General features: G+C 49.7%; 2 protein-coding genes across 7 annotated transcripts; both read right to left on the reverse strand.

Moving 5' to 3' along the window:
* Positions 1-1,974: 1,974 nt before the first annotated feature.
* LOC141546900 (phospholipase A and acyltransferase 3-like) lies at positions 1,975-9,946 on the reverse strand. The gene is made up of 5 exons (XM_074275058.1): positions 9,814-9,946; positions 9,178-9,245; positions 3,803-3,905; positions 3,284-3,552; positions 1,975-2,189 (listed from the first exon to the last, which is right to left on the reverse strand). Exons 2-5 carry the CDS (start codon positions 9,181-9,183, stop codon positions 2,091-2,093), a joined length of 477 nt encoding a protein of 158 aa, XP_074131159.1. The 5' UTR covers positions 9,184-9,245; positions 9,814-9,946; the 3' UTR covers positions 1,975-2,090.
* A 4,480-nt stretch (positions 9,947-14,426) lies between these two features.
* Positions 14,427-47,650, reverse strand: ATL3 (atlastin GTPase 3). 6 transcript variants are annotated; one of them, XM_074273329.1, is made up of 15 exons: positions 47,427-47,650; positions 35,312-35,396; positions 33,463-33,547; positions 32,219-32,436; positions 31,986-32,129; positions 28,035-28,139; positions 27,701-27,751; positions 24,069-24,125; positions 23,769-23,861; positions 23,242-23,380; positions 20,905-21,032; positions 20,651-20,707; positions 18,922-18,993; positions 18,315-18,746; positions 14,427-17,906 (listed from the first exon to the last, which is right to left on the reverse strand). In XM_074273329.1, exons 3-15 carry the CDS (start codon positions 33,497-33,499, stop codon positions 17,820-17,822), a joined length of 1,620 nt encoding a protein of 539 aa, XP_074129430.1. In that variant the 5' UTR covers positions 33,500-33,547; positions 35,312-35,396; positions 47,427-47,650; the 3' UTR covers positions 14,427-17,819. The 6 variants fall into 6 exon arrangements, with proteins under 6 accessions (XP_074129430.1, XP_074129433.1, XP_074129432.1 ...); XM_074273332.1 differs by having other exon boundaries at positions 35,312-35,414; positions 47,427-47,613; XM_074273331.1 differs by having other exon boundaries at positions 47,431-47,609.
* Between the last annotated feature and the right edge of the window lie 6,358 nt (positions 47,651-54,008).

Raw genomic sequence — 54,008 nt, forward strand, 5'->3', positions numbered from 1 at the left:
TGGCCTGTTTACTGATGGACTGCTTGAACCCTCTCTCCCCAGGTACCCTGTGTATGTATGGAGTGTGGCCTGGTTTGGGAGCCTGGAGAGGGAGAGATGAAATCAAATTTCTTACTATCCCCCTTTAAATACCATTTCTAAAGGTAATTAATCCTGCCTGAAAATCAGTAATAAGCTCATGAATGACTGTCCTAGAAAACCTCACTCATCTCTTATGAGTTAATCCTAGAACCATAAGGGAAGAAACAGGAGCACAGGACAGCCCAGAGAGGGTGCTTCCATTAAGGACAGGCTTCTGCCTGATGTGTCTTCCAAACTAGCGTACGTTTTCCTCAAATAATAATGGCCAAAGCAAAGGGGAGAGGCCAGTTACAGAGTTAGGGAGTCTTAGGTTCAAGTTCTGCCCCGGAAACATGCTCGCTAGATAGTGGGCACATCAGTCCCCCTCTCTGTCACCATCTGGTGCCTCGGGTGTCCCCCAAACTTCTACTAAAGGGGAGCCACAGCCAAAAGATGTGCTGGAAGAGTTCCCTCCCTCACTGGTAGAATCAGTGATCATAGCTTCGAGGGCAGGGACTTTCACTTTTGTCTTTAGATGCCTGACTTACAGGCCCAGGATAAATCTCCAGCATTTAGCACTGTGGGGGCCTAATGATAATAAATGGTGGATGGTTAATTTTTTAAAACCCCTCCAATAATAACACACTTATAAAGCTATATCTCCTTTCCCCCCCAGACCCATTCTACAGCATCTCTCTACCAGCTGCCCTCTACTCTGCTCCAGCCTTTCCTAGAAGCAATCCCTGCTCCACCCACACTTGCCTACACTGTGCCCCATTTCCTCAGATCTCTGGTGGAAGATTCTCCGGGACTCATCCAAGACAAAGCAGGTAAGAACTTTCAAAACAAATATTACCTGTAACTTTATGCTTTGGGGAGGGAGACAGAGGAGAATTGCTGAAGTCGGAGTGTTGTATTTAAAGCAGTCAATCTCTCATGATGGATTTCAGCCATATTGGCCCTCTGACATAATGACATCCTTTCCTGAAACCCCTCAAAATCCATGGCAGTGAAAAAAGAGGTCTTTTCCAGCTTTCCTCGGTCTCTGGATGAGTGTGGTCCCACTGAAATCCCCTGTCCCGAGCCCAAAGGCCACTGGAGAATTGAAGGGGGACTGGACAGGTGAACAGAGAGACTGGCACACCCCCCACCAGAGTCTTCAGGATGCACCTTCCCTAGCCATAGGGAGACTATGGGGAGCTGTTACACTGGCTATGGCCAATGGCTGTGACGAGAGCGGACTTCCAGGCTCCCACCATTAAGAAGGTCTTGTCTCAAACTCCCCTTTATGCTACTGAAAAACAATGGTTCATTTCCTTCCTGCCTTTCCCCACTAATGTAATTCCATCAAGCCAGATTTACCACGATTTTTTGGTATTTTTCACAGATTGTTTGGTATAATGAGCATTTGGATGTGATGTGCTTCTTTGTGGGGGCTGGCTTGTTCCAAAAATTGCTGTGGGAAGCAAAGAATTCTGGTTCTCATAGCAAGAAAGATAATAATGTCATTGTGCTGGCTCCTAACACACCAAGAGGTAGCTGGGAATTGTGAAAAGGCACTGGATTTAATATCAGGAGAAAAATTGGGAATTGTGAAAAGGCACTGGATTTACTATCAGGAGACCCCCAATGAAATCAGCTCTTCTTCTGTGAATTCTTGGATAAATCATGATCCCTCTGTCCCTTCCTCTCTCTAATGAAGGGTTAGGACAACACAATTTATCATTAAGGGCCTGTCCAGCTCCAAATCCTGTCATTAAGGAGGATGAGGTACAGTGTTGGACCAGTTATAGATCTTTTATATGGCGACCAAGGAACTAGGAAAAATTTAAGGAGGAGAATTCCGTTTTCACTCTAAACCAGGAGAGAGAGGAGAGCTTGGCGCAGACTCTTCCTATGTCATTTCCCAGTAGATTTTTTTTTTTTTAATCAATAAAACCATCTTTACTTTATCAAAAGCAGTAAGGCACTGAAAACCACATTGCACAACCACATGTGTAGCTAAGCGGCCCTAACTTGGGGTGGCTGGCTTATTGTTTTTGCTGTCTGTTTTTTGAAACTGCGTAGCCAATGAGACCGGCAACAGCTAAACTGGTAACTATTCCAGTGGCCGTGAAGAAATCTCTGACCTGTGAACAGAGAGGAAGATGGCGGTCACTAGGGAAGCCTGCTCCCCTCCTTTCCTGTCAAATATTTCGCTCTAGCAAGCTTGGATTTGGCTCTTGGCTCTCTTCGTAAAGTAAAAAATAGGTAACTGCCAGGTACATTTCAGTCCTCCAGAGAGGGAGGAGGGGAACGGCTAAACCAGAAGAGGGGCTGTGAAGGAATTCTCTCCTTCCCTCCAGTTCTTCCCCACCAATCAAGAAGCCAAGCAATATGTTATCAGTTATATAAATATATATCAAATTCAAGGAAACATTTCCACATTAGCGATGTTGCCCCCCCCCAAAAAAAATTTTTAAAGTAAAGGCAACTTCAGTTTTTTGCAGTTATTTTTGTAAATGGCCAGACAAGCAAGGCTGATGAAAATCAATAGCCTTTGCACAACACAGGGGACCTCTCACCCACCAGCATTATATTCCAGGTAATAAATCCAGCAAAGAACATTAGGGAATTCATTACTTGCCACCCTTTGGCTAGAGTCCACATGTCAATTCTGGTAGGTTAAGAGTCACAGACAAGGGGGAAGTCAGGGCAGATGCCGAAAACATGTGCACATAAAGGCTAGAATGCAGGAGAACCTAGAGAGTGCTATAAGTCCCACCTTCTGCCAGTCTTTTCCCAGCATTCCCGTCCCTCAGCTGCCAGCTTCCCTACTCAAACTGCCAATTATCTACTGTAAGTATATTTTGTCTATACTGATTTATTTACATGTTGTCTCCTCAGTATTGTGAGCTTCTTGAGGCAGGGGACCCTGTTTTTGCCTTTCTTTTAACACTTTAATACTTTTAACATTGCCTGGTATACAGTAAGTGCTTCATAAATGCTCAGTGATGGACTACACTTGTTTCAGTCAAAGGAATTCTCAGAGTTTTAAAGGCAGCCTTTCTATTATAGGGAACAAGCACATTGTCCTCAGAAAAGCTGAGCTCCAATCAAGAAGGCCATGGCCAGGGGAAGGCACACCACCCCGCAGGTCCTGGGCTCCCAGTTGTAACTAGGGACTTCCCAGGCGGGTCTTTCCCACTTAAACCACCGTGGGGTGGGAGAGGGCTGGACGCACCTGGTCACTGCGAGGGATTCCATATCTCAGTTCATTCACAAAGTGCTCACAGTTCTCACTGGTCAGTTTGTAGAGGACATCCTTCCCCACCTCCTGCAAGGCCCTCTGGACAATCTTGCTGGGAGGCAGTGGTGGGTACTTGTCGTCATGTTTGTTGTTCACCTGGTACCTGTCCCTCCCGACCACTACACGGAGCAACTCCTTCTTGACCGTGGCTTTGTCCGTCAGGGCCGACATGACGCTAGATGCGCCAGCCCCAGCATATTCACCTTTCAGGAAAAAAAGAGAGTAACAAAGGCACTCCCAGGGATGTCCTCCCCTCAATTTATAACCCATGATCCTTCTAGTCACATTCCTCTGATAGCGTTGTCCCAAAGGAGCCAGTTGTGGGATGATCTAGCTATCCCCAAAATCAAACTTGGGATCCCCCTAAGTAGCTTTATCAACAGAACAGCTAACCTTCCAGGGTCTGCCCCCTCCCCAACATTTACAACCTCCCACGGCAAGGGTGCTTCTTACTTGGAGGTGCTAGGTGGACGACAAAGCCATCGCCCACATAGACAGCCCAATGACGATAGCCCCATCGGAAAATCTCAATCAGGTCTCCAGGTTTGGGCTCTGGCTACAAAATCACAAACCAAGGCCAGATTAGAAGCTGAATTTGAAAATGGAGAAAGATGAGAGACTATGCTTCAAGGGGTTTGGAACAGGCCATAAAAGGAACAGACCTTGAAGAAATTGGGAACTGATCTTATAGAAGCGAAGGCTTAGAAGGGATATGACAGATTGAGAACCAAGTTGGCAGAGCACAGGCCAGGATACAGCTCTAAACATTCCCTTCCAAACAAGTTTAAATAATATCTCAAATCAAATATCATAATGACAACTAATAAAAAGTCAGAGGTCCAGCCCAAGACAACATGGGCGGTCTGTGACATTGGAGTGAGCAGGAGCACCAGCAGTGAGTGTTGGAGGTAGTTGTTTCATGAGCCTAGAGACAGCAAGAGGGGTTCAGAAAACTGGGCAGAAAGAGTTTATAGTGCACCGGGCAAAGCTGGCACTGATTGGCAACTCTGATGCTCATGATCGATTCCAGATTGCATTTCCAAGATGGAGAAGAGTGCTTGTGATTGGTCACAAAGGCTCAAAGGCCCTGGTCATAGTTCCAGGGTTAAGAGGAGTGCTAGTACTTGTGACTGCAGGGGAGTGGGGTAAAAACCAGAAAAGACCAGGAGCACAGTCACTACACCTCTCTCATGATAACTCCACCTTGGAAGCACCAAAAGCTTGCAGCCCCACCTCAGAACTAACTCTGAAAACACTGGCACAAAAAACCCTAAAGTTTGATACAATGCCCCTTTATTTCCAGATAAACAAAATCCAACTTTAAAAAGTTAAAAAATATAAGCTGAAAAAATGAGCAAAGAACAATGACACAAAAAATTGAGCACAAAAAAATTACTACAGGAGCAGGGAATATCAAGATGTAAACTTAAATGAAGACAAAAATATGAAAACAGCTAAAAAACAAAGCCTAAAAAAAATACTAATTGGACCCAAGGCCAGCAAGAATTCCTGAAAGAGTTTAAAAAAGAGATGTCATAGGGAAAAATTGGGGGGAAAATAAGTGTGATGCAAGAAAATTATGACAAGTACATTAGTAAGAACTTGGTAAAACACACACACACACACACACACACACACACACACACACACACACACACAAGACACAGAAATTCACTGAAGAAAAATTTCTGGGGCAGATAAGTGGAGAGTGGATAGAGTACCAGCCCTGAAGTCAGGATGACCTCAGTCTGGGTCTCAGACAATACTTCCTAGCTTTGTGACCCTGGGCAAGTCACTTAACCCTGATTGCCTTAGAAAAAAAAGAAAAAAAAAAAGGAAAAATCTTTTTAAAAGATATAATAGGACAAGTGGAAAACGAAGTACAAAAATTCACTGAACAAAAGAACAGAAGACACACAGAGTTAAAATAAAGGATTGAAGCAAAATTTATTATATTTTGGTTGAAGTAAAAAAAGGGGTAGCAATCATGAGGTCAAAAAAGCAAAAGCAAAACCAGATCTAATTAAAAGATAATCAAGGAAAATTACATTTTGATAAACGCTATCTTAAGCAATAAAGTCATCAAAAAATTGTATAGCAAGTTTCTCTGAAAAAAGTCTAATTTTTCTTCAACATGGAGGAGTGAGTCAAATTTATATAAAAAAATAAGAATCATTCCCAAATTGATAAATGATCAAAGGATATGAATAGGCAGTTTTCAGAAGAAAAAAATCAAATTTACCTATCGTCATATGAGAAATGCTTTAAATCCCTATTTTTTAAGAAAAAGATAAATTAAAAGAATTGTGAGGTACCACCTCACACCGATCAGAAAAAAATCATTTCCATTAGAGGAAATGAGGGAAAATGGGTACATATGCATCCATAGGTACTGTTGACGGAAATGACCCAACTATTCTGGACAATCTGAAAATGGCATACCACTTTGACCTAGCAATATCATTATTAGTTTTGTATCCCAAAGACAGCAAACAAAAAGTAAAAGGTCCTATATGTAAAAAAAAAAAATATTTAGAGCAGCTTTCTGTGGTGGAAGAAAATGAAAAGTTGTGGGGATGCCCATCCATCTGGGAATTGCTGAATAAGCCAGGGCATAGGATTGTGGTGGAGTACTGTATTATAACAAATGAAGAGAGAGGTGGTTTCAGAAAAACATGGCAAAACATGAATTGATGCAACATGAAGGGGGGAGAATTAGATTGTTGTGCACAGTAACAGCAATATTATAATGATAATGTATAATGCAGCTATTCTTATTAATATAATGATCCAAGACAATTCCCAAGGCCTCATGATGGAAAAAGTGCTATTCTCTTTCTCCTGAGTGCCAAAGTGTAATTTTTTCACTTTTTTTTTTGACAACATGGCTAATATGGAAATATGTTTTGTATTATTTCACATGTATAATTGATAGCATATTGCTTGTCTTCTCACTGGTAAGGGGAGCAGGATAGAAGGGAATCCGAAATAGAAGCAGGAAAAAGAATTTGTACAATGATAACAATACTAAAAAGAAAAACAACTTTAAAAGATTAAATTCTTATTGGTGCATTGCAAAACTATGAGTCTAAAGGGATGAAGATAGAACAGGGCATTCACCATCTGACCAAGAGGTGAAGACATTAAAATACAGAGAGGTGGGGGAAGAGAAGAAAAGGAGGGGGAGAAGAAGTTGGAGTTTAAATCAACCCATGTGGAGAGAGTAAAACTGATAACAGTGGAGTCCATGTACCAGGTCCTCCCAGTTGGGGGGCAGCTCAGGAGGAGAAGAAAAAGAAGAGAAAAAGAAGAGGAGGAAAAAAGGAAAATGAAGAGGAAGAAGAGAAAGGAGAAAAAGCAATATGGCAGCTATCTTTGAGTGTTTTAAAGTTCTATGTAAACATGAGTTATCCTTGTCAGTGTTAAGCATCTTAGCTTCCTCTGGGCAGCTTTCACCTGGAAGAGGCCACCCCGTCCAACCCCTCAACTTAAGAAGTGAGGAAACAGGCCTGGACAAGATGTGACTTGGGGTTGGTACAGAGGTCAGAGGCCTTATCCTAACCCAGCCCCTCACCATGCTATCTCTAATAGGTTTCAACAATTGGAGATGAAACCAAGAAATTGTTTCTGACTAATCAGTTATCCAGAAAATTGAATTACCCAGAACAATGCAGGGAGAGGCTTCCCTTCCTAATTATTTCCTCTTTAGCCTGTCCCTGTGGGTACAAAGCTGTTTGCATTCTGTCTCCCCCATTTGATTGCCAGCTCCTTGAGGTCAGAGACTCTGGTTTTGCCTGCCTTTGTTCCCCCTGTGGCACAGTGCTCATAATAAGTACATGATAAATGCTTGTTGTCTGACTGATGATGCATTTTTTGAGCATCCAATTAAGGTAAATTAAAGTGGAAAATGTTGCTGTTCTGGGCTTCCAGAAAAACACTGTTTCATTGACTTTGGAATGTTAACGAGGCAACATCTTGCTCCACTTCTCTATTCTTATGACTTCCAACTTTCTGGGAAAACCATCTCTGACCATTCCAGAAGTTGAAAGATGGTGTAGACATGGGCAGTTATGGAACTTAAAGGGTTGGAAGGGTTTCCCCCTTTAGAGAAGCTGCAGTTTAAATCAACCCATTCGGGGAGAGTAAGGCTAATATCGTCGTGTGCTCCCAGTTTGGGGCAGCTCCCTTGGAGCCGAACCCCAGAGCTCTGTCCTCTGTCACCCGGCCTTCTTCTATGAGGGCGTGGGCCCAACCTCCGCACTGTAGGTGATGCTAATGCAGGAAGACAGTGCAAAAGCCTTGTTGAACAGAAGGTGACTATTTTGGTGCTCTCTTGTCTCTGATCCAGGTTACCGCCCTTCCCTTACTGCCATGGTAATGCAAGCACAGGCCTAGAAGGCCCTCCGTGGAGACCATGAGAAAGAAGCCAAAGGTCAGCCGGATCAGCACGAAGCCAAATTGGAAAGGGGGTAAGGTTCGTCTTGGGCCTTATGGTCTCTTCTGGGACATGATGCAGCGCTTGCCCAATTTCTAACATTGCCCAGAAAGTGACCCAAACCCTCAACTGGCATCCTTCTCTCCTTCCCTTAGTCAAAACATTCCCTCTGGTATCTGTAAGTCATACAGGGTATAAACTAATAACTCGTACAGAGTATAAACAACAGGAAGACAAACAAATTCAACTAAGATTTAGTAAGGTATCCCAACTAACAGTGGCTTAAATTCTCATTCCTTTCCCAAGAAAGGCTTATTAGGGGCACAGTTGTGACCAGCAAAACACAAATAGGCCCCTGATTAATCTTAGGAGGAGGGGAACATTCCAGTTACTGGAGTTTCTAGCTTCCTGGGAGTTCTCCACAGGGCACATAGGCTTAAGTCAATGGAATGAATCTCAAAGAGTAAAATTCTTCATACAGGACTTTCTGTTGGGCAGAGAGTCCTGTTTCCCTGGAATTCCCCCCATGTGGGCCAAGTCCAGCCCACCTCCCACCATTCTGGCTGCTGGCAGTCTTATCTCCAGAGAACTCTGGCAGAGCCATCACTCCCATCATAAAGCATCTGCTCTTTGCTTCTGCCATTGGCCCATTAACCTCATCCTCACAAATCAGAAAATAAGAAGGAGAGAGGACAAAGTCCCCCTTCCTCCCTTCTCTATAGCAGAAGACCTAGGGATGTGATCCTGACATCCATGCCCCAAGATCTACGCCTCTGAATCCCATGCTCCAAGACTCCCAGCATCCTCTGCCTTGTTCTAAGTCTCAGCCAGCCGCCACCCCCCCCCCCCCCCCCCCAGCTCTCATATCCTGTGTGGTATTCGTGAAAATGAATCTCTTTTCTAAGCTTAAGTTACATACTTTCTTTTACACCTCAGGAGAAGCAAAAGCGAAACCTGAAAGGTCCCTAAGGAGGTCACCAGAAGCAGCCAAAAAACCTGGGGACTTCGGTCCGATTTTTCTCTAAACCCCACGAAGCCTGGACCTCGTTCTGGCTCCTGAGCGCCCCTTCTGTGCTCCTCCTAAAGGAAAGTTCTATTTCCCGGCTAGCATTGTCTTTCTATCCAGTTTCTTTCTTTGTTCCCCCATTGTTCTCCAAACCGACCCACAAACGAATTCCAGATTCTTCCTTTGAATAATAGACAAAGTGTGTGTCTTACTGGGAAGCCACCAGTGACAGTCTGTTCAGTAAACAAAGCAGAGCCGGGCGAGGCTCGCTCTCCCAATGGGGCCCAGGGACCCTAAAGGGCGCCTTCCCCCCCTGCCCTCAAGTCCCCAGCTAAAAGGGCCACGCACAGGCCCTCGGGGACCTCCGGACACTTCCAAAGCACCTACTTGCATCTCTGTCCTTTCCAGGGCGGGGTCCTCGCTCCGGTCGGCGCCCCTGGCCAGCTGAGGGCTTCCTAGAACAGAGACGGCAAGGATCTAGTGGCAGTGCCAGGAAGCAAGCCGAGAGGCCGGGTGTGGGCCCGGCCATCGGGCACGGAGGGCCCGCTCCTCCATCCCTCCTCCTTCTGGCCAGGGAGGAAATGACCCTTAGTCCTTGATGGGACCTGGGCGGACCCCTGAGAAGAGAGGAGCCCGGACCTCCGCTGCGGGTGCCCGGGCCCATTCCCCAGAAAGGGAGAAGAGGGTGCCGCACTGGAGGGGGTGGACCGCAGGTGACACCCCCCCCCCAGCACAGAGAGGACCCTGACACTCACACACACTCACACTCACACACACACAGACACAGACACTCACACTCTCCCACACAGACACACACACACACACACACACACACACACTCACACTCACACACACACAGACACACACACACACTCACACCCACCCACCCACACACACACACACCCACACACACACACACACACACCCACACACACACACACACACACACACACACACACACACACTCACACACTCTCACACTCACGCGCGCAGCCCGCCACACCGCCCCTCTCACCAGCCCACCTGCGTGTCCGGGCTCTGACTGAGGATCTGCGGGCCGCAAGAAGCGCTGGGGCTGGGGCGCGCAGAAGTCAGCGAGATCGGTGGAGGCCCGAGAAGGCTCCAGCAAACAGCTGAGAGTGAGGTCACCCTGACTCCGCCCACATGCCAGGCTGGGCTCCGGGAGAAGCGAAACCGGCCGGCCCGGGACCCCGGGGCCTTTCCGAGCCGCCCCCGGCCTTCCGGCGCCCGGGACCCCCGCCCCAGCCCAGGAGGGGCTTTCGGGCTTGGGAAGCTAGGAGGCTGGAAACCTCCCGGGGGAGTCGGCCCCGAGGGAGCGGCCCGCATGACGTCTGCGTCCTGGGCCGAGCCCCGGCCCGGCCCGCCCGCTCCGAGCTGTCGCGCAGCGCTTCTGCTCCTGGGCGGCCTCCCGCGAGCCGCCGGGGCCGCCCCCCCGCCCCCCGCCCTTTTACTTCTGGAAGGGTCCCTCCGCCTGGTTTCTAAATCAGGAGAAGGAGGCAAATCCCTAAGAACTCCGAGAAATGGTCACGGGAAACGAGCCGCGGTTAGAAAGCTGCTCCAGATCGCTGCTGCCCCGAGAAATGCCCGAGGCGGCTGGGGCTCCACCTCCCTCCCGTCGGACGGTGACGGAGAAGGATCAGGGTCGGGGGATGTGCGGCCTGGACCCCGGTGCGTGGTTGGTGGGGTTGTGACCGCGCCAGCCCTTGGGGCAGCAAACGCGGCGCGCCTATGGAGCCAGCAGAGTCTCTTCCGGGTCCGATCCCAGGGGGATCCTAAAATGAACCGAGGCTCCCGTGTGCCGAGCCCTCGAAGGCGCCTCTTTCTGCTGGCAAAGAATTGGAGCTTGGGAGGATGCCGACCCGCTGGGGAGTGACTGACGAGCTGCGGCCTAAACGTCGCGGAGAATATTTGCCACAAGAAATGATGAGCAGATCGGGTCTCAGACAGTCACACTTCCCGGCTGTGTGACCCTGGGCAAGTCACTTAACCCCGGCCTCGGGGAAGGAGGGAAATGAAGAGCAGGCGGATTTCAGAAAGCCCCGGAACGAAAACCTGGACTGATGCTGAGTGAAGTGAGAGGAGCAGGGGCGATGTCCACAGCCAGATGGGCCCGTGGGATGGACTCGGCTCTTCTCCAAAGGCCAAGACAAACCCCGCGGTCCGTGCGCAGGCCCACTGAAGCCGCTTTCCCCCGGGTCGTTTTCTTTCTCCTGGGCGGGTCTGCCCTCAGCCTCCCGATGGAGATGCCGCGGTGTCCCAGTTCTCCCCCCTCCCCCCCAACATCATCTTTCCCATCGCCTTGGCCCGTCGGAGAGGAGGGAGGCGGGGCTGGAGTGGTTAATTTGTATTCCTTTAATCGTGACTCCGAGCCTTTTCCCTGACTAGAGATGGCTTCAATTTCACCACCTGAAAACGGGCCGTTCCGATTCTTTGACCAGTTGGGAAGAGACTCGTGTTTTTATGAATTTGACACCGTTCTTTATGTATTCTGCAAATGAGACCTTTATGGGGAATACTGGCTTCTCCCAGCTTTTAATCTGGTTTCTGTCGGTTTGTTTTGGGCAAAGGGGAAACTGAGGCTCAGAGTGGTTGAATGATCTGCCCAAGGTCAGTAGTAAGTGTCTGAAAGAGGACTTGAACTCTTGACTAAAAGTCTAGACATCTGGCCAACTGTTCTGTCAGGTGGCCCCAGGGCACATCACCCTCCTCGGGCAATGGGCAGCTCAAGGTCTTCCAAGAAGTATTCCAGATGTGGCCTCCCCGGAAGAGAGGACATTCCCCTTCTGACTCCCAGGCACTTAAAGCAACCTAACACTGCATGAGTTTTCCTTGGCTGGTCTGTCTTATCAAACCATAGACTCATTCTGAATTTGTAGTCCACTATGACCCCTGCATCTTCTTTTTTTTTTATTTCCAATAGTATTTTATTTTTGCAACTATATGTAAAGATGGTTTTCAACATTCCTTTTTGTAAGACTTTGTGTTCCAAGTTTTCCTCCCTCCCTCCCTCACCTCCCCCTTCATCATCTCATAGAAGTTAAATATGTACGATTCTTTTAAACATATCCCTGGATCTTTAAAAAAAAAAAGAAAAATGGATGGCTAACTAAAAACTCCCCCTTCTTGTACTTGAAAGGTTGATTTCTTGAACCCAAGTGAAAGATTTTACATTTCCTCCTAATCCGTCTCATCTAACAAGATTTGGCCCCATGTTTTAATTTTCTCGGGATCTTTTCAGGATGAAAATGCTGGACTTGGAACCAGGAGGTGGCTAAACTCCCGCCACCTGTGTGTGACCTTGGATGTCACGCTTTCCCTGGCCCTTGGTCTCTCCATTTTTAAAATGAATGGGTTAGACTGGGGGACAGGTGGTCCCGCCTGAACTCTCTATGCCTAATAATGAGAGGATCTAGGGATCAGAAGGCTGGGTGGGGGGCACCTCGGACAGCCGGTTCAGGAGAACACCAGAAGGCAGAGTAAGCTGGGCCGCCAGGGAGATCTTGCCCACAATCTGAGCTCCTCCAGAGTGGCGTGAGATGCCTCCCTCCGCAGCTGATGGGACCTCTCAAGGCCTTTCAGTGGAGGCTGGGCAGCAGTCTCCTTGGAGGGGAGAGGGGCCCCTGGGGGCCTCAAGGCCATGTTAGCAGGAAGCTGTAGCCAGGCCGGAGGACCAGCCCCACTGCACTTGGCAAGGTTCACCCTTGGTTAGCCTTGGGCCTATTTTTCAGACAAAGGATGGCTCCAAGATCATCTCTAGAGTGATAAAGAGGGTCTGGTGTAGGAGACCCAAGTCTCCTTGCCTTCCTTATGGCCATTTTCTACTTTTAAGATGTCCTCATCCCCCCTCCCTGCAGCATAGCTCCAGACAAGAGTTGTTCTGGGTGCCATGCGCCCTCTGCCCTCTCCCGGTGCCTGCTCTAATCCAAAGACCAAAATTACCCCCACCCCTAACACTGAAGGCTGGTCCAGCCTCCTACATCCACCAGGAAGGTCAGATGGGTCCCTGATAAAAACTCTGGGCTTGGAGGGAAGCCCGACTTGGCCTCCACAAAGGCATGGGGAGAGGGTAGGAAATTTTCCATCCCGGGCATAGCCAATAATGCCAGTTTGGCACAAATTAATGTCTGAGATGGGTCAAAATTGTCATAAAGGGTTTGAAATGCAAGACCAGAGTGTGTGTTTGACGTTGGAAGCAGCAGGGAGCCACAGAGCTTCTTGAGCAGCAGAGAGAGCGATTGGCCGTCCATTAGGGACAACACAAAATCCTCTGTCTGAGCCAGGAGCAATCCAGAAATATGGGATTTAGGGGCATGGAGGTCATTTCTCCTCTGACCCTGCTAGTTCAGCAGGAGGAAACTGAGGCCCAGAGAAAGAGGCCTCCTGTATCCCGACTCTGCAGCTCAGTGCCCTTTGCCGTTCAGCAGTCCCTGGGTCTTCCTGGAGCAGGGGCCCCCAAAGCTTCCCCCCACGGTGTAGGTCTTTCTCAGGGCCTCTCACTACACAGCCACGAGAAAAAAATCGATGACTAGCAGCCAGTGGCCCTTTCCACTGGGCGCAGAACGCCCTGGCAGCTTCCAACCAGCACCTTCGTGATCTATGTGTGGGTGTATCCAGAGGGCTGGTCAGAGAGGTTGGGGGGGGCATTTTCTAGAGCATAGCTTCTTAAACTTTTTCCACTCTTTTTCCCTGGCCTCAGGGATGTACAATGGATGTAACAATCAAATCTTTCTAGCTAAATCGTAATTTTTTGACCTCCATATTTAGAGACTCCATGGGAGGTCGCAAATCAGTGTTTAAGCAGTTGGGCTTTAGGGGACTGTCCCATCTATAAATTATAGAAGCAAAAAAGAAAATTGGTACTCCAGTCCTTGATTTTTACTCTATGTGTATCTCATTTTCAAAAGTGTTTCTTGCAAACAAAATATTGTCACATTCTGGGTTTTGATCTATTCTGCTATTCATTTGTTTAATGGGTAAGTTCATCCCATTTACATTCAGTTATATTTACTAGCTGTGTTTCCCGCCATCCTATTTTTCTTCCTCTCTCTCTCTCCCCCCTCTTTAGCAATTTAATGTTTCTACGGGTGGGGGGGTTTCCATGACCACTGTCCAAGCCCCTGGAAGCATGAAGGGTCCTGGGATCCTGAGCTGGCCTGAAAGTTTAGGGATAGAAAAATGGAGGCGAGTTGTTGGCCCTCCCACTTTGGGGTCAAGCCCAATGTCCCCACACCTCCCCCTCCGACCACCCCTAAAGCCCCCCCAGCCAATAAACAGCTACGTGAGCTTTGCTCTTAGAGAGCATTCCGACTGACCCTTCTCTCCAGGACTGCCAGGGAAACACCCAACAGCCTGCATGACTACTGCAGCTCAGAAATGAGGGCCAGATAGGAGGAGGAGGAAGAGTTATTTCCCCGTTTCCTAGACAACAATAGAAAGGACCTAAGAAATCCCCCCCCCCCCCCCCCGTGCATCTGATTTTACAGATGAGGAAACTGAGACCAGGGCCTTTCACCACGGACCTCCCCACCCCAAGGCATGCTGGTCCTGAAGTCCCAGCACCCCGCTGGGAGGCCCAGTTTCTTTAACAAGTCTCCCCGAGTGAAGAAGCAGCAGGATGCAGATGAAAACAGGTTGTGGTCTTTATTCCATTACACAATCTCACAACTCTGGGGGAATGTGATACAGAGACATGCAGGCTTCTGGTAAGAGTCCAGCGTACAGGCGGATGGGTACACGCTCATCAGATTGCACAAACTAAACAATGGCTGGGGGGGGCACCTGTGGACCCCAACAGAGGCTCCCCGGGATAGACACAGCAGAGGTCTGCTGACGGGGGCCGGCGGCTAGCCCGGTGCCAAGCGTGGGAACCTTTGGGAACCAGACGAAGGCCATTCTTTGCTTTGGCACTTGGAATCCCCACATGGGTGAGAAAGACGAGGTGGCTTTTCCAAAGCTCACTGCCCTCGGCTCCGTGGTCAGCAGGAGCCCCACTTCCCCAGGACCCCACGTTGCAGGCCTCCCCACCCCTGACTGATTCTCTTTGGAGCTGGAGGAACATTTTCCGTATTTAAGCAGCTGGATAAAAGGAGCCAGCTCATTTTCTGACAAAAAACACAAAACCAACCCAGCGGCCCAAGTGGGTTCTGCCAACTTCCCAGGTCCATTTGGCAAATGGTGCCACAATCCCCTCCCCAGGCCAGCCCACGACACCCCGGGAGGGTGGGGAGCCAGCATCTGTCCCAGTAGGGACAAACGAAATCTGGTCATCGACAGCCACGCTGGTCCAAGTTCTCTGCTCCCCAGGCCCCGGACGAGAGGGGGCTGGGCGTCTCACCCTTCTCTTGGCTCCCAACTGCATCCATTGTCTTACGCACTAAGTTACTGGGAGGTCAAACACACGGTTCCCATTTCAAATCATGAAACTGAGGCTGTGCATGTGACCTTGTGGAATGTGGGGGAGGGGGGCCCGGAGCCGGAGGCGAGCAGCGATGGCCCAGAACCACCCGGGGCGCACCTCTCTGGCTAAAGCCAGTCACGGTTTTTCTGACAACAGAGAATTGAAGGTCCAAGCCCTAGATATACTACAAATCACATTAATCCAAAGATTCTTTAAAAAACACTTAAAAATCCAAGCTGCTACTGCATGAACACGACTCTCCAAACCCTTGTCAACGGGAGCGGTCCAAGGGGAAGCCACTGTGGCTGGGCCAGCTTCTCTGCTGACGTCCAGTTGCGGTCCCACCCTCCAAAGGCACAGCAGATCGCCGGCCCGGCCACTTCTCACTCTCTGCTGCGTGTGATCTCACAACGCACAAACGGGCTTTCCCAGGCCCCTGGCACAGACGGAGAGCCATCAACTGCCAGTCCTCATGACCCGAGTGTGAGTCCCTCCTGGGGCTCTGGGTCCTTTCTACACAGGAGATGAACATCTAGGAGAGACGCATCTCAGGACCCCAAGTTTGCCATTTGTGCTTGAAAACCTATCAAGGGAATGTGCCGAGGGAGACGAGCACAAGAGGCTGGCAGAGGAGGGCCGCCCCGCCTGGGAACTACAGTGCCAGCCTCCATGTCCAGCTGGGAGGATGCAAAAAGGCTCAAATGTAAACTGAGGCGGCCCCCGATCCTTGGTCGGGCAAACTCCACCCAAGCTGGCCAGGTTAAGGCTCGGGCTCTACGAGGAAGGACAGCACCAGGTGAAAGCCAGGGGCCCCCTCCCCCTCGGCCACTGAATAAAGGATGCTTCTCAGGGCTCCGCCACACCACGCAGTACACAAAACACCAAGCCACCAAAGACCTGACGTTTACCTCGAGCCAGGGGCCAGGCCAAGGGCCTGGGACCCACTGATCTGATTCTGGATGACATCGAGGGGGAAAGCTGCTCTCCAGCTCTAACAAACTACAGAAGGGTGACTTCCCCAAATGGGGGGCTCCTGGGAAAGCCGCCCACCGGAAGTCCCCTTATCAGAGCGGAGGTTTGAGGTCCCTGAGGAGGCTGCTAAACGACTCCTGAAAACCCACTGGCACCCCATTTTCACGCCAACTGCCACAGTAACAACTCCTATTTACAAAGTGTCATCCATGTGTCACCACGTTGGATTTTGGAAGAAAAAGAAACAACTAGTAAGAAAATACACTTGGAATTATTCTTGGACTTAAGAGGATACAAAACCCTGAGAGGGACCATCGGACAATCCAGACAGGAGGCCTTGGTGGCCAGACTCAAGGGGCCTGAACTGGCCATTTGGAAGTCACATGATCAAACGCTATCTTGCTTTCCCAACCTTCCCAAATGTAATACTCGTTCACTTTGGAAACATCCAACTCACACAAAGACTGGGGTCCGAGGACAGAGAGACACCTCAGAGAAAACAAAGGGTTAAAATCTGGCAGAACGAAGCAGAGAAGCGGCTAGTAGATCGGATCAGAACCAATTCCATCAAGATCATGGCCAGATCAGCCTTGCCGGCTGTGGCCCAGAATCTCCTCTTAGGGAGAGGCTCCCCTGGAGCCCATCCCCAGGATCTCACTTGGTTACATTCCTCCATGCTCCCAGGAGAGATTGGGGGGCAAAGGGGGAGACTGGCGGCTGCTCATGGGGTCCCGCAGAAAGACTGCTGAGCCTCTGGCCCCCAAGGCACCATGGGAAGGAAGGCAGTTCCATTCGGTTAAGACTTCCCCTGGTCCTCCAAAAAGGTCTGCTCTGATGCAGCTTCTGGGAGAACGAGGCTATTTTAAGACAAAATTAAAAATCTGAAACTAAAGCTCAGATTTAGAATATAGGAGACACAGTGAATTGGACCAAGGCACAGGATCAAGTGACTTGTCAGAGGTCACTCAGTTTATTTCTCGATCTTGAGCCCGCGCACTCTGTCCTCCGCCGGCCACTTTCCCTCCAACGTTCTGGGCTAAAAGGAAGCCATGGTGAGAGCCGGAAAGGCAGAAGAGCCACGGGCACCCGGGGCCAGGGTCCCTGCCTTCCCTTCCCCAAGGAGGCTGGCTGTGGCCACGGGGCAGAGGCGCACAGGAGGCTACAGGGGCACGAGGAGCCTGCTTTCCAACTCTCCTGGACAGAAGTCTTCGGCCCGGCGCCTCGGGACGCCTGCCAGAGGTGACATGTGGCAACACAACCTGCCCATTCCTTCCCTGGGTCCTCCATCCTCCCCAGCATGTCCGTGGCTAGCCCGAGTCCAGATCAAAAGGCACTCTGTGGTACAAAAAGAACTTTTCAAGCTGCTTTTTCTTTTGGCCTCCAGCCTCCCCCCTCCCCTATATAAAGTGCAAAAAAGGAAAAGCGAAATAATACGAGAACAAGACAAAGGCTTGGACCTCTACCGGAAAGGAAAGAAAGGCTCCCGACAGTCCTGGAGGTGGGTTTAAGCCACAAGCAAACGTCTGCTCCATTTATTACAGCATTGTATTTCGAGTCTTGCAGGATGGCGTCCCCCTCACAGGCGAGCTCTGGCTGCTGCTGGAGGCCTGGGGCGGCCGCGGCAGGGCGCGGCCCCACTTTATTGGCACTTTTTATCCACCAGCGGTCTCCTGCACTCCGCTTCCCCGACGGTCTCAGGAGTGGAATTACTCATACAGGAGGTGGCCTGCAAAAGCCCATGGGCACACAGTGAGTTCACCAGGCAAGGACAACACGGGTAGGGGGGCTCAGGCCCCTGGATCACCCAGGCCCACAGGACAATGACTCCGGGCCCCAAGCGATTTTCCTGGAGGTAGTCCAGGGGTTGGGCCTCGTAGGGACGAGCCAGCCAAGGAGCCTCCTCCCTCCCCATCCCACAGCTGAGCCTGACAGGGACACTGCCCAGGGACATTCGCTGGCCATGTCTCTTTCTAAAGCAATGCTCAAGGGTGACAGACTGGGGGCAGAGATCAGAGTCTGCAAACAGGGATGGGAAAAATGAGGCCCTGATTTTGCTTCCCCTGGTTTCCTCCGCAGCCCCCATGTTTGGGTGTTAGGAAGCCCCCCGAAGTCGAAGGCGTCGGCGAGCCCTCACCTGCTCGAGGACGAAGGCCGTGCTGGAGTCAATGGCGCCGCCCAGCTCGCGGTACTGGCCCGAGTAGCGGACGTAGCCCCAGGTCAGCAGGGAGATGAAGAGCAGCCCCAGCAGGCAGTTGCAGAGCTGGGTGATCATCTCAAGGCCCAGGAAGCTGGAGAGGCCTGAGCTCAGGTAGAGCACCAGGATGCAGCTGAAGAGCACGGCCGGCGTGCGGAAGGAGCTGAACACGTTCTTGCTGCTGTTGTGTTTGATGAAGTGGCCGTACAGCTCCTGGATCTCCTTCTCCAGCTCTGTCTGGTAGCGCTGGCTGAAATCCTTGCCCCCCATCTTCTTGCTCTTCTTGAAATGGTCTATGGCCTGCTTCCGGAACTCATCGTGCTTCTGCTGCAGGGCGTCCGACGCCAGGTAGGGCTTCTCTCCTCCGCAGACCTGCGCAGACCAGACGGGCCCCTGAGCCGCCCAGGGAAGCCCCCCATTGCCAGCACACCCCCTTCCCGAGGCCAGGGGCTGTCGGGCGCCCCCCACAGCTGCGGATCAGGCCCGGAGGGCCCCAAGGGCCTTTGCCAAGAAGGGCTCCCTCCCCACCCTCCCAGCTCCCGACTACCTTCTCCATGTTGTTGTAGTACATGTCCTTGGCAGATGCCGCTGCGGCTAGGTTGTTGGCTTCTGCGGTGGCCTTTGAAGAAAGGGACAGAAGCTTTACCCGGCCCCATCCTCGAGTGACCGCAATGAGCTTTCTTCTCTCCCCCCCATTCATGAGCCAAGTTCAACCAGGTTCCCGAGGCCCTCGTCCCCAAAGGTCCCAGGGCCCGACGTGGCACGCTGGCCAGTCACGAGGAGCAGATTCTTCCATCTTCCCGAGCTGCACCTCAACAAACATGCCTCTGGCTTCTGCTCCTCTTGCAGCCCATCCCCCCAACCCTCTTTCAGCCTTCGTCTTCAGTCCACGTGCACGGCCAGCTCGTACCCTACTGGCACCTCCGGCGGGAGGCGCTCGTGCCAAGAATAGCTCCTCCTAAGGGAGGAGAGGACCAGCAGCAGCAGGTCCGTGCCCTTCGGAGCCCAAGATCAGGCTGAACTCTTGGCTTCCACACCATACACCATCCCAACAAGCGGGCCCCCATCTGCCCCTGCCAAGGATGCCGGGCTTTGGCTACCACGGGGCACATGAGCGCTTGCTCACTGACTGGCAGGCCACAAAAAGACCCGCCTTCACCATCACTTGAAAGTCACAACAACAGGCCCCCACTGGGCTTGGCGTTGGTATCTGGCTGGTACAGTGCCCTCGGGAGGGCTCCTCATGGCAAAGCTTCCTCGGAAGGTCCTGGCCCCACCAGCCCCAGGTAAGGGCTCCCAGGGATGGGCCCTGCACAGGACTGCACAGGACAGAGTGCTGACCACCCCAAGCTCCCTAGCCTAGGCCTCCAGGCCAGGGCCTAGCCAAGGGACCAAGCCAAGCTAACTGCTCAGATTAGGGGCGGCAGCTTCTGCCCATCATTTTCATGCTGATTTTCCCATGTCCTTGAGGCTACAAGGCAAGTCCCCAAGAACCGAAGAGGAAGACGCCGCAGGGGGCAGGCTACGGCGGGCCACAGGAGAGGCCCGAAGGAAATAAGATGGTTGATCCCATGAGAGAATAACCCACGGGTCATCTCTGGGGTCCCCAAGTGTCCCAGAGGCTTCCCAGCCCCTGGAGCAATGCTGGGCACGCTCAGCCTGCCTCCCTGACTCTTCAGCTGCGTTGTGTGCCCCTTGGGGCGGGGTGCAGTCCACTGAGGGGCTGCACCACCCAGCACGAGCAGCATGGTCACAGGGAACTCCCTCAATGACATCACAGAGACCAGGAATGAGGCCCCCCAACACCAGCCCTCACTGGTCAGCGTGCCTCCGAGGCGGGGCGGGGGCAGCCCATACCCACTGCTGACATCTCCAAGCTGGGGAGCACCCAAGGCAGGGCAGCCAGCTGAGGGTACTAGGGATGCTTCATCTGGGGAAGGGGGCAGCAAGGCCGAGAGAAGGGGAAGAAAAGGAAATCAGGGCCGGAAGGGGCTGCCTTGCCAGGGAGGTCCCCCAGGGGGTGCACAGTGGACTCCAAAGTCAGGCCAGGAGCATCCCGGTCCCCAGCAGCCCTGGGATCCCAGCAGGGAGCCACCTTTGGGCTCCCACTCCAAGGCCACCTATTTCTACAGTTGGTCCCAAAGTTTCAATGGAGCATTCTGGGAAGTGGCCTCCAAATGAATGGGGCTCAGCCCTCCTCTGGGGCACTGTGGGGGAGGGGAGCAAGAAGCAGTGACTCCCGTCCTTTGGTCCTTTGTGTGGGGCGAATGGCTCACCTGAAGCATTGACTTGGGATGAGGCAGCCCTTCTCCTTGATAAATCTTAATGTAGGCCTGGAAGAGAAGCATGAGGCGATTATGCAAAGGTGCAGCACAGTGGGCGGCCAGGAGCATCCCGGGGTGGGCCCTTCCTGCCTGGGGAGGAGCCCCCTCACACCTGCCTGGCCCTCCCGTCCCTGTGGGCCCTCTCCCGGAGCGGCACTGCCCCTGCTGGCTCCTTGGAGGCAGGCAAGCCAGAGGCGGGGGCTCACCTTAAAATATTCCAGCAGGCCCCGACAGTTGACTTTGGAGCCGTTGATCTCCTTTTCCATTAACTTGCTTGGTTCTAACAAAAATGGTATCAGCGTCTGTAACTGTTCTTTGAATTCAGGAGAGATGTCTGTCCGGGGAGCAGAGGGGAGCAGAGCGTGAGCCACGGGCCGCACTCAGCCCCCCAGAGGCCCAGGACAGAGCCTGAGGCTGTCCCAGCCCCCATCCTCCCCGGCCCTCCCCCGCACCTCCCACACCCAACTTAAGGATCTTGGGACCCAAGGGGGGCCCTTTCAGAAAGTGACAAAACCAGCAAGTCTAGATCTCTGCAAGATGCGTCAGGCGACCACCAAAGCCCCAGTGACTTCTGGGCCCGGGGCAGATGGGGGCAGGCGCTGTGGGGGCGCAGCCCCAGGAGACTTCTGGAGAGGGAGAGGCCCCTTCAGACTCTCCCCGCGTAAGGCAGGCCCCTTCTGGCCGCTCCCTCCGGCGGCGGCTCGTGGCGGAGCCGAGAGATGCTGACCCACATAGAGGGAGCTTCCTCCCTCCATCAACGGATCCATGACCCAGACCCATCCCTAAGCTTAGTTTCCACACCACTGTCTCATGAGGTAGGAGGAGAGAAGGAAGGAGGGAGGGAGAAGGGAGAGAATGAAAAAGGAGGGGGGAGGGAGGGCGAGGAAAAAAGAAGAAAGGAGGGAAGGAGCAAAAGAAGAGAAAAAGGAGAAGGGAGAGAGAGAAAGAGAAGGAAAAAGGGAGAGAGAAGGAAAAGGAGATTGAGAAAGAGGAGGGAGGGAGGGAACAAGTACCTACTTACTAAGCACCTACTATGTGCCAGACACTGTGTTAAGCACTATACAAATATTAGCTCATTTGACTGTCACAATAAGCCTGGGATGTAGGGGTTATTATGATCCCATTTTACAGCTGAGGAAACTGAGGCAGCCAGAGGATGGCAGAGCTAGTAACCAACAGGGATTATTATCACAAACATCACCCTCATCCCCATTCCCAGTCTGAAAAAAGGCCATTAAGACACGGGCCCAGTCACTGAAGGAGCAGCAGAGCCCGAGGCAGATGGCCCGCTCCCTCGGGACACATAAGGTGGCTGGCCGTCCAGGAGAGTACTGGGGGACATTGCGGCTCTCTCCGGATCTGTCACATGATGCTTCTAGTTCTCTGGAGCTCCCAGCAGGGGTCCCCCCCTTTCAGGGAGGAGGAACCTCAGCCTGAGCTGCCCACCTCGCCTGGGCCCTCAGAATCTCGCTTTCAAGTGCATCAAATCAGCTATGTGGGATTGCCAAGGCAACCAACGGTGCTGGAACAGTGACCGCCCGACCCACCATAGCCCGAGCGGCTCCGTTCCCGGAGACACCAGGCCAGGCCCACGGCTCCCAACCCCGCTGTGCCGGGGGCAAACGTCACTCCAGGATGGGGCAGGGCCCAGGGAGAAAAGCTGCATCTGTACGTGATGCTTTAAAATCTGGCATTTCTTTCAATTGCAAATTTTAAAAATCAGCAACAGCGTGATTCTGAGGAGGGGGGCCTGGGGCCCCAGAAGGAAGCCGCCTCTGCACATGCACCGACACGCAGAAGACGCCAACTGCTGGTTCCCAGCCTCGTCCAATTAGGAGAAGTCATGTATAACAGATAGGGCAGGAGACAGACGGCAGGCACAATCCCATCTGCCCACAGAGAGCCCCAGAGCTTGCTCTGAATCAGCACACCAGCAGCTCTCGGCCTCTCTGCCAACTGGGTGAAAAGCTGCCTCTGCTGGGTAAGTGGGGGGCAAAGATCGTTCCAGCAACCTCCTTTTCTCTGGCTCCATTCAGACCAACTTGGGCGCCAAGTCAGCCTCTTTCCCCAAATGGCTGCCACACGGACAACAGCCAGCTCCGAGCTAACCCATGAGCGTGGTCCGACATTAATAGGAACATGAGGCAGGTCAGAAACAAAGCTAGGCCACTTTTACCGATAAATAAACTGAGGCACAATGGTGCCATTGTGCTATTGCCAGCAAATCAGGTCAAAAACAGAAGCAGCGTCCCCGGCTGCCCCCGGTCCCCCAGGAACCAGTGGGCTTGAGGAGCGTGGCCTCCCTCTCCTGGGCCCTCTTGTTGGGAAAAGCTCTGCAGGAACAGCATGCCCCCTGGAAAGCCCCCATTTTTACCATTTCATCGAAGGAGAAACAGTGGCCAAGACCCCGCAGGCTCTGGCACGAGGCTCAGGCCGAGGCAGGGGGGCTTCCTTGCGGGAAGTCCTGAGCCACGCGGCCTCTCACCAAGGGGCCACTAGAAGCCGAGCACATTCCTGACCCCGAGCTCATCTTCTGCACAAACCTTTCAGTTTTCCGTCGAAGGACGAGCTCGTGGCCACCTGAAGCCCTGGATGTGGGAGGAGGAAGCAGTTGACGCTGGTGAAACACGAGCGAATGTGATTTCGGACATTCTGAATTTCCTCGTGCTGCTGCTCCTTAACCTGCCAACAATGACCCAAGAACCGGAACTCAGCTCCTGTGACCAGACGGAGCGACAGCACAGACCCCCTGAAGCCAGGGCCTCGGGGAGCCCAGCAGCCGCCAGGACCGCCCCACCAGATGCTGTCGTGACGCAGAGAAGCCCACGCGCACACGACCGCAGCATGAGCGAGGAGGTCCGGGGCCTGCACAGGCGGCCAAGCCAGGGAGCACCAGAAGAGAGAGGCTCTGCCGGATGCGCCGGCGCCCTCATCACCAAGAATGCTCTAAATGGAGTTCTTTCAGTCTGGGCCAGGGGCCGAGGGCCGCCCTAGCTGCTGCCCATGCTTCCACACCAATAACCTGCGCGGAGTGAGAGCGGCCGACTAACACCCCTCGGCCCGGAGTTACCTGCAAGCGCTTCTCCAGAAACGCCATGCCTCCCTCAAGTCCGTAGCTGTACTCGTAAGGAAAGCTCCAGTCTCGGATCAGAAACATCAGCGTCTGCGCGGGGAGAGAAGGAGCAGGGCTTCAAGTCGGCAAGACTCTGCCTCAGTTTCCCCATCTATAAAGTGGGACTCATTCCGAGGCCCCAGGGCAAGGGGCTCGCTGACAAGTGTGACCCCTGGGAACTGTCACCTCCCCCTGGGTGCAGGGGACACGTGGCACAAAGCTATCGCCAGCCAATGCCAGCCAGAGGGAGGCACGCACCTGAAAGGGCTTCTGGGAAACTTCATCCATTGCCAGCCGACCATATTCCGTGAACAACTTTGAAAAACAGACAAATGTAAAGGAAGAGGTGAAAACACAGCAGTGGAGACCATGTCTCTGGTGTGAACCCCTCTCAGCCCAGTGTGCCCCGGCGGCGCGTCTCCCCTGTCTTCCAGGAGCGGGCCTGGCTCACTGCTGCTTCCATAAAGTTTTCCTCCCAGTTTAGTGCTTGGGGGGAGGGAGGGCAGGACGCACATGGCCTCCCAGGGTTCCCGGGGAGGGTGCTGGCCTAGAGCCCGAGGGGGCGGCACTGGGGGCCCCGTCCCCAGAAGTTCCAGCAGACCAAGAAGAGAATGCAAAGGAAGAAGAGGCCAGCCCTGGTCCAGTGTGCGACACAAGCAGAAACAACCAAGACTGCCTTAAGACACACGAAATAAACGTCTGCGAGAGCCTCTCAAGAGGCTCCAAGCTGGGGTTTTGAGCCACGCCTGGAGAGAAAGGTCGGGCCCAGCTGGGCACAGTTTGTCCCATGAGAAAATGACACGCTAGCCAGCCGGGCATGCAGAGCTCCAGAAAGGAGAAAAACTGGCCGCGGGGGAGTGAGGAGGGTCCCATATTCTGGCCCGTGCCTGAGGGGCTCAGGGCAACCCCGCAGGTCCCCATCATCCCATTTCTACATCAGTGGGCCTGTCTCAGGGCTGCCCATCAGCAGCCTCCCAGTCATTTCTAGAGGAATGCCCAGGGATGACTCCCACTCTCCACAACCTCTCCCCAGTCAGAGCTCCTCACCACCCCTTCCTTCCCCCTCTGCCCTCCCATGGCACCTGTGGGACACCCAACCTCAAAGGCACACCCTGCCTCGGACCACTCCTCAGCTCCCTCCCCCATGCCAACATCCACCTCTAGCACACCCCCTCCCCAACTTTTCCTTCAGAGAAGCTCGGACCGAGTGCCTGTCCTTCCTCTTGCCTCCAGAAAGCATCACCCTCCTCCTCGGCTCCCACTGCCCGGCCTCTGCCCCCGATCCTGCCCCAGCGGCCGTCACTTCCTCCGACAACCTGGCTTCCTCTGTCCTCCCACTTCCCTACCTTTGCCCTGCCCCAGCCCCATCATGCCTTCCTTCCCTAACAGTTTAGCTCAGTGGTCCTCAAACTTGGTAAATAGGGGGCCAGTTCCCTGTCCCTCAGACTGTGGGAGGCCGGACTATAATAAAAACAAAAGCTCACACTCTGTGTCCGCCCCTCAGCCATTTGCCATATCCTGGTGGGCTGCATAAACGTTCTCAGTGGCTGCATCTGGCCCACGGGCCGCAGTTTGAGAACCCCTGGTTTAGCTCCTCTGCCAATATCTGTATTTACTCCCTGCATGTCTGGCCACAGACGTCTCCTCTGACAGAACGGGAATTCCTTGCAATAAGAGAATGTTTCCTTTGTATGTCTGACCCCAGCACGGACTTAAACAACTTATGACCGATCACTAGAGGGGAAACCTGAGGCAGGAGGGAGCTGCTCAGCAGCTGAGGAGACAGTTGGAGGGGGCCACAGCCCCTACTTGCTTCCCAACCCCCAATGGACGAAAGAACAGCCTATGGCAATGGCTTCGCGAGGAACCCCTCTGGTCTGAGCTCAGGCCTCTGCGGGTCCCCAGCACTCCACCAGCTCTCAGGTGCAGGCTCTCTCAGCCATGGCTTTGTGCCTCAGGTTCCCCTCTTCCTCCTTCATCCTCTTGGAGAGCTCGTGCAGCCCCGGAGCTGCCACCGGCCTCTCAATCTCCATTGTCCAGTGCCAGCCTCTCTCCTCCCTGGCACCTTAGACAACACAAGGGCAACTCAACTCAGTCTAACTTAAAGACTCAGTCATCACGCACCTCAACCGGACTCTGCTCCCAACTTCTCTGTTACTGGCTTTTCCATCCTAGGAAATCTCAGGCACCTTGACGGAGGCCGAGGTCTGGGAGCTTGGCTGTCTGTGGTCCAGAGGAATCCCGGCTTCACCAGAGTGGCGAATGGCCAAGGACAAGGGCGCCATCCCCTCCCTGGCGACCCCTGCTTCAAGCTTTCCCGCCCACTTCCTCCCACTAAGGATGGCGATGGGGAATCCAAAGTCAACAACCCTTGGGGATGACACCCAAATTCTGTTCAAAACCGCTCCCCTTGCCAAGCCCTCATTGATAGCTCCTTAAAGGTGAACACGCTCTGTGCCCATCAGGCTGCCAGCAGGAACAATGACCGCCCTCCCCTCCCTGGTGAACATTTCATCTGAGCCTTAGTCCAAGCCCTTAGTGAAAACGTGACAGGGGAAAAGCGGGTGCCGCGGTGACCCACCCAAGGTCTCCCATCATGGGAAAGTTGGGTCCTCAACAATGATCCTGCAACCATCTCTCCCACCTCAACTCCCAGTCCACATTTCACTATCTCCTCCACAAGAACAACAGCAGATAATCTACCCAAAATGTTGCTAAAAATCTGCGCCAGACACATCTCTCATTTCCCTTATCAGCTACTTTCACAACCTTATCCAAAAAAGAAAGGTGAGTCCGACCTAACCTGTTCTCCAGAAAGCAATCTCGACTGCTTCTAAGGAACCTCCTCCCTCCTTCCCGAGGTGTTTGCCAACTGAGGCTAATTTTCCATTTTGAAATGTTTCCAGAAGCTCCAGTGAAGTTCCTGACCTTTCCACCTTCTGCTCCCCACTGCCTGGTGTGGAAGGCCAGAGATGGGCAGCGCTTGGCCCCAGGGGCAGATAGCTCCTCTGGGACTCCCTTTACCACATCCCCACCAGCCTGGCCGACCCAGCTGCCCACTCTCTCAAACTCTGGGTCGGTGGGCCCGTGGGCAGGGAGCGATCAGAGCTAGGGACCCTGAGCTGAGGGAGCCAAGTTATCCATATCATGAGGGAGGGAGTGCTCCGTTATGCTCAGGGGACTATCCCCGCCACACACTCAGGTACTCGGCCCAAACAACTACCTGGCCGACCCTCAAAGAGCTGATGAAATAAGGCAAGAAAAGACCGACTCAGACCAAAGTCAACAACACTTGGGGATGACACCCAAATTCTGTTCAAAACCGCTCCCCAGCCAAGAGAACTGTCAGCCTTTCTGGGAGCCATCCACCTATAGGCCCAGCAGCACCCAAGGCATGTGGCCAGGCCTTGCCGGGGATAGACAGGCTTTGAGCGGCACTCCCAAGTTCCTGCCGAGAGGAATACCAGGATCCTGGTTTCACACCATGCCAGGTGTCCTCAAGGAGCCAACAGCTGGAGGCACTGATGGCTACTGTAGTGGTCTAATCCCCAAAGGGGCAGGATGGGGGACACAGAGGAGGATGATAAGCCAGGGAATGGACTGGATATAGAAGAGCAGTCTCCAAGTTAGCCCAGGTACAGGGAAGTAGGAGGGGAGTATACCGCCAAAGACTCTGGGGCACTGGAGAAAGGAATATAGGAGGGGATGAGCCCGGCTGCTTAAGGTTTTCTGAAGAGAATCCAAGTGGAAAAGTCCAAATATGGGACCTGGGCAGTCCTTGGGGGAGTAACCTCCTCCCACCCCGGAGCCTCACATAGAAAACCACCCTCTGACAACTGCCTAAAAAGAGGTGAGACAATCCCACAGCAAAAGCTTGTGAGTCATGTTACCTGTAACTGCTGTAAGTCGTCCTCCTGAATGTTCTGGGACAAATTATAAATCTGTAACAAAAGCAGTTTCAGATTAACACCCTCCAGACAGGAACGATTAAGCTGAAGAACCCCCCCACCAAGTCTGAGACACTGCAGGGCCGTATCCTGGAGCCCAAGCCCGGCTCACAGTGCAGAGGCCCAGGCGGCTTCTTCAAAGGAAATCCTTCCTTGATACCTCCCACCTAGGCAGGCGGCCCTCTCCAGGAAGACGAGACCTTCTCAAAGACCTGAGGGGCCTCAGGACACCCCCAACCCGAGCTTCCCATTCAGCAACGTCTGGTGGCAGGCTCACCTGGATGGAGCTGGTCATAGTGCTGAGGGCAAATATGGTTGCACAGTCCTTCACCGTTGAATGGCTGTCAAAAGCTCCTTGAGTATCCATCAAAATAACTGCAACCTGAACAAGATGCAAAAAGGATGTGAAAAATGAAGGCCTGGGGGTAAAAAAGCTGCTCTGAAAAGCCAACTATCCTACAAAGAGACCTTGTGAACAAACCTGCCCGGTGGTTTTAGCCCTGCAAGATCCAGTCCTCTCTGACTCGCTGCCCAAGGGCGGCTTGAGAAAGAAAGCACGTGGAGCAACATGGAGGAAGGGGGCGCCTGCCCCTCCGTCAAGGACGTGACATCAAAGGCACCCCAAAGGCAGCCACTACAATCTTCTGATCAGACTCAGAGCCAGAATTCTTATTGTGCTTGGACAGGAAACCAAGAAGGTTCATTTTAATTTCTCTTAATCCTACAGACTTAATTTAATTAACTTAATGTAATTTCTCTTAATCCTACAAACAGTAATAAAACCACACATTTAATTATATATGTTAAAGGTAAGTAATTACTTGCAGTATTGTCTTCATTGTTCTCATTTGTAGGGTTTTTCAGGTAGCATTATTCTCATTTGTAACAGCATGACATAATTTTATATAAGCACGCCTTACAAAATGGAGAGCCCTCAGACAAAATCAGATTGAAACAATTAGAAAAATATCAATTGCTCATGGGTAGGATGAGCTAATAAAAACGACAATTCTGCCTAAATTGGTTTACTTGTTCAGTGTCATATCAATCAAACTGCCAAAAATTATTTTATAGAACCATAAAATAACAATATTCATCTGGAAGAACAAAAGGTCAAAAATATCAAGGGAATTAATGAAAAAAATACAAAGGATGGAGGCTTAGCAGTACCGGACCTAAAACTCTCTTATAAAGCAGTAGTCATCAACATCATTTGGTACTGACTAAGAGTGACGGATCAGTGAAATATATTAGACACACAGGACACAATAAGCAAAGCCTATAGCAATCTAGCATTTGATAAACCCCCTAACTCCAGCTTCTAGAATAAGAACTCACTATTTGACAAATTACTGGGAAAACTGGAAAATAGTATGTCAGAAATTCGGCATAGACCTACATCTCTACTCCATAGCAAAATAATGTCAAAATGGGTACATGAGTTGGGTACAGAGGATGATATCATAAGCAAATTAGGAGAGTAAGGGATAATTTATCTATCAGATCTTTAGAAAAGAGCGGAATTTATGACCAAAGAACTAGAGAACATTATGAAAGGCAAAATGGACAATTGTGATTAAAGTTTTTGCACAAAACAAGTACAAAGACGGGGAAAAAATTTTATAGCCAGTGTTTCTGGCTATAAATATATATACAGATAAGTATATATATATATATATACACACACACATATATATGTTTCTCATTAATATATATATATATATAAGGGATTGTGTCAAATTTATAAGAATACAAGTCATTTCCCAATTGATAAATTGTCAAAGGATATGAATGAACAATTTTCAGATGATGAAATTAAAGCCATCTATAGTGACATGAAAAAGGCTCTAAATCACTATTGATTAAAAAAAAGAACATTAAAACAATTCTGAGGTATCACCTCACATCTCTCAGATTGGTTAAAATGACAGGAAAAGATAATAAATGTTGGAAGGGATGTGGGAAAATTGAGATACTATGGAATTGGTAGAGATGTGAACTGATACAACCATTGTGGAGGGCAATTTGGAACTATGTCCAAAGGATCATGAAACTCTGCATACCCTTTGACCCAGCAGTGCTACTACTGGGTCTGTATCCCAAGAAAATCATAAAGGTAGGAAAAGGGCCCACATGTGCAAAAATGTTTGTGGCAGCTCTTTTTGTGGTAGCAAAGACTTGGAAAATGAGTGGCTACCCATCAAATGGAAAATGGCTGAACAAGTTGTGGTACATGAAGGTAACGGAATATTATTGTTCTACAAAAAAATGAACAAGCTGATTATAGAAAGGCCTGAGAGGATTTATATGAACTGATGCTCAGCGAATCAAGCAGAACCAGGGTTCGATGATCAACTATGAAAGGCTCGGTTCTTCTCACTGGTTCAGTGATCCAAAGGAATCCCAAGAGATTTTGGACAGAAAATGGCATCTGCAACCAGAGAAAGAACTAAGGACACTAAATCTAAATCAACATATGCTATATTCACTTTTTTTCTATTTCTTTTTTCTCTCCCATGGTTATTCCCTTTTGCTCTGGACTTTCTCTCCCAACATGATTCAGAAAGCAAGGTGTAATCAAATTTAATTAATTTAAAATTTAATTTTAATTTAACTTATTTTCATTTCTGTATTTTAATTTTATTTATTTACATTATATTGTTATATTATATATTATGTATTTTATATAATTCTATAATTGTTATATAATGATATAATTACAACTTATATTTAATTATATGTATATAATTATATATTATATTTAAATTTTAAAACTTATTTAAATTTAATTTAAAATTAAAGAAAAAAGAATAATAGAGAGTCCATAAGGGCACCAGATCCAAAAAGATCCAAAAAGAACTGGAAAAGGCCAGGAAGCAAGAGGCTCTGGCCTCATCCCAAGCTCTGCATCACTCTGGGTGATCTAGAGCCCGTCAATGACAATCACAACACCCCAAAACTTAGGTGAAATCTAGGGGTTTTTTAACAAGAGAAATGAACATGCATGTGGAACCCAAAGAGTTCCCACTTTACAGAAGTCTGCTTGAGAGCAGATAAAGGGACTTAGTGTGACAGGGGAAAGGTGCAGGAAAAGGACAAAAGCGGAAGGGGTGGAGCAAGCCGTCCCCCACAAAGTTGCCTTCATTTCTCTTGGGAACTGCTAAACTATGAGGATAGGAAAGTCTCCTTATCTCCCAGCCCCAAGCACTTTCTCAGGCCGGCACTGACTGGCAGTGCCTGCCTTCACTCCCCGGCATGGGATGCAAACATGTCAGCGTGGGGGTGGGGAGGCTTCCTGACCACTCCCTTTCTCCTTGAGCACCTGTGTGCTAAATATCACTTGCACACCACCAGGCACCTACTGACTGTACATGGAAAGATGTAAACAGAACAAAGTCAGAGCCATTCAGGGAAGCTCGAGGAAGGCCCAGCTGAGCCACTCTCCCTCCTTTTTACCATTTCTACAGTGCTGCCCATGCGGCCCCAAAAGTCTGTCAGATTCAGTCTCTTTTTTTGTCCACACTTTCAGGTCAATGGGTGAAAAACCAAGGAGCTTTCAGCTTGCCGTCCCCTAAAGCCAGCACCAACCAGGGACGACTTCTCGGGACAAGTAATCACCAGGAGGAAATCCAATGTAGGAGGAGACATGGGAATCTGCTTTGCTCGTTTATGCTGTTCTGCAACGAGGGTCTCGTTTTTCCTTTCATTTATTTAATTTCGAGAAGGAGTGAGAAGGACAGAGAATAGAGAATGTTTGACGATTATATTTTAAAAACTGAATTAGCATGCATCACTAAATAAAGCATGGCATATTGATAAATTGTAATAGTAAATAATAGGAAAAAATCTGCAAAGATTGTTGTAAAGTAACTCAAATCAAATCAAAATCAAAATAGTGTGTATGAGAAAGGAGGCAAATAAGTAAAACTGGACTGGAATAAAAATGTAACTACAAATACAAATACAAAACATGACCAAGCAGAGAAGAGAAGGGGATATAGGAGGGAGGGGAAATGAACTCTGCTCTGAGGGGCCTAGAAGTCAAAAATCCAACTTTAAAAGTTGGAGAGGGTTATTTTGGTTTCATTGGCTTAAAGAGGATAATACAGCGAGATAACAATTTTCCAAACTGTACGTCAATACAGAGAGGTTTTGTGTGAATCGATTTCAGACAATGATCAAAAAGGCAGCGTTCTGTGTGTGTGTGGAGATGCTCCTCTGCCCTCACCTTTTTCCCATTAGGCTTCTCCATAATGAAAATTTCACTCCAGATCTGAATTCCAGTCGTTTCAGGGTCAGAACCCCCCCGCCACGAAAATCCTGTGAGCGGCTCATCATCATTACCCAACCACTGTGGATGGTCACGCTCCTTCTGCAAGACGGGAAAGCAGTCTCTCTTAAACAGGAAGCCAGAAAAACAAGCACCACAAGGACTCCCGACCTCCAGGGATTGTGGCCCACCTGGTTATACAGGAAGCGAAGCAAGAAGTCGAGGAAGAAAGATTTGCCCTTGCGGAAGGCTCCGGCCACTGATACCACGACCGCGTCGAGGTCCCTGACGTGCTCTTGTAAGAGGACCCGGGTCAAGGCCTGCTCGTCCAGCACAAAGGAATGCTGATCCTTGTCCACCACGACAATCTGCACGGGGCAGGGTGCTGGGCGCTCCATGGTGTCACCACCTGTGTGGGGCAGAGAGAACAAGTGCCCTGAGAGAGCCCTTTGCTGACCTTCCCAGAGAGAGCGACGGCGCCAGAGGCGGGAGAGCAGGCATCAAAGGGGCCTTCAGGGAAGCTCTGGGGAGGCTCCGGCTAGTATCCAATCACTAGCAGCACGCTCCGGGCTCTTCTGGAGGGAGGAGGCAACCTCCACTCCCTGGTGCCAAGGAGCTGGAATCACCACCAACCATGCTCAGCATTCAGGAACAAAGTCGGGAGCCTAGCTCTGGAGGTCTCATCCATCGACCCGCTAGCACACACCTGGTGACTACGGGAACACCAGGAACACAGGCTGGGCAGCCACAGCCCCAAGACTTTGGACAGCCTGAGGCTGGCCATCTGGCTCAGCCATGACTTGTGGGGGCAGGGAGGGGAGGGCCATGGCAACAAGCTGGGGAAGGACCGACCCCACAGGCAGCCCACAGCCAAGGAGGAAGAGCCGAAAAGCCAGCAAGCTCGCCTCCTGGACCAGACCTGCAAGGGGCACTTTTCTCACACCGGCATCACCAGATCAGGAGGGCCCCAAGGCAGGTGATAGACAGCCTTACCCTAAGAGCCTGGATGAGAGTAACTGCCGCTGCCTGGGGTGGGTGCTCCTCCCGCAATGGGATCCCTCTGTGCCTTTGACCCTCAGAGCCTCCCAGCATCTCCCACAGGGAGCAAGGCAGGCACGAAAGACTCACTGACCAGTTGAGGAAACCACAACCCCCACAGCTAGCCCGGGACCTCCTGTCGCTCTCGCCTTTCCCCCCTGCTGGGCTGCTGATCAAGCTGGGGCTTCACTCATGCGCCTCGAGAGGGCTGCCCTGATGAGGACACTAAGGAGGGCCCCAGCGGCCTTCCGGATTGGCAGGTGCCTTGGCCTGGCGGTCCCCCCGGAATGGCAGGTGCCTTGGCCCGGCGGTCCCCCCAGACTGGCAAGTGCCTCAACGCGGCGGTCCCTGCCTCACCCACCCACCTCAGTGGGGGAGGGCTAACTTCCAGGGTTACCTAGAAAACCTCTTATAAAGTAACTGGACCATGCCATGGTGCACACCAGCCCAGAGAGCCGACGGACAGCAGAGGTCGCATGCGCCTGAGGATGAGAACACAGGTTTGAGTAAGCAAGCGGCAGCCAGCGACCTCGGGCCAACTAAGGACTCCCTGCTAGGCCACTCTAACTGGACTGGCCCAAGAAGGCCGGACTCTCCCTGGAGCTCATCACGAGGGTCTGCTGGCTGCTCCTGAGTGTCGTAGAAGACAACTCTCCAGCCCTCCAAAACCCAGGGATAACCGCTAGCTTTCTGATGGTCCCCTGTAAAGTAAGGACTCACATGGGCGAGGCATGGGATTGGAAGATGGGTGCCAACTTCCTAACGCCAGCGGGGGGCGCCAACAGGCAAGCTGCCCGGCTTCTTACCCCGCCCTGGCACTGCCCCAAGCCTGGCACTGCCCACACTAACATGGAATGGTCAAAACAGGAGCATCTGAACAGAGACACAATGGACAAGGGGGGAATAAGGAGGGGGCTAAAGTGGGGAGGCCGCTGGGTCTTAGAGAGTGCAGGTAGGAGAGTCAAGATGACTATCTGATGATTAAGACCAGAAAAGCAGCAAAGGCTGGGGATTTTCTCTTTGATCCTGAGGGGCCACACGGAGCCGCTGGAGTTTAGCACATAGGGAGGATAACAGAGAGATGGGACAGCCGAGAGCAGAACGGACAGGATGGGGAGGGACTTGGGGCAGACAGAACCCCAATTTCATGGGCTCAGATCCAAATCCCGGCTCTGCTCCTCATGCCTGTCTCCTGTCTAGCTGTGCCCATGCCTGATGTGCCATCCCTCCGGCCTCCCATTACAAACTCTGGGGATGAGGCAATGAGGGTCTGCACCAGAGTGTTGGCAATGACTGAAGGGAACACAGAGTACACGTCATGGTAAAGAAAGTTCTTTATACGCCTGAGACTCCAAAGGTTCCCTATTAATTCTAGCACCAAATTCTCTGGGACAACAAGGGCAGCAGCAAGATGGCACCACCGTGCATGGCTCCCATGGGCTGCCATGGCTTCGGCTCTCATCTTCAGGCTCAGTTTATTTTTCCAGCCCTAACCTCTCTCCTAGACAGCTCCAACGCCACACACCCCAGAGTTCAGTGTCTCTCCAAAGCCCACAGCTCTCCCAACTTCACTGTTGTAAGTGGGAACATGGCGCCCTCCCACTCACCCAGGCTGGCAGCGTGGGAGCCTCTCCCACCCTCCCATCCTCCCCTCTCCTACCCCCACCTGCTGCCAAGCCTTGCTGGTTTTCCTCTCTCAGGCACACCTGCTTCTCTTCAGGACCACCTCCCAGCCTGTGTCCTGCGACACCTTGCTGGCTGGTCTCTGAGCCGCAAGGCTCTCCCCACGCCACCCCCCAAAGCTTTGACCACACCCCCCCCCCTCCTCCACAAGCTTCCGGATGTCCTTCCCACCTTTCCATCCCTTCTCCCCGAGACTACAGCAGCCACCCTGGTGCCCTTGCTGCCCCCGGTGCACTCTCACTGTCTGTCTAATCAAGGCCTGCTGGCTGACTGACAGATCAGCAGACTTCCCCGAGCCTCAGTTTCCTGGGGGAGCTAGACAGCTTCTGGGGTCCCTTGCAGCATGGAGCGTGGAAGCCCAGGTCCTCTGGCTGCTGAGTCCAACACTCCCTCCGCCACCCTGCTGGCATCTGGCAAAAACCAACCCATATGCCGGCCCAATCTGTCATTAGCCTCTAGCTTTTCAGAGCCTAAAAAATTGATTTCTAGTCCAATTTGAAAACAAGGGGGGGGAAGGTTACTTCAGTATTGTGAATGTATTTAAATGAATAAGTAATACAAACTGTGTTGTTGTACTGCTGCTGGAGAAAGGCCAGATACGAGGGGTGGACACGCCTGCTAAATCCCGGCCCGCTCTTTCAGTTGGTCCTACAAGAAAGCACAATACTAGGACTGAAATCAAAAGAAATCAGCTAACGGTAAAAAGCATCTGTAAAAAGTCAAAACATCAAAACTATCCACAGGACACCAGAGGGTGGTTTGTATCGAAGAAGAAAATCAGGGATCATGGTCCACCACGGTCTTTTTTTTTTCTGAATTCACCCAGGTCTGTAGACTGAGGCTAATCAAACCACTCCAGGACATCTTGTCATGGACACCCCCCAACTCATGTGATCAGAATGAAACCATCCACCGGCCTTTTGCAACAACTTTTATAAAGTTTCTCATTCTAAGCTCCTACACTTTAATGAACACAACGTGTGTGTGTGTGTGTGTGTGTGTGTGTGTGTGTGTGACTCAAGGCTAAGTTATGATCCAAGATTTTCCATTCTTTTTTAAAATGCCGCATTTTTTACGAGGCAAGGAAAACACCCACACCCACACTCTCCCACACATACCTCCCACATCAGGCCCTGTTCCTGCTAATGATCTTTAAACATTATTCAAAAACAGAGCTACAGAATTAAGCCTAGGAACTGAGAGGCTAAGCCAGATTCGAAATACTTTCAGAATTATCTTTTGAAATAGCATTTTTTTTTTAGAATTTTTTTTCCACAGTATATATGCATGAGTAATTTTTTTTATATTATCCCTTGTATTCATTTTTCCAAATTATCCCCCTCTCCCTCCATACCCTCCCCCCGATGGCAGGTAATCCCATACATTTTACATGTGTTACAATATCTGTGTGAAAATACCATTTTCTTGTTGCACATTAAGTATTAGATTCCGAAGGTATAAGTAACCTGGGCAGACAGACAGTAGCGCTAACAGTTTACATTCACTTCCCAGTGTTCCTTCTCTGGGTGGAGTTATTTCTGTCCATCATTGATCAGCTGGAAGTGAGTTGGATCTTCTTTATGTTGAAGATATCCACTTCCATCAGAATACATCCTCATACATCTTCAGCATTGAAGAGTACAGAGATCTTCTGGTTCGAAATAGCATATTTCTATAAAATCATGCATATGCTTGGACCTAACAACTTATTTAATGATTTATTTTTTAAAAAATAAAGATAAAGGACCTATAGGTATCAAAATATTTATGGTAGCTCTTCTCTCAGACAAAGGATTGGAAATTGAGGGAATGCCCAGTGGTGGGGAAATGGCTGAATAAATTGCGGCATGTGATTATGCAGGATGCTCTCAGAAAAATCTGCAAAGTCCTCCTTGAGCTTGAGCTAAGTGGAACGTACTACACACAAAGTCACAGCAAAGCTGTGGGATGAGCAGCTATGGAAGGCGGATCCAAGACTACTCTGAAGGTCTTGTGATAAAAAATGCTGTCCATACACAGAAAAAGAACTAATTGTGTCTGAATAAAGATTGAAGTATACTCTCTCTCTTTTTTTTTTTTTTTTTTTAAAGCTATTTTTCTTGAGTTTTTTTTCTGGGGAGGGAGGGAGGGGAAAGAGGGAAAGATCTGTTTTTGTTCATAACATGACTTTTATAGGAGTGTTTTGCATACTTTCACATGTGTTTCCTTAATGGGGGGGTAGGGTGGAGTAGGGAGAAAGGGAAGAAATCTAGAACTCAAAAGTTTTAAAAAATAAATATAAAAAACTTTTATATGTAACTAGAGAAAATAAAAATATTAAATGTTAAAAAAAATTTCACATCGGTTACTGGCCTATATGCTCATGGTTACACTTACATTTTAAAGTGATTCCAGTAAAAATAAAGCACTACAGGAAACATCAAGAAATCTGAATGGTCAGGGGAAAAGCAAGTGTTTCAGAAAATGAAGGGTGAGCAAAATAGCTTTTTTCTTTCAATTACTTGAAAATCTTTCCAAAAGGCAGTAGTCCTTCTTTCCTGCCTTTGCATTATAGAGAGCAACACTCCTTTTTCTCTGTTGATTGAGAACTTTGGAACGTCTTCCTTAGGATCAATTATGACTATATAGAGGTGAAAGCAGGTAGAAACCTGGACAGCAGAAAATTTGGATTTTTGATCCCAGGTCTGCCACAATAATAAACCTAGAATCAGAACTCTTTAAAGGCCTCGGTAAAAAAGATGGGGTCTGACTAAATGTCTGAGGCCTTCCAATTCAAGAGAGAAAGACTAATGATGCTACACAGAGCAGACTGGAGACAGGTTTTGAGAAGAAAAATGAACATCTGACTGCTTGTTTCCATTTCACCCATTTATTTCCTAAATAAGGGAGAATACTCATGAATTTAAGGCTTTGCTTACTTAATGAAGGCTCTTCCTGCAATTTCCACATGCTCTTTGGATGGGTTTTCTCATTCTTTCAGCTACATAAAACTAAAAAGTCAAGATCTTAGAATCCAAATACTTGGTTTTCAAGTCCCAGCTCTGACAATTATAAATTCTGTGGATCTGGACAAGTCATTTAGCCTAGTTGGGCTAATATACTAAGAATGACAATACTACCAAATACCACAAAATACTATTTTGTAGGGCTAGGAAAAAAATAATCCCAACATTCATATGGAGGAACAAAAAGTCAAGAATCTTAAAGGTACTACTGAAAAAAAGAGGGGAAAAGAAAGGAGGCCCTCAGTACCAAATCTGAAACATATTGCAAAGTAATAGTAATCATTAAAGTAATCAGGTTTTTTTTAAAAAAAGGAGAGAGAATGATCTGTGGAACAGATGAAATATACCACACACAGACGAAAACATAGAAACGTGGTGTTTGATAAAGCAAAGATTCCAATCACTAATGAAACTGCTTGACCAAAACTGCTGGGAAAATTGGACAGCAGCCTGCAGAAATTAGCTTTAGACCAGCATCTCACAGCACATATCAAGATAAGCTCCAGATAAATATATGACTTAAGAAATAAAAAGTTAGATCACAACAAGTTAGAAGAGCAAGATGGAAATTAACTTTCAGATCTACAGAAAGGTCAAGTCGTCCCTGACTGTGATAGAGAACTCTACCTAACACAAACTAGATGTAAAATATACAAACTTTTGCACAAATCTAGCATCATAAAGATTAAAAGAGGGGCAGCTAGGTGGTGCAGTGGATAGAGCACTAGCCCTGAAGTCAGGAGGACCAGACCTGGGCAATGTCCCTTAACCCCAATTGCCTCAGAAAAAAAAAAAAAAAAAAAAAAAATTAGAAGAGAAAGGGGTAACTTGGGGGGGGGGGGATCTTTGCAACAAGTTTCTGCCAAAGATCTCATTGAAAATAGGTGAGATGGGAAAACTGGGACACTAATGCATTGTTGGTGGAATTGTGAAGAATCCAGCCATTGTGGAGAGCAATTTGGAACTATGCCCAAAAAGTTATCAAACTGTGCATACCCTTTAATCCAGCAGTGCCGCCTCTGGGCTTATATTCCAAGGAAATACTAAAGAGGGGAAAGGGACCTCTATGTGCCAAAATGTTTGTGGCAGCTCTTTTTGTAGTAGCTAGAAACTGGAAATAAATGGATGTCCATCAATTGGAGAATGGTATATGAAGGTTATATTATTGCTCTGTAAGAAATGACCAACACGATGAATACAGAGAGGTTTGGAGAGACTTACATCAACTGATGCTGAGTGAAATGAACAGAACCAGAAGATCACTATACACTTCAACAATACTGTATGAAGATATATTCTGATGTAAATGGTTATCTTCAACATAAAGAAGATCCAACTCACTTCCAGCTGATCAATAATGGACAGAAACAGCTACACCCAGAGAAGGAACACTGGGAACTGAATGTAAACTGTTTGCACTACTGTCTTTCTACCCAGGTTACTTATATCTTCGGAATCCAATACTGAACATGCAACAAGAAAATGGTATTTACACACGTATATTATATCTAGGTTATATTGTAACACATGTAAAATGTATGGGATTGCCTGTCATCTAGGGGATGGAGTAGAGGGAGGGAGGGGAAAATTTGGGAAAAATGAATACAAGGGATAGGGTTGTAAAAAAAAAAAAAAAGAAAAAGAAAAAAGAAAATTTACTCATGCTGTCAAAAAAAATTTATAATTACAAAATTAATTAAAAAAAAAAAAAAAAGAAAAGAAAATAGGTGAGGAAACTGATTCAAATTATTAAACAAGAGCCATTCCCCCAATCAAAAAATGGCCAAAAGGATATGACCAGGCAATTTTCTTTCTTTCTTTTTTTTTTTTTTGGTGACCAGGCAATTATCAAAGGAAAAAAATTCATGTTACTAACAATCAAATGAAATAATGTCCTCTATCACTAATTAGACAAATAAAAATTAAAGCAACTTTGAGGTTTCATCTCACCCCTAACATATGGACAAAAGAGGAAATGACCAATGTTACAAGGGAATAGAAGTAAACAGGTAGGACAGTGTATTGTTGGTATTGATTCAAATATTCAGGAAAGCAATTTAGAATTCTGTCCCAGGTTACCAAACAGTGAATGCCGTTTGATACAACTAAACTACAATTAGGCTTATACTTCAAAGGAAGAGGAAAGAGTACACGTGTACACACACACACACACACACACACACACACACCATGATAGGCCAAAATTGTAAATTTGGGAATTATCCTATTAAGGAATGACTAAACCAGTGGTGATGTGTGAGTATTATAGAATTTACTGTATCATAGGAAATGATGAAAAAGAAAATTTCAGAAAAAATTTGAGAATTCTTGATGAGCTAATGCAGAATGACATGAGCCTAGACAGAAATTAACTTTGAAAACTTTAGAATTTTTTTCAGTAAAACCAATATTCCAAGAAAATCAAGTTGAAAGAGCGCTCACCTCCTGACAGAAAATGACAAACTTAAAATGGAGAGACAGAGGCAGAGAGGAATAAAGTGATTCATGTTCAGACATGGCTAATGTGGGAACTTGCTTTGTTTAACTATGTAGATGTGTGCCGGAGGAATTTTTTGTGGTTTAATCATTACATTTTGTTTTTTAATTTGTGCTGTAGAGAGGGATAGCGGAAGTGACAAAGTTAATTTTTTTAAATATCTGTTGCCTGAAAAGAAAAAATAAGCTTTTTTTTTTTTTTAAAGAAGTCACTGAACTATTCTAATCTATTTCCCTCACCTGTAAAATAGGGAAAGTCCTGCACTCCCTACCTCCCAAGATTGGCAAAAAGGAATATGCTTTATAAACTTTAAAGCGTCTTAGACATGAGACTTATCAGGATAATCATCAGGATGCTGTTTATTCTTCTTGTATTTCCATAGTGAGAAACAACAAAGGAAGAAATGAAGCCAGTGCTTGTCCTCCAGAAGCTCACCTTCCACCAAGGAGGTGTGGACATATAGAAACACATCCAGATGAATACAAGGGACTTGGCTGGAGGCGAGCTCAGATAGTCCAGAAAGGCCTTGAATGGATGGCCACTCTTGGGCTAAGTCATTCAAGAAACCAGAGCATCCAGTGACACCCCAAAGCACCTTCTCAGGAATATTTTAGCTCACCCAGAAATAAGGCACTAAGGCTGGGCAAGGAAAACGGAATGGAAAAGCATTCCGCGAGTGCTTCCAGTGCACCAAGCATTGGGCCACAGAACAGCCTGGGCCCTCGGAACTCTGATTCTCATTCCAAAGGAAAAGGTGAGAAGGGGAAGGTTCCAAGCATGGGGGATGGCCCAAGGACCCAGGGAAAGAGATGGAGTACCAGAGATAAAAGACAGAAGCTTGGCTACACCATGAAGTTCATGAAGAGGAGGAACCAATAACCAGCCTGCTGAGAGCCAGACTCGGAAGGATTTCAGATGTCAAACACACCAGTCTGTTCCTAAAAATACAGGTTTCAAAAGAGAGAAGGACGTAGCCGGATGTGTGCTTTAAGAAAATCAGGTAGGCAGCTCTACCGAGGACAGACTGATTTGGACAGGACATGGAGGCAGGAACATGAGGTGCCAAGGCCTAGAACCCACGGGGCCATTCTGGAGGCTGTCCTCGCACCAGCTCTCCGAGGAGGCAATCGGGCCTGGGAAGGCTTGCCTTGACATGAATACAGGGAAGGCTACAAAGGACAGGCATCCAGGAGAAAGAGAGGTGAGGGCTAAGGGGCTCTGTGCTGGATAGTCAGACCCTGAGGTGCCCATGGGCTTGCCACATGCAGTGGGTCAGACCAGGCTGAGCTCTGGCAACTCTGATAAAGATCTGGGAACTGGCTAGAGACAATTGCACCCATGACATTTCACAAGCATTTCACTAACAATTGCACCATCAATACTTTGGAAATGCTTTGATAACCCCAAAATTTGCATGAGGTGGCACGTCACTATCTCAGGGCTGCGGTGGCTGGCACAGGGCCTGGCACATCACTGGCAGGTCCTAAATCTTGCTGACTGACTGGACCAAGAGAAACACCTGGGCTCAAACCCTGGCTGCTCCCAATCGCCTGATGTGGCTCCTTGGCCAATGATTTCCTCCTTTGTAAGAGCATCAGACCCTCCCACATTTCAGAGAGCTGCCTGTATGTCACCAGGCCCTCTGTGGAGGCAGGAGCAATTAAACTGAAAAGTGGAAGAAGTGCTTTGCTTAAGTTCTGTGAAGTATCCAGAAAGTTCAAAAAACTACTTTCCAAGGAGGACAAGAAGAACCCTGGCTTAGGGGCAGGAGAACTACCTCCTGGGGCAGATGCACTGGATTCAAATGGCCGGGCTGACACGGGGCAGTGGGAGCCTGGCCAAGCCCCCCAAATTGCTCTGTGAAGAATCACAGATCTGCACCAAGGGGTCCTCCCAAAACAAAAGCACGGCTCAGAATCTCTTTTCAAAGGACCATTTGGTAAAATGAGGCTAGATGAACATTTTAGAATAACTTAAAATACTTTAAAAAACATATCCCATTAAAACATTTTTACAGTGAAAGATTCTGACAAAGGCCTCATTTCCAAAATATATAGAGAATTGACTCTAATTTATAAGAAAGCAAGCCATTCTCCAACTGATAAATGGTCAAAGGATATGAACAGACAATTCTCAGACGAAGAAATTGAAACTATTTCTAGCCATATGAAAAGATGCTCCAAGTCATTATTAATCAGAGAAATGCAAATTAAGACAACTCTGAGATACCACTACACACCTGTCAGATTGGCTAGATGACAGGGAAAGATAACGCGAAATGTTGGAGGGGATGTGGGAAAATTGGGACACTGTTACATCGTTGGTGGAATTGTGAATACATCCAGCCATTCTGGAGAACTATTTGGAACTATACTTAAAAAGCTATCAAACTGTGCATACCCTTTGACCCAGCAGTGTTACTATTGGGCTTATATTCCAAAGAGATCTTAAAGAAGGGAAAGGATCTGTATGTGCAAGAATATTTATGGCAGTCCTCTTTGTAGTGGCCAGAAACTGAAAACTGACTGGAGGGCTCATCAATTGGAGAATGGCTGAATAAATTTTGGTATAGGAATATTATGGAATGTTATTTTTCTGTAAGAAATGACCAGCAGGATGATTTCAGAGGCCTGGAGAGACTGACAGGAACTGATGCTGAGGGAAGTGAGCAAGACCAGGAAATCATTATACACGGCAACAATAAGACTATATGATGATCAATTCTGATGGACGTGGCCCTCCTCAGCAATGAGATGAACCAAATCAGTTCCAATAGAGCAGTACTGAAGTGAACCAGCTACATCCAGCGAAAGAATTCTAGGAGATGACTATGAACCACTCCATAGAATTCCCAATCCCTGTATTTTTGTCTGCCAGCATTTTTGATTTCCTTCACACTATTTCAAAGTCTGATTCTTTTTGTACAGCAAAATAACTGTTTAGACCATGTATATATATATATATATATATATATAGTATTTATTTATACTTTAACATATGTAACATGTATTGGTCAACCTGCCATCTGGGGGAGGGGGGTGGGGGAAAGGAGGGGAAACATTGGAACAAAATGCTTGGCAATTGTCAATGCTGAAAAATTATCCGTGCATATATCTTGTAAATAAAAAGCTATTAAAAAAAAAAAAAAAAACCATATCAACAGGGAGATGATTCAGGCTAGTTCCAATAGACCTGTGATGAAGAGAGCCACCTACAACCCAAACTATGGAAATTGAGGCTGGATCACAACATAGCTTTTTCACTCTTTTTTTTTTAGCTTGCTTGAATTTTATTTTCTGTGATTTTTTAAACTTTTTGATCTTATTTTTCTTGTGTAGCAAGATAATTGTATAAACATGTATGACTATATTGGATTTAACATATATTTTTACCCTGTTTAACATATTTTGGATTACGTGCCATCTGGGAGGGAATGGGGGGAAGAAGGGGAAAATGACATCACAAGGTTTTTCAAGGGTCAATTGAAAAATTATCCTTGCATATGTTTTGAAAATAAAAAAACTTCAAAAAAAACAAAAAAAAAACAACCCAACCCTATTCCATTTGTCAGCTGTGAATGACTTTGCTATTCTAAGCAATACGATGACCCACAACTGCTGTGAAGGACGTATAGTGAAAAATCCTGTCCATACCACAGAAAGACTTGACTAGCTCTGACTATATATAGATTCTCTAGATTGAAGCATACCCTTTTTCTTAAAAAAAAAAAAAAAACAACTTAAGAAAAATAAAGTTAAGTAAGGGAGATGTTTTCTTTTACAAAATGACTTTTATAGAAATGTTTTGCATAGTTTCATATGTGCTTTCTTAATGAGGGTTCAGGATGGAGATAAGGAAATCTAGAACTCAAAAATTTTAAAAACAAATATAAAAACATTGCTTTAAAAGTGAGAAAATTTTTTTAAATTAAATTTACAAATGGAATTAAGAATAAAACAAATCCTAAAAGGATATAAACTTTACACACTTGCCAAAATATATATACTTTGTACCAGTACGAGGAGTACAAATCACTCCCTCTGACCCTATGGTTTCTAGAAAGTCCATGATGAGACTCCTGAAAAAGTGAAGCAATGTGTCATTTTAATATCACCCATCATCTTCTCCATCAAAGAAAAAAATCCAATAAATGGAGGCTCCCACTAGCATAAAATGTCTTTAAAACAGGATCCTCACTCTAATGCTCGAAGAAACCTCAGAAGTCATATAACCCAAACCCTTATTTAACAGATAAGGAAACAGAGGCCTGGGAGGCTACATGTCATTCATATAAGTTAACATCAGAGTTGAGTTTTGAACTTGAACCCTACCTCCACAGCTCATGCTCCCCCTAGTCTAAAAAATTGTTGTTTGATGAGTTTTTTTTTTTTTTTTTAACCAACAGTCTCCATTTCTTGTTTTTATTGACTTTTTAAAAAATCAAGTACTTGTCCGGTCTAATTCTTTTAAAATAAGAGTAGCCACCATTTATAGAATGCTCTACAAAGTGCTTGCTTTCTCGCGGGGATCTCAGAAGGCAGCCTGAGGTTATGATGTCAAATACATGGAAAGCAATGCCAAGTGAGGAAATGTTTCCTTTCCTCGAGACTCCTGGCAAGAGACAAAGGTACATGGTAAGAGGACGAAGCTGATTTTACAAAACAAAGTGTGATTATGGAATTATGAAGGAGTGAGCCTATGATTTAATGAAAGGAAGTCTATGGCCCTCCAAAATGAGAAAACCCTCTCAGCAGAGAGCGCTTTCTCTGTGACTGGAGAGGCTTCTGGATTTCAGATAAGTGACTTGCCCAAGGTGATGCGGCCAGGATGAGTCAGAGTCAGGCCCTGAATCCAGCTCTTCCCAGCTGCAAGCCCTCTGCACAGGAGTCACACACAAGGACTGGGCCAGAGGCACAGCTGCCAAACCAGACCAAAAGGTCACTGGGAGATACTTAACAAAGCAAAACTACAATGAAACACGGTAAGCGTTACTATGTGGCTTGCTAAGTCAATATGAGTCCAGGCAGATCTGGCAGCCCCTTTGCTGGAGTCTGCCACCACTGCACTATGCCACAGTATGTCCTTCCTGTGGAATTTCTTTTCTCCGTTATCATATATTTAAAAGAAAAGGCCGTGTGGCCCACGAAGCCAAGAAAACCTGAGTTCAAACTCACCTCTCACACACAGTGGACCTGAGAACTGGGGCAAATGACTTAACTAGCCTCTCAGCTTTTCAGGCAACTCTAAATCACAGCGTGGGAACACAGATCACATTTTGAAACATTTTAAAAACCACAATCTTCCTTTTTTAATTTCATGCACTAAAAAGGACTTCCTCAGCAATGTGCTACCTAGCAGAAGCAGAAGGCCCGAGCTGGCGTACCCCACTCGTGGTTTCTCTCTCCTCCAGTTTCAATACAAGTCCTTGGACCAAACGGGGACCTGACCTCGGTGGCTGCAGAGAAGTCTCCCCGACCAAGTCCCTCACTGTCCAGCAAGTTCACAAATGAAGCTTGCACGTGTTACAGTCAAAAGGGAGGGGCGGGAGGGGTTATGGGTGGCACTTCGATCCCCCAGCTCTCTTTGCAAAAAGAGAAACCCTTTGGAAATTCTCTCCGGCTGAAGCTCATCCTCCACTCCGGAGAGAAAAGCCTCACAGAACGCCCGATTCCCTACCACATTTTTGGCTTCGGTCCCTTGAGGCAGAGAGATCCAGGTTAAAAATAATTTAAGTTTCCCGGCTCCCAGGGCAGGTTTAATAAGAATTGAGTAACAGCAGCAGGCTGCGGGTGGCGGGAGCGCGGAGAAGGCCTCCATCAGGCCTCCCGGGGAGCAGGGTGCCACACAGGTAGGAAGCCGGTCAGAGCCTGGCGCCCAAGCCCTGCCCTCCTCCCCCCACGAGTTCTGCCCGTAAGCAGCAGCCCGGCCTCAGCATCTCCCCTCTCCATCTTCCCGGCCTAATAAGGCCAAAAGCTTCTGCTGCAAACTTTCTGCTCCAATGGGAGGGGGGTGTCTGCAGGGGAAGGAGGACTTTCCTGGGATCGGCTCGCGGAGGGTCACTCACGGCCACACTCAGGGAGGGGCGGACGGATGGCAGAAATCAAGCCTGGACGGGAAACCCCAACTCCACCCGGCCGGCTCCAAGGAGGGCTGACTCCTGGGCACCCGGGAGAGGCACAGGGGAGGGGTCCCCTCTGCCCTGGTAGGAGGGGTCTCCTCACCCCTCTGCCCTGGTGGGAGGGGTCTCCTCACCCTCTGCTCCGGTGGGAGGGGTCTCCTCACCCCTCTGCCCTGGTGGGAGGGGTCTCCTCTGCCCTCTGCCCTGGTGGGAGGGGTCTCCTCACCCCTCTGCTCCGGTGGGAGGGGTCTCCTCACCCCTCTGCCCTGGTGGGAGGGGTCTCCTCACCCCTCTGCTCCGGTGGGAGGGGTCTCCTCTGCCCTCTGCCCTCTGCCCTGGTGGGAGGGGTCTCCTCACCCCTCTGCTCTGGTGGGAGGGGTCTCCTCACCCCTCTGCTCCGGTGGGAGGGGTCTCCTCACCCCTCTGCTCCGGTGGGAGGGGTCTCCTCACCCCTCTGCCCTGGTGGGAGGGGTCTCCTCACCCCTCTGCCCTGGTGGGAGGGGTCTCCTCTGCCCTCTGCCCTGGTGGGAGGGGTCTCCTCACCCTCTGCTCCGGTGGGAGGGGTCTCCTCACCAGGAGGCACGGGGGCGCCCCTCCCCCACTGTCCCGAGGCACGTGCAGAGGCACGCAGAGGAGAAAGGGGTACCTTTCCCACCAGCTGGTACATAAGACCCCTCCCCGACCCTGAGGCAGAGGCAAGAGGTGCCTTCTCGGCCGAAACGTCATTTTACACCGGGGTAAACTGAGGAGCAGAGTGAAGGCTCTTTTCAATAGATGGGAAAGCGCCCTAGCTAGTGTAACTTTTTGCCGATTGGGAAACTGAGGCCCGCGGAAGGGTGGGGTCCCTGGGGAGCAGCGGGTCTAACGACCTAGTGCCCCAGACCGGAACGCTGAGGCCGGGAGGGGGGCCTGGGTACCACCTGGACTAAGCCCCGCCCTTCGCAGACGGAGGGTCTGAGGGCAGGAAGGGGCGGGGACCAAAGCCCCCTCCGCCCAGGCGTTTTACAGGGGCAGAAACTGAGGCAGGGAAGGCCCGGGCTCGGGGTGCGCGGGGTTACCTGCCTTCTCCCCGCTTTCTGTTGAGGCCGCCGCCGCCGCTCGCAGGAAAGAAAACATGGAGCCGCCTCCTCACCAGCCCGGGCGGCAGAGGGAGGGCGGGCCGGGACCGGGCTGGCCGGAGGGCGGGCAGGCGAGCGGGCGGGCAGGCGGATCTGGGCGGGAAACGGGCGGGGACTCGGGTGCGAGGAGAAACGGGCTGCGCACGCGCACCCGGGCCGGGGCCGGCGGCCGGGGGCGGGGCCCGTGGGCATCCCCGCCCACCGCGGCCTCCTGGGAAGCGTAGTCTCATTCTCGCGGCCTCTCGGGCTCTGAGAGTCCCCCGAAACCACAACTCCCAGCGGGCGCTGCGAGGGGAAGCTCGATTCTTTGGCGCTTAGCCGGCCGCGGAACCCTAAATCCCAGGAGGCTGAGCGGCGACGCCGGCGCTCAGCGGAGGCCCGCCCACCGACTTCCTGCGGGCTGGACCGCGTGTCCAAAGCTGCGAGGGTCCGCGGCTGTTCCAGGTGCCTGCTGTTGTAAGGGCAGAGGCCGGCCGGGCCCCCAGCAGCGCCCACTCTAGTGGGGGTACCTCGGCCCGGAGCCGGAGCTTGTAGCCGGGCTGTCTCCCAGCAGCCACGTGGAGCCCGGGCGAGGGGGAGGGGAGGAAGTGGGAAGCCAGAGCTGACAAGGCCTGAGTCAGCCTGGCCGGACGCCGCTGTTAGTTTCATAAGTGGGGACCCGAGGCCAGAGGAGGGAATGGGCGTTTTCCCTTTTTTGTAGTTGGGACCCCGAGGAATTCAGCGAGTGAAGGGCAGAGGACGGGCTCGCACCCAGGACCCCTACCCTGGGAACCAGCCTCGGAGCTCGGCCCCTCCAAACTCTAAGCAGTAAGCCGAGGCCCGGGCTGTGGCGCCCAAGGCCACGCGGCCACGAGGTGGCAGAGCCCACAAAAGCCCGAGCTACACTTAAAGCACCTTCAGTGCTGGCCAACCAGCGAGCCAAGAACCCCGGTCCCCCGCGGTCCCTTCCGCTAAGCTTTAAGGTCTGCAAGCAGCCATCAAAGAAAAATGGAAACTTCTGAGACTTCTGGCCCCAAATGCTCACAAAAAGCAGATCCTGCCCCTCCGCGCTGGAACCTGTTCCTGATCTTCAGCCCGCGCGGCTGTGGCCCAATCCCTGCCCCCCCCCCCAGCTCTGTTTTCTCCCCGGTAAAAGGGGAGGGACTCGATGACCTCCGAGGGCCTTTCCCGTGGGCCTCGCTGCTCTGGACCCCTCGGGTGAGGGAGGGACACGTGAACCACGGGAGGAATGGGATGTCCTCCCTTCCAGCAGCACCCGGGGCCCCGGACTGTCTCCAGGATAACTGCTGTGTCATCACTGGCTCTCAGCCACCCTAGAAAGGAGCCTTCCCTCTGGCCAGCTTTGCTTATCATGGCCATCCATCCCCTGGGTCATTCAGGAGCCCTTGAGCACTTAGGACCAGACCCAGAGGCCCAGGCCAGCCAGTGGGAAATCTGTTTGAGAATTTAACTTCGTTGTGGGACTTTGGGCAGGTCATTGACCTCTGCCTGGGGCCCAGCTTCCTCTAGAGGGTTCCTTTCGTTCCGGACCTTAAGTCCTGTGGGGGGAGGGGAAACGGCACAGTCTTTGTCTGTCTCTCCCCCTACACACTCATACTACCAGATACCTTTCGGGTCCTATCTTGTATTCCCAGGAGCCTCAGAGCAACCTGCCCAGGGAATCAGGTGAAAATAAATGGCCCTAGAGCTGGAATGCACCTCAGAAGGTCATTTAGTTCAGCCCTTTGATTGTAGATTAGGAGAAGGGCTCGGAGCCTGAATCACCTGCACCGGGCATACAGTGGCCAAGATGGGCCTTGGCCCCTCTGATTCCGAGAGCTGGGCCCAGCTGCCTCTTCTTGTGCAGCTCAGTGAGCGCAGAGGCCCTTCTGGTGGGATGTGCAGGCTTTTGATGAGACAAGGCCCCGGGGAAGTAAAATAATTTACTAAATTATAAGTAAAATTAGAAGTTTGTTTATTATAAGTCATCAAGAGATCTCAAATGGAGCAGAACTCTTTGATAGAATTAGAGTTCTGTCCCTCCTGCCCATCAGCCCTCACCCATTCTTCCCACCCTCGTATATAGGATTTGAGACAATACAGACCTTTTGGGTTTGAATGGGCTTCAGTAAGGCTATAGAAAGTTTGATTAGTGAGAGTTCAAATTGTACAGAGCTTAAGTGGAGGTACTTAACGGGAATTCAGTTCTATGATTTTTTTTGTTTATTTGTTTGAGGCTGGGGTTAAGTGACTTGCCCAGGGTCACACAGCTAGGAAGTCTTAAGTGTCTGAGATCAGATTTGAACTCGGGTCCTCTGAATTCCTGGCTGGTGCTCTATCCACTGCACCACCTAGCTGCCCCCTGAATTCAGTTCTATTGAAAGTTAAGTAGGGGTACTTAGCATTAGTTCAGCTCTATAGAAAACTTGGGTGGTGTCAGTGAATTTAGTCTAGAGGGGGTGTGTCTCCTTGAGTCCCAGAGTCTGCAGGCTGTAGAAGCAGCTGAAAGTTTGAAGCCTGAAGCCTAGAAGAAATGACTCCCACCAGTAGTCTGAAAATACAAGGACCAAATATGAGTAACAAGACAATTATTAAAAGTGGAGTTAAGAACCAGGGGCCCCACCCAGAGGAAGAGTCGGGAGGAGTAAGGATTTTCTCTTGAATGTCTTTCATCCAGCCAGCCTTTTACAACCACTGTCTCTGTGGTGTGGTGATGGGTAGATACGAGATCCTTCCCAGCCAGAAAGCAGGGAACAGTTGGGTCCGAGTAGTTCCCCTGGGGGTTGGCTAGTACAAAGGGGTGGCATCTACTGAGGAGCTGGTGGCCTGTGGCAACGGAGCCTTTACAAAGAATGCATTAGGCCGCTTGTGGGACCCACCCTGGGGGTGGTGATGGCACCCCCAGCAGTCCTGGACACCCCCATTCCCCGCAGAGTTCCCGAGTCTAACTAGGAAGTTGTCACCCCATTTCCCAGGACCCACAGAGTAGGACCAAGAAAGCTGGAGAGAAAGTATCAAGAGTAGAGTCCTCAAAGAGACAGAAAGGAGATTAGCCTGAGAAGCTTCTTTCTCCAGTGTCTTTCCCGGGCGTCTTGGGAAAGAGAAACTTCAGGTCTTCTATAGGTTCACAGGAATAAACTGGGTTATCTGAAACAGAAGCAACATGTTTAATCCTAGAACTATGAGTCCAGCTGGGGGACCCTTCCAGTGTAACTGCATTTGGAGCAGTTAAGATGACCTTGTATGGGCCTTTCCACTTCCCGCCTAGGGGGTCAGACCCCTGGGCTTTCCAGCTCTTTAAATAAACCATATCCCGGGATTAACAGGGGAATTGGCCTGAGTAGGAGCATCTGTGGGTTTGGGGAGATGCTCGTTTGCATATTCAGAAAGGGCCTTCTGAACTGCACCAAGTTGTGAAGCAAATTGAGTGACCAGATGTTGTTCAGGATTGTTAGGAAAGGCCTTCCATACAAGAGCTCAAATGGACTGAGATTAATAGATTTTCTGGGGGCAATTCTGATTCTAAGAAGCCCAACAGGGAGATTTAATCCAATCTTCTCGAGTCTCAAGACTTAATTTAGTGAGGACTCGCTTAAGGGTGTGGTTCATTTTCTCCACCTTCCCCCAGGCTTGGGGTCTCCAGGCTGTGTGGAGATGATAAGTAATTTTCAGAGCTTTTGCTGCAATTTGTGTCACCTGAGAAATAAAGGCAGGCCCGTTATCACTCTGTAACGAGGCAGGTAAACCAAAGTGAGGTGATTTCCTTTAACAGGCATTTGGATACCTCGTGGGCTTTCTCAGTCCTGCAAGGAAATGCTTCTACCCAGTTAGTAAATGTGTCCACTAACACTAGAAGCAACTTGAAACCTCTGCAGGGGGGCATATGCGTGAAATCTAGTTGCCAGTCCTCGCCAGGGTAAGTGCCTCTCCTCTGAACTGGCTTCAGGAGAGGTGGGGGTTTAACGGCTCCCTCAGGATTCACCTGGGCACAAATTGGACAGGCCTGGCAGACTTGCCTGATCGTTTCCCCCAGCTTATGGCCAGTGAAAACGCGTTCAACCAAGGATTGGAGGGCACTCCTCCCCAGATGTGTAGCCTGGTGCAGACCAGAGATCAGTTTCCACTGATTTGCCTCTGGAACTAAGAGGTGGTCTGAGAGAGTCTGGTACCAACCAGAGGGAGAAAGACTGTACCCCCTTTGTTCTGCCAGAGCTTTCTCCTGTGTGCTATGGAAGGAGTAAAAGACTCAGTAACTAGCTGGGGAATTAAAGGTGTCAATAGAGGCGTAAGGGCAGCCGTTTTAGCAGCTGCATCTGCCAGCCTATTTCCCTTAGCCTGAGGTGACTCTCCCTTCTGGTGCCCTCTGCAAAATATAACCGAGACCTCCTTGGGTTCGTGGACAGCTTGTAATAGACGTAGAATTTCTCCCGCGTGTTTAATGGGAGAATTCCTTGCTGTTAACAAGCCCCTTTCTTTCCAAATAGCTCCATGAGCATGCAAAACATGAAAAGCATATTTGGAATCAGTATAAATATTGACTCTCATCCCCTTCCCCAGTTCTAAAGCCCTGGTTAATGCTGTAAGTTCGGATTTCTGTGCCGAGGTGCCAGGAGGCAAGGGCTTAGCTTCCAGGGTGCTCTAAAGAAATACCACTGCATAACTTTCTCTCCCCATCCTTGAGGAAGCCAGACCCGTCCATGAACCATTCTCCGTCTGGGTTCTCAAGGGGGATTTCCTTCAAGTCAGCTCTGCTGGAGTATACGGAGTCTATAATGTCCTCGAAATTATGGACAATCTCTCCAGACTGAGAGAGGCCAGGGAGGAGGGTGGCAGGATTTAGCGTGTGGCAAATTCTAAGAGTCAAGTCAGGGGTATCTAATAAGAGAGCCTGGTATTCAGTCATTCTCCCACTTGAGCCACTGATGGCCTTTGGATTCTAGAATGTTTTGGACCCTGTGGGGGATTAAAACCTGTAATGGCGACCCCAGGGTCTTTATTAAGAGGGCGGTCGCAGCTACCGCTCTAAGGCAGGAAGGCCATCCTAGAGAAATTGAGTCCAGCTTCTTTGAAAAATAGGCCACTGGCCTGGGATCTGGTGCCAGAGACTAAGGACTCCCAAAGCCTGCCCGCGCCTTTCATCTACATACAGAGTGAAAGGTTTCTGTAAGTCAGGCAGGGCGAGAGCAGGGGCAGAGGTTAACTGAGCCTTCAAGGTTATCGGGACCTTGAATAGAATCATAGAGGGGCTTAGCAATAATCCCAAAGTTTGGAATCCAGATTCTGCAGAAGCCCGCCATACCTAAGGAGGTTCTCAGCTGTTTTTTAGAAACAGGAGGGGGGATACTTAAGATAGCCTGCTTCCTCTCCTCAGTTGAGAGCGAGGGGTGGGGGTGAGATTGTGACCCAAATATTGGACAGATTGGCGGCAATGTGGGCCTTGGATAGAGAGACCCTGTAACCTCCTGAGGCTAAGAAATTCAAAGTTTTTACAGTCTCTGCTAGAGCCTCCTCCCTAGAAGGACTGCAGAGCAAGATATCATGCACATATAGAATAAGGCTGCTGCCGGGCAGCTCAAGATCTCTCAAATCTTTAGCTAAGGCTTGCCCGAATAAATGTGGACTATCTCTAAAGCCTTGTGGGAGGACAGCCCAGGTTAATTGACCAGGAAGTCCACCTGGCTTTGCCCATTCAAAGGCAAAGAGAAATTGGCAGTCCTCGTGCAGAGGAATACAAAAGAAAGCATCCTTTAGGTCCAGGGTAGTAAACCATTGAGTATTCCCTGGGTTCTGGGTAAGTATAGTGTAGGGATTAGGTACTATGGAATGGATTGGGATAACTGCTTCATTAATTGCCCTTAAATCCCAGACCTAAGAGTCTATGTCCTCCCAGATTTCATAAGGAACGTGGGAGGGTTTCAGAAGGAGCACAAATATATCACTTGGAGATTTGAGCAGAGAGAGTTGGGTTCCCAGCTTCTCCATTAAATCCCGACCCAATAGAGGAGTGGGACAGGAAGGAATAATTAAAAAGGAGTGTGGAAACAGCAAATCTCCATTTCTACAAGGTAGAGGAAAAGTTTCCAAGCAGCTCTGGAGGTTCCCTTCAATCCCCATTACTTTACGTGGGGGAGGGCGCGTTGGACCAGAGTGGGATAATAGAACCGAAAAACAGGCCCCCGTATGCTTACCTACCACGTCTAGAGTCACCCTGGGTTCGGCTGCGCTGATGGAGAAAGTGGGGCCTCGCCGAACCCAGGGCCCCGTTGTACCGAGTCCTGAGAGGACTGGAGGGCGAGGTTTGAGGCGGTGGCTCTACCCCTCTCTGGGCAGTCCCTTTTCCAGTGTCCTTCCTTGTGGCATGTAGGACAAGGATCTGGAGGCTTTTTCTGGGGTCATGTTCTAGCTCAGTGACCCTGCCTCTTGCATATAAAGCACGAACGGGTCTGATCTCTAGAAATGGCGGCCGCTAAAAGCTGAGTGTTCTTTATTTCTGGCTCTGGCCCTGTGATCCTTCTCCATTGCTGCTGCTTGGTGCCTATTATT

The sequence above is a fragment of the Sminthopsis crassicaudata genome, chromosome 6, assembly GCF_048593235.1.
Source record: "Sminthopsis crassicaudata isolate SCR6 chromosome 6, ASM4859323v1, whole genome shotgun sequence".
Classification (NCBI taxonomy): Eukaryota; Metazoa; Chordata; class Mammalia; order Dasyuromorphia; family Dasyuridae; genus Sminthopsis; species Sminthopsis crassicaudata.

What these genes read in the sequence shown, in the direction of transcription:
- LOC141546900 (XM_074275058.1), bottom strand. An exon ending in CGTCCACCTAGCACCTCCAA is followed by an intron (nt 3,553 to 3,802) that starts GTAAGAAGCACC and finishes TTTTCCTGAAAG; the next exon opens with GTGAATATGCTGGGGCTGGC. An exon ending in GAATCCCTCGCAGTGACCAG is followed by an intron (nt 2,190 to 3,283) that starts GTGCGTCCAGCC and finishes CTCTGTTCACAG; the next exon opens with GTCAGAGATTTCTTCACGGC.
- ATL3 (XM_074273329.1), bottom strand. Translation starts at nt 33,499, where the DNA reads ATGGCATGGTCCAGTTACTTTATAAGAGGTTTTCTAG. An exon ending in GCCTGCTGGAATATTTTAAG is followed by an intron (nt 20,708 to 20,904) that starts GTGAGCCCCCGC and finishes CTTCTCTTCCAG; the next exon opens with GCCTACATTAAGATTTATCA. An exon ending in CGGCCTTCGTCCTCGAGCAG is followed by an intron (nt 17,907 to 18,314) that starts GTGAGGGCTCGC and finishes GGGCTTTTGCAG; the next exon opens with GCCACCTCCTGTATGAGTAA.